General features: G+C 42.4%; 1 protein-coding gene across 1 annotated transcript; it reads right to left on the bottom strand.

Annotated features, from left to right (window-relative positions):
• Nucleotides 1–13,624: 13,624 nt before the first annotated feature.
• Nucleotides 13,625–53,141, bottom strand: LOC138267204 (extracellular calcium-sensing receptor-like). Its single transcript, XM_069216058.1, has 7 exons — nucleotides 52,885–53,141; nucleotides 44,182–44,473; nucleotides 34,126–34,956; nucleotides 28,221–28,429; nucleotides 26,170–26,191; nucleotides 24,697–24,820; nucleotides 13,625–14,535 (listed from the first exon to the last, which is right to left on the bottom strand). The coding sequence occupies exons 1-7, from the start codon at nucleotides 53,139–53,141 to the stop codon at nucleotides 13,625–13,627; spliced, it is 2,646 nt and encodes an 881-aa protein (XP_069072159.1).
• Nucleotides 53,142–53,448: the final 307 nt, after the last annotated feature.

The following is a 53,448-nucleotide window of genomic DNA, read 5'->3' as shown; positions in this document are numbered from 1 at the left end:
GTTGTCCCCTGTGCTGATTATACTTCAAAGGGCTCTGCTTGCAGAACAAACAAAGAAACCCGACACCAGGCCCGTCCTGCCCTTTGTCACTCTAGGCAGTTTGGAGCCAGAGTAATTTGAAGGGAAAGAACTCACCAGAACCAGTTCTGGAGGTAGGTCAGGGAATTCCCGCACACCAAGGCTGATGCCAGGTATAAATGTGAAATCTTCAGATCCAGTCATCAGAATACTTCTGGAACTATGGAAGGTTCAAAAGAAGGACAACCATGTTGTCTGAAGAATGGGGCCTGCTTAGTTGACTGAAAGAGGAAGATTGGACCTACCTTGAAACCAGGCTACACAGAGTGACTGAAAGTGTCAGTTTTCTGACCTCCTGTTTGGGCTACAGGAACGCAATGAGCTTCCAGAGTTCTGCCCTGCAAATTCCCAGTCCACCAGTACCAACTTGACCTACCTAGGCCTGCCTGAGCAATGCTGTTGGCCTCTGCTGGAGTGAGCCCTGATACTCAAGACGTGCCCCACAGTCCTGGACACTTGACTGGTATCGGAGTGTACATCTCCCTTCCTAACTGAAGTTTCTATCAGATCGAAGTGACACATGTCCCCGCAAAGCTGTGCAGGTCCAAACCGAAGGCTCCACCAGAACTGACACAGAGCCATGCAAGACTCGCACAGCCACACCGTGCCGATTCACCTGAGAGTTGCACCACATCCTGTGCGGAGCAGTTCAACGCCTGCGTCATCTTCCCAAAGGCATCATCAGTTCTGATGCCATGCAACTCAAAGCCTTGCCATGCAGCTGAAAGTTTTACTTGATCCAACACCAAGCAAAGCAAAGCCTTGCAAGGCTACACCATGCAAACTTCATATGAAAAACACAAGGTACAATTCAGGGCAGTCAAAACTCCGTCCTGTAGTCTATCAGTGCTTTATCACTGTCGGCCTGAACCTGTGACTTTGTCTGGGTCTACCACAACCAGATAACAGCAGATATCTCAGTTTCTGCTAGTTGAATTGCAATCAATTTGGTGTTATTATATTTATTAAAATGTATTCTATTTTTCTAAATTGGTTTGGGATTTTCCTTGCTCTGTGTTTTCACTTTATTAGTGTTTATGTGCTTCATAAATACTTTACACATTGTCTCTACGTTACTCCGGACTTCTTGGTGCCAAGCTACCAGAAGGTTAAGCAAAAGTAAATTTTGTGACTTAAGTGGTTCTCACCGACAACGATTATAGCTGTTGCTTCTGAATGGTGAACACCCCACTCAACCAACAACTAAATTTTTCACATTATTTATGTTATGTGGATTTGTAGAGCATTGCTAATCACCCGTAAGGGTATCCAGGTGTTGGGTAGGGCAGGCCTGAGGAGAAGGAGGAGGAGGATATCATGTCTCTTTAGTCTGCAACAGCCATGTCTTGAGGTTCCTTTGAAAGTCCAGGAGGAGGAGGTTCTGAGATGTTGCAACAGGTTATTCTGGGTCGTGGCTGCGAGGTATGAGAAGGAGCGCCCACTGCTTCTGGCCTTCTTAACGCAATAGAGGTGTGCTCTTGCCTGGGAAGCAGATCGAAGGTGCCTGGTTGGTAGAAATTGAGGAGGTGATTGAGGTATGCAAGACCGGTGTTCTGGAGTGCTTTGGAGGTGTGGGTGAGTAGCTTGAATTTACAGCTTTACTGGACAGGGAGCCAGTGGAGATTGGCAAAGTGTGGAGATATGTGGCTATTTTGCAGGATGGGTGGTTTGGAGTCAGCATAGAACAGGGGCTGGGATTCTGAAGTAGAGGGAGTTTCCGTAGTCAAGTCTACTTGTGATAAGAGTCTGGGTTACTGTTCATGTGGTGTTAAGTGGTTCCACTTGAAAATCATGAGTAGCATTCACAGGATGTGAAAGCATGATGAGGAGACAGCATTGATCTGTCTGCTCATGGAGAGGTTGGTGTCCAGAATGATCCCAACTTTCTTGGCATGGTAAGAAGGGGTGGACGGGGGCCCACATTTGGAGGACCGTCAAGAGGAGACCCTGGGGAAGTGGTTGTTTCAGAAGAAAAGAACTTCTATTTTGTCTGTGTTGAGCTGACAGCAATTGTTTTTCATCCAAGCAGCATTATTGATTGCTAGCCATCTACAGTTCCTTACTATGTATGGCAGCCACAAGTAACCTTTCTATTAGAGGATCAGCTGTACTGTGATAAGTGATTCATGGAGGAACCTTGCATAGCATTTCATCACATCTTGCAGCTGTTTTCCTCTGTACTGTGCTTCAGAATTTATATGTACATGATGTCTTGCCATCAACCACCATTGCTCGCAGGTCAACCCCCCACTGCCCAAACGTAAGCAAAATAACTGGTGTCTGACAGTTGTTGAGATAACCTGTGCTGCTCCCTCCTCCCCCACACAGACTAAACTTAACCAGCCTCCTTACTCCCAGCAACACCACCATGAGCAATACCATATCCCACACAACCGTAAAGAAAATACCCAGAGACTTGCACTGCCTCGCACCACTCTCCGAGCCTTCCTTCCCATCCCCACCTGAGAGTTCATTGCCAAGGTATCATTTTTAGTTAAAATGTTGTTTGGTATATTTTTGTTATTATTTGTTTTATTATTGATGTTTATTTTGTTAACAGATGTTATAAAGCTTACATTTTATAGTGACTTGGACCTCTTTAAAGGTTGGCAGATGCAGACTGTGCACCAAAACATGCATGATGTCCCATTCACTGTAATTAGTGCGTGGCACGTATTGCACTTTAAATAAGAAAGGTGGAATGTCTATCAAGTTTTTGTGGATATCATGTATGCTAAATCTAAGTGCTGCCATTTATTACAGAGTGCACCAACCAGTCCTGCTCTCTATAAGTTTTCACTTTACACAAAATAAAATCCAGCAGAACCTTTGGTTCTCAATATCACTAACCGATACAGAACATCTTAGTATCACCAACACTGCACATTTGTTCTAGCCAGCTTTACTTTGCTATTAACTGGTATGAACACCAGGGTTCCACTTGCACAATTATGATGTCCATTCTCTTACAGGTAACTCCCCACTTGAGTTACATGTGCTAATCAATTTAAAGTGAATATGTGTGATTAATGTAGAATGCACATTTAGTTTGCCTTATTTTTCTTTGAAATGTGATATACAAGTTTGTTTGAATAAAATCATAGTACTGAATTTACAGCTGACTATTCTTTTTTAAATCATTGGTATTGGATAAAGAACTGGGTCTCTAGAATGTCGATAGCTATGTGCCTCATTTATTATTATTATTAAAAGACCCTGTTACGGCAAATGAAAAAAAGGTAAAAGGGGTTTAGGCTATTCTTTGCTGATTGTTCCTTCTGAAAGTTTCAACAAAGACTAAATAATGTTATAAAGATTACAGAGGAACTTACATGCCAGGTGACAACTAGACAAGCTATGCGGTATTGCATCACCAACTTTAACTGAATGCTATTGAGGAAGCATTCAGCCTTCCATTGCTGAGCTTGTCAGCCTAGGCCTTGCACAGCGAGAATAGTGGGCTGTGCTATTATATTGAACATAAGCTTCATTGTTTAAACAGGCATGCAGGTGCGACCCCTATTTGAAAGTTAAAATAGGCTTTACTTTTGCTTTTATTCTAAGATTAGTTCTAGTACATAGGAGAGAAATATGGGGGGAATTGATATAACATCATATGTCAAATATACAGAGGCTTTTCTAATTTACACTTTTAGTAAACGTTGCAGCTACCATTCTATTTGTTTTATTTTCGTTACAATTAATAACGTGTGCTAGGATAGAGTTTTAGGGCCAGATGTATCAAGCTCCCGGTTTGCATTTCTTAAAAAGCAAATTTGAAGAAATCACTATTTAAGAAATGCAAAGTGGAATGTATGAACTTTGCGATTCGGTAATAGCGATTTCTTAAAATTCGCAATCGCTACTACCGAATCACAATTAGAGAATGGGGCTCCATTCAGGTGCAAATGGTTTTGCATTTCCCAATTTGCGAATTCCAGTTAGGAATTCGCAAATTAGGTCATGCAAACCCCAGGGTGCTGGAGGCCTAAGACCCCCTCTGATGCACCCCATAAAAATATTTGTGGACATGTGAAGCACACACATGCCCTAGGGGCATGTGTGCGTTACATGTCATTTTTTTAAAATGCATTTATAGTGCATTTTTAAAAATTGCACATGCTTACCACCAAATTGGATTTGGTGGTAATTGCATTTCCTAAATGCTCAATTCGCATTTAGGAAATGCTTGATACATGTGCTTTGGAAATCACAAATATGAATTCCCTATTTGTGATTTCCTATTTAGAGAATCGCAATTTGCAATTCTCTAAATGGGGTCGCAATTTTAAGGAATCTCTATTTTTGCGATTCCTTAAAATTGCACAGCGAATGCCTTTCATACATCTTGAAAGGCATTTTTGCATTCGCAAACGTCCGAATTTTGCAATTCGCACCGTTTGTGAACGCAAAATTGCTTGATACATCTGGCCCTTAATTTTGAAATCATTTTTTATATATGTTCATTGTTTCCTAGTGTTCCTGAGTGAGTTACTGCTAATGGAAGAGAATGTGAGATTCCACTGATTTTCTTTATCATGTCCCATGGAGATTGATGGTTACCTGAAACACATCTCGCTCATATATCGCCCAGTGGATTGTGGGATTGTTGCAGTCCACATGGCTATCAGCCGCAGGTTGGCACAGTTACTGAGTCCTTAAGCCGGAGGTTCTAGAGAACTGAACTCTGTGTTCGCAAGAAATATAGAAAAAAGATTACCACATACCCACTAACCTGCTTCCCTTCACTATTAAGTGGGTGGAATCATCTCAACAGTCTTCCGAATGAATGTCAGTGCTCTCCGCTGCACTCTGCTGCTAAATAAGATCGACTAACTTAAAGGTTCCACTGATGCACCTCAATCCCGAGCGGATGCCCTCTGTTACTGGTATGAGGTACCTTACCATTTCTACCAGAGCGTCTCACTCCTGAGCTGGTTCACTCTGCTACTCACTGGCATGAACAACCTTAACACTTCCTGCACTGCTCCACAACCATCACTTACTGCACTCAGAGGACATAATCCCCCTCACAGTTCTGCAAGTGCACCTCAGTCCCAGCCTGCTTTACTGTGCTACTGATAGGAACCCCCTTAACAATCTTGTCCATGTGTCTCAATCTTGCCCTGCTGCACTCTGTTACCAACTGATCTGATGTGTCCTAATGGTTTTAGCAGTGAACAAAAAGCCTGACCTGCTTCACTCTGTTATCGACTGAATGGCCCAAGCATTTCGGTCAGTCTCTCAATCCTAGCACTCTGCTATTAGGTGATATAAACCACCGTGGCAGTCCACTGGTGTGTCTAAGGTGTGGCATACTGCACTCTGCCACTTACTGATATCAGTCTTAACAGTTCCATCAGTGAACCTCAATCCTGACCTGCTACACCCCGCTACTAAGCGCTATCAACCACCTTAAATGATCCACCAGTGCATCTCAATCCTAGCTTGCTGCACTCTGTTACTGATATGAACTACTGTAACAATTCACTCATTTTGTCTTCAGTCTGACCTGCTGTACTCTGTTACTAACTGAATGATCTGGCTTAACAGTTTTGTCAGTGTGCCTCAATCCTGACCTGTATTCTGCTAATAAATGATAACTACTGCATTAATAGCTCAATAAGGGGATCTCAGTCCTCTGCTGTAAACTGATAAATCCCACCCTGCAGTTCCATCTCTGCACCTCAATACTGATCCATTATTCACATGAACAGTTCTATGAATGCACATGCACATTGTTGCCCATTGTGTTCATATAAACTCAAGAACAGACATGCTAATAACCATACATGTAATCATGAAGATACTCATTGATAATAACATATGAATGTTGTTCTCTATTTGTTTGAAGCTTTCCGTGGCATTATAACCCCTGCAAACTTACCGAGCCTTACTAGGCCCATGAGCGATGATATGTCTTGTTATACATCGTAAAGTTTCAGTAACCTGTCTTTTAAACCTGGCAAGAGAAGCAGGATTTTGCCAGAAGAGTGGCGTTATTATTAGGAAAATGAAGGATACCTTTCCTTCAGGGCCATCCTGTGCTTCCTTGTGGAGAAGATTCCGATGCCTTAAAAGTAGAAGAAATTCTGCAAGTTTCTGTCATGCAGTGGTGTTACATTGACTTGTACTCAGAGAAACTGTCTATCTACCAGGGCGATATGAGTTTACATGCGTTTTCAGTGTACAGCTCCAACAGATCATTTTCTAACGAGAGCCCTGGTCAGTTGAAATTACTATTGCCTTTTGATTGTTTTGCTTTGGAGCCTGCTATTGTGCATTAAATGCTATTTGGACTTAAGCTTTTCTGATGTGTTGTTTTTAACAGATGGTGCATTGGCCACGACTAGCCTCCACAAACAGAAGTAAGGGAGGCCTGGACTACACTCCACAAGAGGACCCCAGGCACCAGTGGTAAAGGAGGAGTTTCTCAGGGGATTGGGGTGAAAAATGGTGAAAGGGAGAATCTGATAATTTATGAAAAACAAGTGCAGTTCAAACCAAAATGTTAATTAAACTTTTAACTGCATTTACAGCTCAGTTTGTTACTTGCTTGCAAGGCTTACATTGTTTGAGGCAAATTGTAGCAAATTGTGTTCCATCCATTTAGTTGCGCTTGATTTTCACAATATGACTTCATAGTTCTGGGAATTTTCCTGTGCGTGAGTCTCACCGCCTCAATCATACTCACAGTAAATTCACAGTAATTGGGCTGAGAGTGCTAACCATCAGTATCTGCTTTGTGACATAAGGTTGACCCTGTGCAGCTATTGTGAGAGGCTCTGGGCTGATTACCAGGGAACATGTGCATCACATGTGTGACGCAATAAGTGCTGCATGCCCACTGGTAGCATTTAATTTTCAGGCACTGGGTATATGGTGTACCATTCTATAAGGGGTTTATATGTAAATGAAATGCGCCAAATAGGTATAAACCAAGGAAATCATGTTTAGAGTAGAGAGCACAAGCACTTTAGCACGGGTTAGCAGGGGTAAAGTGTACAGAGTCCTAAGGTCAACAAAAACTAATTCAGCAAAAAGTGAAGTGTAAAAGGTGAAAGGTTTAAGGTGACCCTTCAGGTAGTGCGAGATCCAACACGACCCCCTTGCAGCCTAAAGCCAGGGGAGACTCATCAATACCTTGATGGGCTTCCCTGTTTAGGAGACAGAACATCAACACTGGCCCTCTAATGCAGAGGCCTGTAGCAGTTCTACCCCCCCTCTGCTTACACTCTTCTAATCTACTTACCTAACCCATGGGGAACACTTCTACTAACCTGTGGAGCCCATCTGTGCAGCGCCTAACCTTAATTTGGCCACAGATGCATCCCAGTAGGCAGAGATTACCGCCAAGGTCAACAAAGTGATGTGGCCGTTTAGACTCCTGTCCGCAGCCCAAGGAAAATTCTGAGCATAAAGAAAGCACCAACGTGGGCCACTGACAGCTATCAGTGTCAAGAGCCAGGCTTGAGACCTTCCAGGGGCCTCGACCCTCTGTGGTTTCTCAGAGTGGGGGGGTAATGGCCCCAGGTGTTAGGCACTCTTTTTCCAATCACCTTCCCACCAGTTTAGGGGTGGTAGCCTGACACTGGTTACTCAGTCTGGGATATTTACCCTGAGGCTGAACAGGAGTCAGGGGTGATTCTGTCCACCCTCTGCCCCGCCACCTGGGCCTACGTACCCTCTATTTGGGAGTGGTATGACCAAATGTCTGAGGTTTTAGAGCTCCCTTGATGGTCACCCCTCCTAGCTCTTCTATCAACAATCGCAACTTATTCCCTAGAATGTAGTTAATGGACATCTGGGGACTAACTTTGACCATTCTCTGGGTCAATTTCCCACCCCATTTCAGGGATACCAGGTCCATGGGGTGGAGAAAGTCCTGTCCCTAGGTCTGAGTCACCCTACACACCTGACCAGTGTACTGCTCTAAGGAAACCAGCCTTCCCACTACCATAGTCTGACTGGCCCCACTGTCCCTCAGAGCAGTATCAGGAACCGCATTAACCTTGACATGTGGAAGTGATGACTCCTACCTTCAGGGATCACAAGTTAATTCTCTGAGTTCACCCCATCTAAGGGAGATTAGGGTATGTTCTACCTCCTGCCTCTGGGGACTACCTACCCCTAAGGCCATACTGGACACCTTTGTAGAGGTCCCACCAGTGGGTGGTTTCGTAGGACAGAGTTCTCCTGCTTGTGCCCTAGTTGAGAAAAATCAAAGCAGCAGGGTTAGAAGTGGGGTGTCCTTGGCCACTGCCCACCAGAACCTCTAGCTTTCTCAGAAGGGGGATGGGCACCCTTTCCTTCCCACTTAGCCTGAGACTTTTTTGTGTCCCCTTTGCCCCCCCCCCCCCCCCCCTCTGCTGGGAGAAACCTGATCCATCCTTTTTGGGGTGTCCCCCAGGTATTCTTTTGGACACTGTAGTGCTGAACCAGAGGTCTACCTTCTCAACAAGCATCCTGGGATCAGTAAGCTTGCTATAACCTAGGTGTTATTCCAGCTCTGTAAAATAGGTACTGAGCATGTGTTCCCTGCATGTGGGCCAGAAGGAAGTGGTGCATAGACAGTGCTCCCACCGAGGGCAACACCAGGAAAATGTGGTCCCATGGACCCCTTAGACATCCCCTCCAGGCATTTACAGTCACCTGCTGCATCCACCTTCAGAGAGATCTCTGCCATCTGTTTAAAAATCAGGCTTTGTTGTCGCGTTGAAAACGAAAGGCCTTCAAATTTCCAGATTCTTCAAACTGTTGCTCTGCCTTTCATTAATGAGCTTTCCCAGAGCAGTTGAAACCTTGTGTCTTCGTTAAGTTAAGAAAAGGAACCTATGTCTTACAGGTCCTGCCACTGAAGTTCATTACTCAGTGTGGGGATGACACTGTTGGGTCATTGATAGAGAGGGGAGCTAGTGACTGAAGTCAGCTGGCCCATTGCTTTATCCTGTATTCTGTGACTGGTGAAAGCAAAATGTGAATGACAGTAAATCTGACTAATGGATAAAGAGGGCTGACAGAGTATGTATGTGTATCTTTGTAAAACACATTTTTGAAAATCACACAGTCTAAGATAAGGTCAGATCTGTAAATAAAAATGTGAAGATTTTTTACAGCACTCCCCAGCTGTTTTATATGAAATGCATAGCATGCATGCCGATGAAAGTAAGGAACTGGAGTGATAACGAGGAGGGTAACTGCCCACCTCATAATCCTTGTCAGGGTGAACCACTAAAGTAATTTACAAACCTTAAGTCAACCCACTGGTAGCTATGGCACAGAGCATAAAGGCTTAACCTAAAGACGATGTGTAAATAGTATATGCAGTATCAAAACAGTGATTAAGTCAAAACCCAGCACAGTAAAAATTCCAATGCAACGTGGAATAATAGAGTACACTTTAATAAATAAAATTACTCCAAAATGACAAAAATCCAGTAAAGGTAACTGGAGATATGATTATTTCAATATTCAAATAAAAATAGCACCAAAAATTGCTTAGTAGGTACAGCAGTGAACTGGCAGCTCTAGCCCGGGACTTAGATGTGATTTGAGGAAAATAGTGATAGCGTGCGGGCCGGTTATAGCAGCCAGGTTTGACCCGGTCAGACATTTTACCTTCCAGAAATGGAAGTCAAATTTCATCCAACTCACAGATCACCTGAAGAGCAGCAATCTTCTGGACACCTCTAAATCCAGATTCCACACCAACCACAGCACCAAAACCAGCCTGATTGCAGCCACAGACATCAGATCCCTTCTTGACCAGGGAAGATCAGTGTCCCTGAACCTCTTTGACTTCCTAGTACTTTTCAACACAGTATCACATCAAGAGGCTTCACCACATTGGAATCCAAAGAGAAGCTGTCAAAGGAATCGCCTCCTTCCTCATGGGAAAATCCATAGTATCCCTCAGAATCCAAACACATCATCTGCGGCGTCTCTCAAGATTTGTCCCTCAGCCCTACTCTGTTCAACACTTACTTGAACCCCTTGGCCAATGTCATCAGAGCACGTGTTAGAAATGAGGTCTCTAGTTGGAAGCGGCTTGCACTCTGTTTGAGTAGGGACCCTCACTCTAGTCAGGATTATGGGAGTCACACAGCTAAGATAACCCCTGCTCACCCCTTGGTAGCTTGGCACGAACAGTTAAGCTTATCTCAGAGGCAATATGTAATGTATTTGTACACCCACGCAGTAACACAGTGAAAACACCACAAAAGTACTCCACATCAGTTTAGAAATATAACCAATGTTTTGACGGAGTCATTCCCAACAGTCCGACACCATTCGTGAGGGACGGTCACGGAGTCGCATGGACCCCAGGTACAGTCCCTTCGAAAACGAGGAAACAAAGACGTTGCGCAGGCCTATTGGTAACAACTGACCTACAGGCCCTAAGCACAGATGAAGCAAAATACTAGGGACTTACTAGCAAATCAAATATGCCAATCATAGATAAACCAATCACCAATACCATTTAGACAGAGAGCACTTGTACTTTAGCACTGGTCAGCAGTTTTAAAGTGCTCAGAGTCATAAAGCCATCAAAAACTAAATTCAGCACAGGCTCAAAAGCAGGAGGTCAGAAGCCAAAAAACTGTGGAAACAACACCAAGAGCAGACAGGTCTAACAACATCGACTAAACATCCTAGGCTGACGACACGCAGCTCATCTTCTTGCTATCAAAAGGCCCCTCCACCATGCTGACCAATTTCCGCAGGTGCACGATGAGCGTCACCAACAGGCTGAAAGACAATTGCCTAAAACTCAACACAGACATGAGAGAAGTGATGATTTTCAGAAACAACACCTCCCCGTCGAACGACTCCTGGTGACCTCCTGAATTAGAACTGTCACCCCCTCTGACTGACCAGGCCAGGAACCTTGGCATCATCCTGGACAGTAGGTTCACCATGAAGAGACAGTTCAATGCAGTCTCATCCTTCTGCTTCTTTACTCTTTACATGTTCTACAAGATGTTCTACAAGATGTTCAAATTGCTCCTCAATGACACCAATTTGATGGTCACTCAAGCCCTTGTCACCAGTTGAGTATCCTAAGGCAACACACTTTACGTGGAATCACAGCACACCTCCTGAAGAGACTGCAGACCATACAGAATTTAGTGGCAAAACTCATCCTAGACCTCCCTAAGAGGGCCCACATCATCCCCATCTCAAGAAGCACCACTGGCTCCCCATTCAGAAGAGATGTCAGTTCAAGATCCACACCTTCAAAACCCAGGCCTATGCCTGTGTCATCTGATATCTGCCTGTGACACAGGAGGCCCCTTTGAAATGAATTAAGTTCCTGGGCATTGCCCACATTCTTATACTGCCAGAGGAACAGAAGCACCACTCCACTCCCAAGCCTTTATTTTTTGCTCTGAAATCTAATTTACGGTTGAGTACTCAGAGGGCTTAATGTTTATATCCCAATGCTTTTCCATGAAACAGCCAGCAAGGCTTTTAACATTAAAGTTCTCCATGTACTTTTAAATATCATGCATGCTGCCTTACGTGCAATAGCACCAACTTTGGAGTGTCTTACTAATATTTAAAAGGGAAGATTTAGACCTGTCAATGGGACAGGTCGAATAGAAGTTAAAAAGCTGCTTTAGTCAGGGTACAAAAGTAGACCCAAAGCCATGGTTTACTCTAACACTCTTGTGAATAGTGCAATAGGTGCTGAAGCCAACGAATGACATTTAACTTATGAACTATGGGAACAATTTCTACCATAAACGAGGGACGTAAAGGTGCGTACCCTATTCTAATTAGAATGATATCAATTTTATCATATTGAAAGGCAGAGCATAGTACTTTTCCATTGGTTACCAGGGGTAGAGTGCATGGAGTTCTCCAGCCAGCAAAAACAGTTAAGACAGAAATCTGGAGGTACACCTTGCAAAGGGTTATCATTTCTACAATAAGGGTAAATAAAACTATCGTAGGTTATCAATGAATCAAGCATACTCTTGTAAACGTTGACATATGTTAATTATAGTCCCAAATGTATGAAATGTTACCGAGTCACCCAGACATGTGGAAACTGCAGCATGTGAACCTGTCAACTGCATTGTCATAATTTACACATTTTTAACTAGTATTAATTGTTTCATTCACATTTTTAAGCAGTTGCAATTTGTGGTCTTCTGTGCACATCTGCAAATTCAGGTGTGGAAGTCTTCAAGGGACAGCAGACCTCTATCCCCAAATCCACATTTCCAAATGCAAAATATTGTTCTGAATGGAACTCCTCTCCCTTAAAATGAATCCTGCTTTCAAAAGTCTCCTAATTGGTAAGAATTCTTGGGGAGCTAGTATCGGACCCCTGGGCAGGTGCCCGCTCTCACCCAGAGGTCAACAACACAATTCCTAGTAGTTAACGCCCTGACTTTCAGTTTGCCAATTAATCAATGGTTTGCAATTGCAGTTCAATATCCAAGCACAAAAAGGTGTTGGATGTCCCTTCACACCCCTTTCTATTTGCAAATCTGCAAGGATCACAAAAATATTACAGGTCTGATAGACCTTTCTGGCTCATAAAATAGCTTTTGTACATTGACAAAAAGCTCTGTATGAAGAGCATGAAACTGCAAAAGGCCTGTGTACATCAGGCTTAAAGTTGGGAACTAAATCAATTCTTCCATGTTTTATACAACTTGATTGTGAGACAACGTATGAACCTTTTATGAAATGATGTGAACAAAAGTGTTTTTTTTTTTTACAGATTTTATACACACAAACATGATGGTGTTTAGGCATTAGAAAATTGTACACTATCCCTAAAACATTGCAAATCTCAGGACAAGTTGCCACCTCAAAAATGCTGTTTTGTTCAACTTTTACCATTCACCATCTAATCTAGCCACTTCTTTCTGTAAGTTCTACAGCCACTATACGCATGGATGTTGTTAGCAAAAGTCTTACATAAAGCAAAATGTCACCTAAAGGTAAAACTTAATTGTTAGGCACAAACACAAACACATACAATGACAGTGAGTGAAAACTTTGTTTATTGTAATTATTGAAACACTGAAGAAGTAACTCAAAAACCCCTGTCACAGGCATGTATGTACCTATGGGCTTATATATAGGATTTACATAATTCACACCTAGCCTCAGTATATTGACTAATGTACCCAATGGAACGTGATGAGGGAGAATATAGAATGTAGAAAATATTCACAGTTAAAGTATCAACTCCATTAGTATCACTATTATTGCTCTCAGATTATAAGAATATTTCCCAAAACTTCAGTAGAAAGCTTAAATATTGTGTAAGTAGAAAGTTGTGAACCTGCTTATCAAAGAACCTCTATAGGAGATACAGGTTGTCAACCAAAATGATTTGAAGATGGCATGCTGTCTCTCGGAAGTGCTTTATGAATATTTCTAGCATAGAATAACTCTTTGATCCTTCGTAAGATATTTTTTTCATCCATACTGTGAACACAAAAGAGCATGCGTGTACCACATTATGCAGAATTATGAGGCACATAGTATCAGGCAGCTGCAAAGCAAGGGTGTAAGAGATGTCTTATTTTTGTCCAACATCCTTTCCCATAAGATATTCCTTTGTGTTCATTTTAGGTCTCAACAGAATAATGTAACATTTTGGGAAGAATATACAGGAAACTAATGCAGAACTGGAAGACAAGATGGCAAAGATCTCCATAGCAACCATGTACTTGCCCTTGGTGCTGAGATAGGCTGGAATAAATGAGAGCCAGACGGTAAGAAAGGCAAGTATGCTGAAGGTGATGAATTTGGCCTCGTTGAAGCTGTCAGGCAGTTTTCTAGCCAGGAAGGCCACTACGAAACTTATAGTGGCCAGCAATCCAAGATATCCAAGCATACACCAGAAAGCGATTGTAGACCCTTCATTACATTCACATAATATCTTTCCAGGTTGAAGGTTGATGTTATATTCAGAAGAAGGAGGAGAAAGAATTAGCCAAGAGGCACAGAGAAGCACTTGACTGACTGTACAGACACTAATCACTATGTACGAAAGTTGTGGTCCAACCCATCTCCTTAAGTCACTGTTGGGTTTCGTGGCATTGAACGCAATGACCACCATGATAGTTTTGGCTAAGATGCAAGAGATGCAAAGAGCAAAAGTGATGCCAAATGCAGCCTGGCGAAGAAGGCATTTCACTGTAGTTGGATACCCAATAAAGATTAGTGAACAAAGAAAGCATAGGGCAAGGGAAACGAGCAGGAGGTAGCTTAGGGACCGGTTATTGGCTTTGACAATGGGGGTGTTCCTATGATGAATAAAGAGTTCCAGAATAGCAACTGGAATGAGTGAGCAAAAAATGCACATGGCTGTCAGGGCAACTCCTAAAGGCTCTTCATAAGAGAGGAACTCCATGACTTTCAGCACACAGTTGTCCTGTCCGGCATTTGGCCACTTATCCCACGGACACTTGGAGCATTCAGTTGAGTCTGAGGAACAGAAGCATCAAATAGTTTAACAGTAATGAGTAAAGAAATGGCATCTGCTTATTAAGAATTTAGTAGAATTATGTACAATTTGTGCATCACCTTTACATATTATAGGTTCCAAAGGAGACTCATATATTACCTTTGATGGTAATGACCAGGAATGTTTATCTTCACAACAGATAATACAAGATGCCATCATCATCCACAACATATATATATATATATATATATATATATATATAGAATAATTGTGAACAACCATGGTTCTGAAATAAGTAGGAGGTGACATTTGGGAAATAATATGACTTAGAGGTAAAATCCAGGTCTGATCAGAAATAATCAGGAGAACTTTCTAAATATGCATGCAGTTATAGTGTATATCAAATGCAGTGAAATGTTCAGGGCCAGGTGATGTGACTCCTCCTAGTATGAAAGTAGAATAAATATTATTATATTAAAGAGGTTAAAGGTTAAGGACATTTGTTTTTGGAACATGACTGACAATTATGTACATAAGTAAAAGTAAATGTATATGAATATGTAAATTAAATGAAGCTTGACATATGTCAAGCAGATATAGTATCCTAATTGCGCTTGTGATGTAACTGTCTGGATCAAATTGAGGATGTTATTGTATTTTTAATACTTCACTATGTGAACTGTAACCCTAATTCAGTTGTAACTAAACTGGTTTCATTATATTTGTGTTTATGTTATGCTTGTCTGTATTAAAGCCCTGAAGAAGCATCTCAGTGCTGTCCAATTCGTGTTGGCTGTGGCTGCAGCAATCAAGATGAATGTCTGTCTGAATGGACTAAATTGGATGTAGTAGGGCTTGGAGACATATTTGAAGTTTTTTGGTTGCCATAAATAGGATGCATTAATCATTACTGTTTAAATTGTGTAGTGGCATAATAAAATTGTAATGAAAAGGGTTTTAGTATAAATATTTTATAATAAAAAATTAAGGAAATAATATGTAAAATATTATTATTGAGACTCTGAAAACTGTATAATGTCAAAAAAAGCTCCCTACGAATGTATATCATCTATGGATTAAGTCATTAGTCAGGAGGGTAGCTGACTCAGTGAGTGGTAGTAAATGCACAGGGTTAGTGATATCCTGTAAATCCTTACTACCAAAATTATTTTAAATTTGTTTCTTTAGGAAAGAAAACCCATCTCAACTAAAAGAATAAAATATCATGCGGATCTCGAAACCACTTTTGGACTTACAGGAAATAAAGCATAGGTTGATGGGGAGGGGTATTTCAACATAAGAAGGTTTACTAGTGAGACTTAAGGTGGACTTTGCTGTTGAGAACTTATAAATATCTCCTTCCCAGAGCCTCCAAAACCACCATGGAGCCCACCCTGGCGGGTGAAAGTTGACAAAATTGGGAGAGTGGGCCATGTGGCTCCCCTACACAAGCCTACTATGGCACTGGAAAGCCCACCCCAGGGACGAAATGTTAGAAAATGGGGGGGGGGCACCCACAGAACATACACCCACAAAACCACTCACACACCAACTCACACACACTCACTGACTTTCCCACACACCTACTCACAGACCCCACACCCACAAAGCCACTCACACATACACTAACAAACCCACACACACCCACTGACACAACCACACACACAGCCAATCATAAACCCACAGCATGCAGTTGGCTGCATGAAGCCAAGCCCCCGCCGCACAGGGCTAATGGCCATGCACAGCGGAGGTTAGATTGACATAGGTAATTAAATATTACTTTATGTTTAAAAAAAAAAAAAAATTGGAAAGGTTACCAGGATGTTATAGGTAGGAAAAGAATTAAAAAAAAAATTCTTAATTCACTAAAATACTAAAGGTTACAGGGATGGTATAGTTAGGTCTAGATTTTACACACACAAAACCATAGAAATTCAGCAGTTATAGTTATATTTATCTCAAGAAACTATAACTTGTGCTCTAAGGTAACAATAACTTACGGCCTTGCCACTGCAAATTATTCCACATATTACATCAGTCATGAGATCTTCTGTGATATCATTGATAATATCACTGCATCATTTGCAATATAATTATTGATGAGAAAACTGTGCATGGTGGGAGCGTGAGCCGCAGTCCCACTGCAACCAAGGCTCGGGGGTCAGGGTATTCCTACTCTGACCTGTTAGAAATTGGGTCTCTAGTTGGCACAGGTGTGCACCCTGTCCAAGTAGGGGCCACAATCCTAGTCAGGGTAAGTCTCAACAGACCCTAAATTATCCTGTGCTCACCCTCTGGTAGCTTGGCACACAAGAGTCAGCCTTAACTTAGATGCAATGTGCAAAGTCTTTATGCAATGCATAAATAATAAAACAGTGAAGACACCACAAAAAGTCTCCTCACCAGGTTAAAAAAACAGAATATGATTTTATAAATCAAACAAGATCAAATAACAAAAATCCATTCAGTAGAAATTGAGATATGAACTTTTAAATATTAAATGCAAGTTTAGAAGAGAATAGCGCTCAAAGAGTTATTTGGCCGCACTGGACTGGGACTACCTCAAGAGTTCAGACCGCCTGTGATGGAGTTAAGGCGGGTTACAGGACCCATGAAGGGGCCGCTGAGCAAAAGTACATTAGCCCTTGTAGCAGCATGAGATGTGTCGGTGATCCCCATGCAGTTGAGGTATTTTGGCGAATTTCTCCAAGCAACTGTGGTGACGCTTTGGGTGTGGGAGAGAAGCTTTGGTTCCAAAGTGCAGCAGTTACTAATGTGACGCGCTGTATATCTTCATGCTGTAGAGGCCATGGGTCGATCTTCTCCACAAAGTGGTGGCGGCGATGCATCGGTTCCAGAGCAGTGGTTCTGAATGAAATGCAGCAGTTGCAAGTGCAATGCGTTGATCCATTTCCCACAGAACGGTGATGTGTTGATTCTACTGTTGCATCAGAGAATGCATCAGTTCCACCGGAGCAAACCCTTAGGTTCACTTCCAAGGATCCAGGACTGGGGTGACACCACTTGCCAGGATGGGCTCACAAGCAGATGAGCCCAAGGGTTGGGGCAGGAGTCTTTTGTGTTTCTGAGACTTGGGCAACTGAAGGCAAGCCTGGAAGCCTTTGGAGACACTTTGGGGTCAGGTGATGTAGGTCCAGTCTATCTCACCCAGGCAGGGGAACAGCAGGCAGCAGGCCAGCTCAGTAAGGCAAGAGCACAGCAAGGCAGTGTTCAGCAAAGCAACAGTCCTGCAGAGTTGGCCCCAGACTGAATACAAGGGGGTATGCAGCTCTTTATGTGGAAACAGGCTCAGCTCTTTCAGGTGCCATTGTCAGTTCCTCCCTCCCAGCCAGCCCGGGAAGACCCATCCGCCTGGGATGAACCATCAGGAAGTGAATGGCCCATCATGCACACCTAAGCTCCATTGGTGTGTGGATGTACAGAGGGAATGTACAAAGCTCAGCTGTCACCACCCCAGATGTGTATTAGAGATATGCCCACATTCCAAATGTGGCTTTTTTAGACTTGCAACTTAAAATCTAACTTTGTCATAAGTTGGGATTTTAAATTGTGAGTCCAGGGACACCAAACTTGTAATCTCTGCCTTGTCCCAATTGGAAATTACACTTATAAGATGTAATACGGTAATCCCAATGCTAACCTATGGGGGAGATAGGCCTTGCAGTACTGAAAATTGAATTGGAGAGTTTTTCACTATCAGGACATGTTAAGCTTAAAAGTACATGTCCTACCTTTGAAGTACTTTGCACCCTGCCCTCTGGGTCGCGTAGGGCCTACCTTAGGGGTAACTAATATGTGTAAAAAGGGAACATTTAGGCCTGCTAAGAGGTTTGTCATGCCAAGTCGAAATGACAGTGTAAACTGCACACACAGGGTCTGCAATGGTAGGCCAGAGTCATGGTTACAGGGCTACTTAAGTGGATGGCACAATGAGTGTTGCAGGCCACAGTGGCATTTAATTTACAGGCCCTGGGCACATGTAGTGCCTTTTACTGGCTTGATGAATCAGTCTGAAACTTTCAGACAGTAGCTGGAATGGCAAACTAGCTTTGAAAATGTGGTGAAAATTTGACAAACACCACCAAAGTTATAAGCAAATGAAAATGATTTTCCAATGGTAAGTAGGTTCTAACTTTAACTACCTAATGGTGATGACTTAAGGGGGGAAAGCCTTCAATAGATCATGATGTCCCTCCCCACCCTCAGAATGGGGGAAAATTGCATAGTTCAGTGTGAATCTGCACAAGAGAAAAACATGTTATTTCTTGTGTGTGTTTCAAAAAAGGTATTTTAACAAAGCCAGGATGTAAAGGGTTACATCTGTGCAGTGATTTGTGAGCAATAACCTCACGGAGGTTACTGTTCTCCTACAGAAAGTAATCTTAATATACAGTCTGTGAGCCAATAAACTTTGTTTATTCATGTCAATATTACTTTGCCTATAGTTGAATTTTGCACTATACTGTATGTGTGATAATGTGAATTTATAAGTACAATAGATCTAAATTATATAATGTCGGGACACACTCATTTTCAGTGACATGGCATAGATATATGGCAATATACATATGGGTAGGCCCAGGGGGATTTAACACATTGAGGTTTCAAAAGAGTTTGATTACATTGTTCTGCAACTTCCTTATGAGGAGTGTATTGCAATATTTGATCAAATCAGGACAGCTTTGAAGCAGTAATTGAACAAGTAGTTGGATACAGCTAACAAGATTCTAATAATGCATTGAAAAAAACGTATATGTGACAGCCGCAGAAGTATCAGTAAGATGACAAAACATAAATGACTTTAAGGTATATAAGATTTTGAACTGCCCATGAGGGTTGGAACACCAATGTAAAAGCAGTGATGACAGTGGAAAATGCCTGTGCAGCAGAAGGATCAAGAAGCTGCATATACCATTCTGTACAAGAGATGGACCCTCACATTCCTTCATAAACTTAGGAATTAACTTTGTAGACTCACATATGCAGAGAGGGCATTAGACCAGTGCCTGAAGGCATACAACTACAGCATACCCACTCCCAGTCTATCATCAGAAAGAGCCCATACCACTGCATGTCACTAAAGGTAAGAACTGCCTCCAGTCTCAGAAACCACATTGGCAAATTAAGTATGAATTTGTGTTCTCTGAAAAATTATGTGCATCCCTCTACTGGATACTATTAAAGGCACACCACTAGAACTAGGCTGGCTCTCAGTAGCTCTGCATGGCAGCAAGCAGTTTTGTCACACTGCCATCCAACGCCGCAGGATAGATCAATCACCCGATCTAATGAAACTTTTGTCCTGGAACATAAACAGCTTTCAAAACAAAAACGGCAATGAGGACTTGACATACTACCTGAGGAACTTTCAAATCATACTGCTGGAAGAATCGTGATCGACACTACCAATCCCGCTCAATGGGTTTGTAGGATAGTTTGACTCAGCGTACCAAAGCAGAAGGTTCAGGAAACCGCTGCGCTGTATTACATATCATAATACAGTATGCAGAGTCCTTTTGGCGTGGAGGTGCTGGCGGTGGAAAATGCCTCTCTTCTGCGTTCAGCCAGGCTGATAGTGTCGGATTTCAACCCGCAAATGGGCAGAAATCCTAACAAAGTTGTAATAAGGCGGTCTTAGGACCGCCAACACTGGCAGTCTTCTGGCGCCTGCGACTTTGGTGGTCTGTTGAAAAGACCGCCGAAGTTGTAATGAATGCCATAATCTCTTGGACTCAGTGTATTAAATGGCAGGTATCAAGCAGAAATTCCAACGGCGTGGACCTATTACTCATCTGATGCTCACTCTATAATTGATTTGACAGTAGCCACTCTCCTCCTATTTCACTTATCATTCCATATAAAAAAAAAGGTCTGAAAGCGATCACGGCACACACATTATAGAGCTTAACTTCAAATGCCCCCTTCATCACCAGGCAAGTGTCCTGCCAGGGTAAATGGAAACTAAATGATAAGAAGATAAGGTGGACCCAAGAAACCATAGGTGCCATTGGGAAAGTAGCAATGGACCTCATACAACTTCATAACAGCAAAGATATAACTCCGATTTCCAACTGGTACTCTCTCTTTATAAAAAATCTAATCAGCAAATACCTGCCCACAAAACACTCAACCACACACCGAACTACAAATGGCTCATATTTTTATTAAAAAGGAACTCAACATCTGCTTTATGTCAAAGCGTAAAGAGGAATTTTAATAGAAAGCTAATGGTAGCGTGGCAGCAGCCTAGTAACCATTTGATTCAAACCAAGTTGAAATATTACATTTAAGTTTTAAAGGAAGATGGTATGGGAAGAAAGAATCACAGCAAGACTGACCTTTTGGGCAGAAGCCCGGTATCTTTGCAGGAAGAGTAATTCAAGTGACTTTTGGAAGATGGTGACCAGCTTAAATACAGGTCTAAGCGCCAGAAGTAATTCAAACCTAACTGAAACAAGATGGGACAAGTGTTTATTCAAGCATTTAATCAATCCTCAGATGAAGGTACAATTGTCAGAAAGCACAATTCCAATAAGGAATCCACTCCCAGACGAGCTAATTGACTGTTGGGGGTCTTCAACTGTGCTGTCCTGGAAGAAGGTATCCATGATTCATGGAAGGGCTCAATTATCAGTCTGATCTTCAAGGGGGGGACCGGCAACAACCTGAAAATTATCGCATCATTACCGTCCTAGATACTGAGGCAAAGCACTTTGCAGGCCTTTTATGAGCAGAGCTAACTTATTGGGAAGAAGGGGAAAACATCATCCCACTAAACCAAACTGGCTTCACACAAGGAGGAGGCACGACGATGAATATTCTGGAACTTTCTATAATAACTGACGAATTGAAATTATCAAATAAGCAAGTTATCCCTGTTTTGTGGACCTCAAGGCCACATTTGAATATGTCCCCAAAACCTCCTTTGGCAGAAATTGTCGCTTTGGGGCACACCTCTGTCTCTTTTAAAAACAATACAAATGCTTTATACATTTACTGAAAATTGGGCATATTCCAAGGAGACCAATGTGCAGCTACCTCAAAGAAACGGGTCAAGCATTTTCTTTTTCTGTCCAGCTTTCAAAAACTGTAGGAAAAAGTGGCTAATTCCGTTGTTTTGGAATCTGGGAGTTGGTGATCACGAAGAGGCCATTAGGATTTTAAGATTTGATGCTAGCCACAGTATTAGCTTCTCTGTAAGTAGACTTTTACTAGGAATGTGGAGATTACGACAAAGGATGGGGGCCGGCCGTGAAGCTAGGGGCAGGTCTGTAGGATTTTAAAGATGAGCCGCACTCATGAGCGAACATTGATTTTGAATTCTGACTCCTATAGTGGCCTATGACTCCTTATTAATTTGAGGGGAATTTTTATTGTATTGTTTTCTTTGGTGACACCCCTTTATGAAGTATCACAGGGTAACTAATGTTTATGCACATGTCACCGTTATGCTATGGCTGATTTTACCATGATTACGAATGTGATGTTTTATGTTATGGTTTATTAAACCGATTGACTAGGAGCTCTTATTATATTCCTCATAGAGACGACTAGGTTCTATTACCTTGTGGTATTTTTATAATTTGTCAAAATGTTCTAACTACTGATTATAATGCTTCCATTCGTGATTTAACTTGTATTTGTGTGCTTTTATGGCTTTGTGCCCCCCCCCCAAAAAAAAAGCTTATTTTGACTCTGACTTTACACAAGCCCCTGGACAAGGACGGCTTCTATCTAGCGAAGTGTATACCTCTCAGGGTCTAAAACAAGGTTGCATGTGGGTGCCATACTTATTCAATATATTTCCTGCAGACCTATCCCCAGCCTTAATGAGGTAAATGCTTACCCCCCCCCCCCTCCACCACCTCCCAAGACTACGGGATCTTCACATTTCTAATCTTCTGTATGCGGATGACATGAGTCTTCTTATTCAAATGGATGTTGGCCTACAATGCCTCACTGATAAATTATCCAATGACTCAGTAAGTAACCATAAGGCAATAAACCAAAACAAAACTAAAGGCATAGTTGTGAGTAATAGAAAGTAGGAAAATAACCAATGGTATGTACAAGGCCATCAGCTGGGATTGGTGATAACGTACAGATACCTTGGCCTCTTACTCAATGATAAAGGCTGCTTTTATCAACATAGGCAGGAGCTAAAAGGGAAGTGCAGTGCCTTAACTCTGGCATTTCCAGATCCCTGGATGGCCCAAGCTTTACATCTATTTTACAGGTAACAGCAGCAAAATTAATCCCTAGCCTGTCATATGGAAGTGAGGCTCTATAAGGCAAGGATACAGTGATCCTGAATTCAATCACAACCAAAACTTACAGACTCTTCTTCCACCTCCCTCCCAACGCCTCTCCGGCTCAGATCAGACCCAAATTTGTTATGGTAAATCAACTAAACGCTAGAAAGGGGGCATACATCAAAATACAACCCTATTCATGCAATACACTGAACAGTGCCCTCTGGCATAAAATGAAAAAAACAAAAACAAAACACTCTTGCCCGTCTCTACCTAGACTCTGATGTTGATGATTTGGGAATGTGAGCATCATGGGACACAACAGTCCTCCAAGGGTCTTTCAAAAAATTAATAAATTCAAAAACTAATAAGATCTCCACTGTTAGCAATAAAGAGACACTATTAGCCAGGTCACCCACCTAGATTGTACCAAATGGGTATAAAGCCCTTAAACCCCAGCCTTATATGGAGGATAAATGGTTCAAGCAGCTAAAGGAGACCTTTACCAGGTTCCACTTTTCCCTCTTCCCGCGGATTGTCCACACCATCCTTGGCTCTGGAAAGCAGAACCACGTACATGCAGATTGTATCATAAGGCAGAGAAGAACACTATACATCTAGTATGTATCTGCCCTGAACTCCTGAATGAAAGAAGGGTGTACTTGAGAGCACTTTTTAATCAACAAGGCATCCAATCCTGCAGACATGCCATTAGTGCATTAGTGCATATCGTATCATATCGTAACTCAACTGACATCATTTTCAACTGTTGTTTTACAAAAAATTTAAAGCATATTACCCAAAATTGAGGGACTGTGATATGAGATAATCCCTCCTCTAATACTAGCAATATTATCTTAGTGTATGCTATGGTTTTTATCAACTACACATAGTAAAATTACATTAAATTAAAGTGCCTGAAGCCAAATCCTCCTTATATAGCTTTCTGGATGATCAGTTGTTTTTTTTCAAGACTCATCTCTGGTGTCTGGATTGACAAGTCTCAGAATATCTATTATATTATTTGGTTTGTCCTTTGAGAAATATTCTAGGCCAAAGTCTTCAAATGACCTAGGGAAGCAGCAGGCAGATAGTAGAGTGAATTGATTAGGAAGCACAAATATAATTATTACTTCATTCTCCTTCATCCAAATCAAATCAGTTTATAGGGCACGAAGACCCAAGTGCCTCAGGACAATGACATTTCGAATAATTGTTCTTAATTTACACCATTTTCAACTCTTTCAATATAGATAATGCAAGTTTGTGTAAAAATATAAATGTGACCAACATGCACATCTATTGTGAGGCTTTCCTAATTATCTTCTTGTGCATCTTTGGAAAATGTCAGTGACAGCTTCAGTACCCTTTTGTCCTCTGAAACTGGACTCAAATATTTCTCCTGTTAGAAACTTAAAGATTGATGGCCATATGGGGGTATTAGAAGATCACAGAAGAAATGATTGCCAGGGTCTCAAGATCGAAGGGACCTGTGATATGGACATAATGACTCCGCGACTTGTTGCCTCCCGGATATCTGTGGTTGAAATACTGCTTTGTAATGCTGATATGCCTACTGCCATATGTGATGTCATTACACTATGATTAGGAAAAAAATCAATTTTATTTAAAAAAAGAAAAAAGAAGATTGTGCCCAGATCATAGACTAGATCTTACACAGCTGGAAGATACTGAATTCTATATTAAGGGATTTATATGAGATCTTTCTTAGACATGGGAGAAGTATATAATTCAGGATCACAGATGAAAGCATTAAGAGCAAGGATTCCTAAAGGGCTGTGTCATCCTATTAGTGCTGAAAAGCAAACCCTTTCTCACTGGATCAGAGATTTGTGTGACCCATCAATGTAAAGAGCCAAAAATGCAGGTAAATGCAGGTAAATTTACCCATCTGGTTGGAGATCTCACCCTGAGGACAAGGGACACACAGAAAGCAACAAACTGGCTGTCCTTCTTTCACAGCTTTTCTGAACCCAGGGAGGCAGCGTTGACTACACACTGAAGTGGGGACCTGAAACACATAACCACATACAGAAAATGTTTCTTTAACAATATATTGCTTATAATGCTTTATATCAGGAAAAAAAGAACATCAAACGCCTTTAAATTGTACTGTAGAGGATATAACCTTAGTGTACACACATACAGCTTCCCTTGGTTTACATTTGCTATTGACATTACATACCATTTTCAAGTTCAAAGATTGACAAGTCTCAGAATATCTATTATATTATTATTCTCTAACAGATTTTCTCAAAGCAGCCCACAATTGAAAGCCTTTTATTGGATTGACTGAAACTATATGGGATGGTGAAAAATTCAGAATGAAAAGCTGCCCTGATTATTAGTTTGGTTAATAGAAAAAAGGGGTACATGTTTGCGCACCATTCAAAAGCAAATTTCAGAATCTAGACTTGTTTTGGACCTGAAAGGCATAGTTTAATTTAATTGTTGTAAATTAGGAAACAAAATACTACTTTATGGATCAATAAATAACCAACACTCCTGCAGACCTTGCCATTTCTGGGAGAAAACGTGCTGAGTTTCTTGATTCAGCAAGGGATGATATTATTAAAATAAACTCCCACAAATTCAATTTTAAAAAGCAATACTGTGATACAATGGTCAAAGTAAGAGAAGTTATCCCTGTTTTACGGAATATGTAGCGTTACCCCTTTTTCTCACAAGCGTTATCTTTATTAAGTACATATATCTGCTACAGAAATCATCAATATATTTTTAAAACATGTGCATATGATGTGCAAACCATAAAGACAGCCCATTTGTTAGACACCCCGCAGCATCAGAGTATTTACCTGTAGTTATAATTTTCCTTCAATTACATTTATCAGGATTTAATCACCAATATCCTTTGACAATGGGTCATACTATTGCTTTGGGGAATGAAACATGATTAAGCCATTCAGCATTATTAGTCCCTGGATGCGTCTATGGCCGAACACTAGGAAGTTTAATCAAGATTCCTTCCTGTTTGCCTGGGGCAAGGGCTACTCCTCCTAGTAGTCATAATGCCACCAAGCACTTAGGGGAATATCTATGAGAAAGTCGTGCATCGGTCCCGATGCGCCACTTCTCTGGCGTCGCCCTTGCCCCACCTAACAACACCATGATTGTGCCATATTTAGAATACGACGCACCATGGCGGTCGTTGTCACAAAAGCATCAGGATTTTTGATGCTGTTCTGGCGCTTTGCTGCAGTAGCATCAAAAATTTTGACGCTAGTGCAGCACAGCACAGGGAGGCCCAGTGATTTTAATGGGTTTGTCATTTTAACGCCTGCCTTGAGCAGGCGTTAAAAATGACAGAAAAAATGGCGCGTGAAATCTTGTAAATTTCACTAAGCCATTTTTTCCGGCCTCCCTGCGTCGGAGCACCCTACTTGCATACATTATGCCTGGTGCAGGCATAAGGTGGCGCAAAAGGTGGCAAAGTGGCACAATGCAATCTTGGTAGTTTTTGTTTGAAATGATGGATACATATAGTTGTTGTTAAGAATGGCACAATACCACTCCAAAACAATGTAGAGAAAGAGCCACCATAGAACGTCCTGAACAAAATTCTAGAAAGGAGTTCAGCTAAAAAGTGGAGCAAAAATCAGGGACAGAATGGTGGGTCATAATATGACATAATAGTTTCCGTCGGTCAGCCCAGTGGAAATATCGCAATACAACGAGGGGTGAGGTTACTGGCTTGACAACGGCCTCAATCCCGCGGATTTGTCGGTCCGACGGTTGGACCGCCAAAGTCATAAATGGGCCCTACATTTTTACAGGGTTTTTAGTTGAACAATACTACTGCATGAATCAGAATCATTAGCACTTTTTAGCTGTATGAAATGATTTTTATCTACTATGTAATAAACTCATTCTGATTCTGATAATTGTGAGTTTGAATTTAAATGGGTTCATGGTGTCCGTCAAAATATGTCTGCATCCAGTACAAGTCATCTTGCTAGGTTATAGCTCTCTTTCAATGGCTGAATATTCTGTTCATTTCCTGGCAAGGGGCATAAGACCAGCAGAACAAAGTGTAATTTTGTCCATTGATTTCTTATAATTGTAGAAAAAGTGCTCCAACTGCTCCTTAGGAGGCATGAGCCTCTACAATGAATTTCTCATAACTGTCTTGATAGCATAACTTTGGAGTTAAAATCAACATTGTTTTAATCATAACAAATAACTTTTTAACTCAAACATCCAAACAAAAACCTCCCTTCATATTTTCCTTCTTGAAGCCATGGGTGATGTCGCTAGTTGTCGTTGCAAAATCGTTAATAAAGCAATCACTAAAAACTGCAAATGCAAGAAACCTTTGAATCTCTTTAACATAAGTAGATGAAGGCCATCCGAGGTTATCCGAATTAATTACAACAATAGCAAATTCAGGACATCTTTGAGTTTCTGTAACATTAGTAAGTGAAATCCATGGCAGGTTGGTGAAATCCTTCATTGAGTCCATAGAGAGGTTGGATGCATTCAATCAAAATCCATGACACTAAAACTATCCTCCTCAAATTCATATAATATATTACATTCACATGTCCTTGCTATCCAACCTTTTTTGTTTGCTCGCCCATTAAGTACAAACAAAATATAGTTAAACCTTTGGAATCTCGGCATAGAAAGTTCTCCACCCATAGATTAGAGACTAGCATTTTGTAGTAGGTGAGGAGTATTACTGTAGAACGATTTCACATATGTATTTTGAAAATAATAAAAAATAATAAAAACTCCTGAATTATATTAGCATTTCAATTACAGATTTTAAATCCAAATATTTTCTTTGTTACACTTAAACCTAATTTTCAATTTAATTACAGACGTTTTAATGTAAAATGACACATGTTTTCATTGCCACATCGAGAGCAAGTTGTGTCAATTGTAAACGCATTCTACTGGATAGCAACTGCCATGGTGGGTGCATTTGCATAGCATTGCAGAAATAACTAACCACATCCTAGTTCAACTCACACAAAACTCTGATTTTATTGAAGGATGGTTTGCAAATCTAATCCAGGAAAGGAACCAAGAATTCTATGATTGTATTCTTCCAAACAGTCAATGATAGTGTAATATACATATTAGTGCTTGGCTGGATCCTATAGAAGGCTCAGATGAAGGGAGGGTTTAGAAAGTAATGAAAATGTTTTTCTTTAAAATGACATAGTGGATTTATTGTGCTATCTACTCCTGCTTCTTTTGATTGTGTATTCCTTGAAGAATTGACTACTTCCTCCCTCCCTTGAAAGCATCCCTGCTTTTTGCTAAAATATGACATTTGTTTCTCTGTTATGTGCACATCACAACCATGAGCAAAAATTAACTGCAGTGAAAACAATCAGTTGCAACAAATGTGGACAGTCATATATACCTGAGAGATCCCTGAAGACCACACTATGGCAGTGGTGTTAATTTTGAGAGTCTGTCCTCCAGGGGCGCTGTAGTCATATATGCCAACCGTCACTTGCCTGAGGTTGCCATCAGGATTCCTTTGCCAGTTTACAATATCATACTGAGCCCCAACTTCACCATTGTGATTGAAAAATATCTCTGCTCCCACTTTGTTTTGAAATTTCACATTCTTAACATAATGTAGGAGCTGGGAAGAGAGAGAGAGAGAGTGACATATTAACACAATTTGTATGTGATGTTAACATATAAGCATACTCACAGAAATAAGAGTCTCCATTCCTCTCCAGCTCACTTTGCATAATAATTCATATAGAAAAAAATGAATGCATTAGTGCTCTAAGGTCGTATTTAGAGAATTAAATCTTCCATAGGATGACCCTCAATAGGTGGTTAATTTGCTGGAGAAGTTATTGCTACAATATTGAGAATATTCATTATCCACTGAAACAGAATCCTCCGATGTGGATTTAGCAGTTCTTCCATTCGAGGGCATCCTTTTACAATAAAACTCTATACATGCAAAATCCAAGCTTCCACAAAGTTCATCCATTTTGGTTTAGAAAGACACATTCTGCTAGCAGTCCTGCACACCAAAATAAAAAACTTGATAATGGACACCTGTCCTGCATTTTATTATCACTTTCCTGCTCCAAAGCTAATGGCAGAATCGTGCTAATTTAATAAATTTGAGGGCAACTTTGCTATCAATTTGCACCGGGTTTGCATCACAAACGTTGATTTGAGATTTACTTTATTTGCACTGAAAACTACACCTAAATTTACTCAAAGTAGCACAGGCACTCCTTTGTTTAAAGGAGTAGTACCATGATTGAGACATAAGCCTTCCCCCTTTACTACCCAGGAGATTTGATGCAAAGCACTATCTATAAACATTTTTGACTGAGCTTTGCACCAAACAATAATATCTATTCGAGGTAGGTATTAAAAAGGAGAAACATTTCAAGTTATTTTCACTTTTCTAACATTGCATGTGTGCAGTATTATACAACATACTTCCACTGCGAGAAAATATTTAAACTATATCTGCTTGTCGAACAATTAGAAGAATTTTACCACAATATCAAGATGCAAATATTCTCTTACCAGAGTATTGTTTCCTTTATATTGTGCTACCCAAGATATCATCTAGAAGATCAAAGTTAAAAACATTGCTTTTAGTTGCTGTATTTAATATCAATGTTTTATATATATATATATATATATATATATATATATATACATATACATATATGTTATATATAGCTTTTCTATATCTTTGTACTAATGCAAATATTTTGGGGCTGATTACGAGTTTGATGGTTGGAAAAACCAAACTGCCAAACTCCCAATGAGGAGATTCACCATGGGGCTGGCAGGCTCCCCACCGGCCCCAGTATGAGTTTTCAACTGGGCTGACTGGTGAAAAACTTCAGCCCAGTGGACAATGTGTGGCAGCATTTGACTCGGCTCCACATGGAGCAGATTCCAATGCCATTGCGCAGGGGGCCCCCTTAGCACCCTTGAAATGTTCACTGTCTGCATTCCGGCGGTGTTGTGGAGGCAGCTCCCTGCACTGCTCACAACAATGTTGTGGGCAGTGCAGGGGCCCCCCTGTGGCCCTAGCACTTGTTCTCTTCCAGCCTTTTCATTGCAGATGAATCGCCATGAAAAGGCTGGCGGAGAACATGGTTGTAACCAGCACGGTGGCGCTGACCTCAGCGCGGCCGTGGAAGATTACAACCACCATCATCCCGTTGGGATCAAATATCTTGGCGGAGACTGCAGTCTTTTGGCGGTCCGACCTCCAGGGTTGTAAAGTGAAGGTCGGGCCGCCACAGCCGCAGCTGTCCAACGTCTACAGTGAGTCTGACGGTCTTCAGACCACCAGATTCGTAATAGGGCCCTATGTGTTTATTGACTGCCCACTTACAACCCTGGCGAGCAGACCCAACAGGGAACCTCAGTCCCCAACGGGGAACATGGTTCCCGATGGCATGACGGCTGTCAGAGTTGTACTCAGACAGGGCGGAGCTGAACTCACCTTAATTACATGACAAGTGGACTGTGTGTGTGTTTGTCACCTGTGTCTACCTTTTAGGATAAGGCCTCTGTAATGTAGCTAGGGTAAGGGGCACTGGGTTGCTTACATCTGAATCCATTTGCAGTTGGTATGCACAAGTGTGCAGGCTGCATTTGTGAGGCTACTGGTGTGCGCAGCCCAATAACTGCGCACAGATAGCCTGGAGCAGAGGGGACTCTGCAGGTTTAGATATTGAACTGGGATAGGCCTTATAATATTAGTGGCCACGTGTGAAGTCTGCGCGATTTACTATTTTCTCTGCAGTGACACATATAAATAGGGGGATATCTGCATTGAAGTGCAGTTTCTCTTCCCTTATGCCTACAAAGTCCTGTTAGGTATGAAAGGCACAGTTCATATTCACGAGTTGCAAGACCATTCATGTATATCATATCGGCCATCCAGATTTGTCATATATCTTTGCTACAGCACAGAATTAGAGCCCAGGCCAGTTACATTGCTCCCCAGCAGAGGGAACAAAGACCGGCGCTTCCCTCCGCTCCTGAATCGGAAAAGAAGGGGATACGAAGCTGCACCTATTAGTTACTTGTCACACTATACCAGGGCTGGGGACAGCCCAGGGCCACTGAACGAAGAAGGATGCCCAAACATCAGGGGCCAACACATGAGAGGGCTTCTCTTTGAGGTTTTAGTGGTAAAGGCCTACGCAGTGATGCCAGTGAGAGGCAGAGCTAAGACCCCAAGGGCAGATGTCATCAGTGACTCCTGGATGATGCCCTCTTGAACTATCCCAGCACGCTGTGGAGAGGAGATGCGTCAGCCTAGGACTGGCCAGAGGTGCAAGGCTTATAGAACTTTCAACACACTTTTGAAAAATGAAAAAGGTAGCAAAAGGGTTGTTGGTGCTGTTTGTGCTTTTTGCTGCTAGACCCTGGGACAGCAGCAGCCATGGACAACTGGAAGGAGGAACCCCCGATGCCTAAAAAGACTAAGGACTGTGCCCCCACTTGAAATAGGAACCAGTGGGACACTCCAAGGGCCACTGAGGTTGGCCCCCTGAAACGTCATGAGGACCAGTTATGGGAAGTATCTGGACTTCTGTGCCCAGAGACAAAGACCAGGAGGTGAGGTGGCGAAGGGAACAAGTGCAACCAGCTCTCTGTGAATTACACGGCATTGATGTTGAAGTGGTCTGCTTAAATGGGCCCTGTGGCTAGAGCTCACCACCAGGAGTAAAATAAATCTAGGATAATCCAAAACGGCCCCACAAGCCTCAAGTTATGGCTTTTTTTTTTTTTTTTAAAGATTGGTGAGGTTTGATCCTTTTCAAGACCCAGAGTGCATAAGGCTCGGTTACACCATCCTTCAAATAAATCCGGGATGGGCCAGGGCCCAAGGGTTGGCGTGGGATTATTTTATTTATTCGCTTTTATTCCAAGGAAGTGATGTAGGTGCTGTCCCTTCCTCTCACTAAAAAAGATTTACTAAAGCCTTGAACTAGTCATAAAAGTCTTATCATTGACTTCCAAGGAATGTAAATGACTTGTTATTATATAGGGCCCTATTATGAACCTCTGGTGGCGGTCGGACTGCCGCACTCCTGGCAGTCCGACCGCCAGATTACGACCCTGGCGGTCTTTCCACCAGGGGACTGCTGCCACCACCAGGATTCTGGATCCCAATGGGGTGGCGGCGGTTAGAGTCATGGTGCTGCTGTGCTGATCACAAGTCCTCTTTCCACCAGCCTTTGCATGGCGTGGTCCCCATGGCACAGAGAGTGCAGGGGTCCACCTGCCAGCACCCGTGGAATGCGCACTGTCTGCTTTGCAGACAGTGCGCATTCCGAGGGTGCTGTTGTGCAATGGCATTGGTCTCGAATCCCCAAGGGAGCCGAGGCCAATGCCGTGACATTGTTTCTGTCAGGCTGACTGGCGGGAAGGTCGTAATATGATGTTTCCGCTGGTCAGCCCGGTGGAAACATCGTAACATGATTGGGGTGCGACAGCATGATGGCAGCCTCCTCCCCACAGCTTTGGCAATTGGCTAGTCCGACCCCCAAAGTCATAATGAGGTCCATAGAGTTTCTTTGCAGTTTCTGAGTAATTCTGAGTCCAAGGTTCACCCTCTTTGGCCCAGTGGGTGAGGGAACTTCATGTTCCCCGATAAATTGAATATTATTGGTTGCATTTTCCAATATACCCTAACACCGTGCATGGTAGAGTGACAAGTTAAATATTTTAAGCAACCACCGAGGGTATTTGCTAAAATAAAGGCTGCTTTTCAGTGAAAGGTAGATGGACAAATAAATGTTGTTGGCAAGGTGCAGTGTAACGTTTATTGGTCTTGCCTGTTGGCATCTTCAACAGCTTTGGTATTGGGGCACAAGAGGGGTCAGAACACACAGAGCTGGATCACAGCCCTCATCCAGCCATGATCTAGCGACACCAGTGGTGGACCCTGAAGATTCACAGACAATCATTCTCCGAGCAGTTGTGCACATGTATTTAATAAAGTGAATGCCTGTATGTGCATTAGGTAAGGTATAGGTTCAGAGGGCATCTTTACGGGTACCAGGCTTTGTAGCCACATGTCTACTAAACTGACATATGTACTATCTCCATATGTTCTCTGTATGTTAGGAAAAAAACAAGTTACATATAACATTGGGATTTAAATTAAACTGTGGCATAATGGATAATACTAAAATGATGGAGAGTGGGAGTGCAATCATCACAGTAAGCCAATGTTTTCAAATGTCTGCTTCAGTAGTTAAAAAGACAGAGGATGTCTTTAACCTCTAAGGTATTTCTTGCCTGTCCAGTGTTTATGGATGCATTTTTCTGGACTATCAGCCACTTATACTTTATTTACTAACCACGAATCATTGCAAAGCATAACTGCACAATATATGCAACTGAATAGAGTGAGAGCTGTGTGTGGTTCCGCAAGTGCAAGATCATTGAGATCCAGGGGTCCTAGGGATTGCACCCCAATTATGAATGTATTTTACTACCCAACTAATAGGCAAAGGACACATTTTCCCTTCTTGCACCAGGGCCTGTGGCTCCGTTGCTATGTGACATCTCCTAAAACCGGGAAACCTTGTTTCCATTATAACCCGCCACTTCTCCAGTTTAACAGCATTACATTTTCAAATATAAAGATACATACTGCGATTAGTCAGAGAGATATACAATATAAACAAGTATATCCAGTGCTTAATTTGTAAATAAAAAACGTGCCAGTGCCTAAAGCCCTCCTCTTAAAAACGTGGCTGCTGCAATTAAATGTGCGAGCATGGAATACTGAGACACCGTAATCCTGAGCCATCTCGGGCCTCTTCGATCCATTTACAGCCGCTCCCTGCCCCTTCAGCTCACTCTTGCAGCTTTCTGTTTTCTTCCTTTGTGACGTTTTTTAGTTTTTCCCTTCCTCAGTCTTTCCCATACGAGTCTTTTGCTTGCAGTAAGTGCTTGAGGCAGAAGAATAAGAGCCGGCCCTCCAAAATAAGTGCAGGTTCTCCACACCGGAAGCAACAAGCACAAATTAAGCACTGAGGATATCTTGACAAGGAGTGTCACACAGCATACAAATACATAGAACTCCGAGATCACATTGCTAGTTTTACATACCCCTGTCCCTTTCTTTCCCAAATAGAAATGACTGTATTAGACAGCACAGGCTACGTGGGCTGCTCACCTCTAAAATGACAGTTGCATCCCAGTTGCACTCTAGAATCTAATCTGGAAATATACCCCTAAATAAGACTGTTAATCATTAGCTATGGAATGGTCAATTTATATACAATATGCATTTTAATCAAAGAAACATGTTCGGTGTACCTGCCATGGTTGGAAGTCTGTATTGTCACCACAGTTTCTACCCATCGATACAGATTCAATGTCTTTGCAAAATTTCAGATTCTGTAGCGCCCATGCAGCTGCATAAACAGCATTATATACGTTGTAAGCAACTCTTGAATTGGATACAAGGGTATAGTCATTATGCAGTCCCTCAAGGTCCTCCTCTCCAGTGCACAGGACTGATCTGTTATCCAAAGAGTCATTGTGAAGTTGGTGGTCAGGCCACTTGCATCCAAAGACTTCCTCCCAAAACTTTCCGATAAATCCATTGCTGGTAGATCCCGACGGATGGATGCTGGTGAGGTGCTTTTCAAATCCTGGCATAGCTCCACTGCGAATGGCAAACCCTATTGTGCCAGCAAGGAATTCTCTGTATTTACCCATCGAAAGAGGGGCCGATGTAGACCAAGCTTCACTGGCTATCCAGGTCTTCCCTGTCACATTATGTGCCACCATCTCGTCAATCAAGGGAATCAACCCAGCATCACTGCAGAAGATGATAACAGCATCAGCAGTCGAGCTCTTGACAACCTGTATAATGTGTAGGGCATTTCTGTCTGCTTGGTTTAGGACAATGTTTTCTGAGAAGGCAATGCAGACCTCTGTCTTGGATAGCTCTTGCCTTAATTTCTGAACTCCTTGTTGCCCATAGTCATTGTCTTCAATTAAAAGGCCTACCCAAGTCCAGCCGAAGTGCACCAGCAACTGGGCCAGTCCGTGGGACTGGAAATCATCACTTGGAATAGTCCGAAAAAAGGAGGGGAACTGGTTACGGTCACTCAAGGCAGGACTCGATGAGAAATAGCTGATCTGCAAAAGGCAAAAACAATTTTTTTGCATTTATAAAAAGCTTAACAGCAAGTCTTGAGCTTTGGAAATGATGCTATACTTCCATTTATTTATCAATCAATATTTACTTTTGAAGTCTACCATCTAAGGCTCTGAAGCTAATTTTTGTTTTTGAAATAATCATTGGTAACACGTTTTTACATTGGTTACACGGTATTAGAAATGACTATTGACATCATACAGTTGATTAAAATGTTTTTAGAAATTTAATGTAAAGGGCCCCAATCACAGTTGACCTTATTTTTCAAAATGTTTGGTTGAGAATGGTAGTCACTGGTCTATTCTTCTTGCTATTGCAACATTTTCATGGTGCTTACCAGCCTTGAGCAAACTATGAAGGAAGCTGTGAAGCTTTCTGTGTTACATTGGGTTACAGGAAAACCTTTCAGAGAGTATGAATGTTGGCTGCTGTGTGCCATATCTGGAACATGCTGGAGGAGCTGGGTGAAGGTCAAGGTTGTTTGAAATATGGTGCAATCAACATCAGTGCACATGACCATGACTATACATTCCATCTTATATAGGTTTTGATCTGAATCTTTTGATTGTAGGATAGGAGTCCGACAAGATTTAGTGATCTCTACCATCTTGGTGACTGTGGAATATTCTCTTTCGTACACAAATCAAGTTCCAGAGATTTGGCATCTGGATAGAGAGGAATCCTCTGCCTCTTTGTGACTTTTTGAAGCTAGGGACAGTCAAAAGTTGGGCAAGAAAGCCAGTGTAGGGATATGGAGGCTGGCATCGTGCGAGTTTGCATTTTTAATGTTCTGCTAGTTCCTTGGTGTCTTCTCTCCATCCAAAACATTATTCGTCTTAATAAAATCATAACTGATACACAGAACGTTTTAATACAAAAGTTACCAAAAGTCAACAACATAATACATTAAAATTTGTAAAGCAGTTCATTATGTAAACCACTTCAGTACACAATGAAAAAGACAGACATAAAAAGCTGCAAAAAAATTGCTTCAGAGGGCAAGGGTTGCAAACAAAGAAGTGTTGTCTGCATTGCCTAATGTTTAAGGTGTTATGCAGCAGTATCAAGTACTACTTCCCACGTACCTTAACAAATGTACAAAAAAACATAAAATTAGGCATGTACTGGACAGAGCCATCATCACACGGGCAACAAGGATAATCTGCATTCCATAAAACACCAATATTTAGCCTGAGGGCAATCTAAACAAAACTGAGTTGTGTGTTTGCCATGAAGAGATATTGGGTCTATGGCACCCATGGTTAGAAGTAGGGAATGAGCTCTTAACATGGATCTGAAGGACCTTTGAATGCCCTTGCATCATTGCAAGATTCAAGACTGCACTAGTAAGCTAAGAAGCTGTCTTTCAGCTGCGTTCAATATTCCCTGCAATTTCCATGGTACTTACATGGATTTTTAAAGTATTTTAAAAGGAGCCTCCTGGAGGTGACACTGATTGAGTTGTGCTCTAGGATATCAGCCTTTACAGGGATATCTGGTCATCAGGGCTCTGCCTAACATCCCATTATTGAGAAATATGATGTGATGTGAAGTGAAAACAAAGCTGAATTCAAGAAATAAATAACTAGTCATGCTAAATTTGTTTAAGAAAAAATATAATTACACTTTTGGCAGAAAGGAAAGACCAGAATAAAATCCATTATCCTGGTTCTTCTGCAATCAATGGAGGAAGGAATTTCAGAACTTCCCATGATTCACTCTCCCCTATTCATACAGCAGAATCTACACACACAGTTCATTCATCATATCTGTGATCTACTACCCTTCACAATTCAGTCCCTGATTCTTTGGAAATCTATCCACTACAATATGTATTTTCCACTTTCAATCCAAATGGTGGTTAGTCCTGGCCCGTAAACCAATAGCTTCCAAACGTTTTGCTGAACCTTGTCTAGTAGCGTGTATGAAATTATTTCTTCTGTCAAAATAACCTGTTATGCCATTGTTGTGAATGCTCTGATAATTCCCATCTAGAATTCTCTATTTTCTAAGTTTTATTTGCTTTCAATCATATTAGAAAGTGTGAAATTCCTTCTGCATGCAAACTGCTGATAAACATTAACACCTTCAGAGTTGGGAGACATTTCTTTTTTCTGCTGTAATCGTCACAAATAAACTCTTCGTTGTAGGCTGACATCTTTCTTTACTCACGACATCATGAACTTTCCCTATGAGGGCAAGGACACCCACGGAGCTTTCACCTGCAGGAACTGCAACTTCAGTGCCAGCCTTAACAAGCTGAAGGTACTCTCCGTGAACAAAGATTTCAACAACCTCCACAACTCCATCATCTGCTTGCTCCTGAACATCCGCTCCCTCCACAAACACACCACCGAACTCTGGGATTTGATCGAAACCGCCCAACCGGGCATCACCTTCCATACCAAGACCTGGACCAGCCCTACCTCAGGACCAGACATTGCCATAGTCATTCCCGGCGGATACAGCATCCTAAGGAGGGACCGGCCCTCCCGCCTGGGTGGAGGATTTGCCATCGTACACAAGTCCTCACTACATGTCAAGGCCATCACAGAAGAACAATGCACCACCATGGAACACCTTCACTTCCTGGTCCACTCAAACCACAACTCCTCCTTCCGCAGCACCCTGGTGTACAGGTCAGCCGGCCCCTGCCCAGCTTTCATAGATGACGTTGTAGACATCGCTACACCCCAGGCCCTGGCGTCAGATGACTACCTCCTCCTTGGCGACCTGAATTCCCTCAAGGACTGCGTCGATCCAAACACCACAGCTATACTCGACAACCTCACTACCCTCGGCCTCAGACAGCTGGTCTCCGCTCCCACACACATTGCAGGACACACACTGGACCCCATCTTCATCTCAAGCAACCGGATCACCGTCAACACCATCTCCACCACAGACTGGACCGACCACCGCTGCATACACTTCACAATCAGAGCACCTAGCAGCCTCACCCGCACCCCCAGGACCTCCCCACAGGAAATGGAACAAAATTACCAATGAGCAATTCACCTCATCGCTCGCCAAATCCCTCCCTCCTCCTTGTGATGATGCCAACACAGCAGCGCGCAATGTCAATGCATGCATCACTGAATGTGCCGAAACTCTAGCCCCCCCTCCGGGTGACATCGGCCAAAAGCATACCTAAGAAAGCCAGCTGGTTCATCACAGAACTTCAAGAATCAAAGCATACCCGCAGACATTTAGAGACACCACAGAGGAAACAGTCAGCACCATGAACAGCACCCACTCCGGAGCCCCCGCAGACCCCTGCCTGCACCACATATACATCAGAGCCAGCGCATCCATCGCCCGAGCTCCGGAACACAATCAACTTCTCCATCAACAATGGCACCTTCCCCAAGGACTGGAAACACGCCAAAAATAAGCCCTCTCCTGAAGAAACCTTCGGCCGACCCATCAGAACTAAAGAAATTTCAGCCCATCTCGCTGCTACCCTAACCCGCCAAAGTACTGGAGAAAGCAATCAATGTACAACTACGGAAGTTCAGCGAGGCCAACAACTCCCTGGACAGCTCCCAGTCTGGCTTCTGCAGCAACCAGAGCACGAAGACAGCCCTCCTGGCAGCCACCAACAACATCCGATTACTCCTAGACCATGGCCACACTGGAGCGCTCATACTCCTTGGCCTCTCAGCAGCTTTCAACACGGTCTCCCACAGCACTCTGTGCACCAGATTCCACAACATAGGAATCTGCGGATGAGTCCTAGAATGGATACACTCCTTCCTCTCTGGGAGGACGCAGAGGGTGAGACTCCCGCAATACACTTCCAGACCCACAGGAGTCAACTGCGGAGTCCCCCAAGGATCCTCACTGAGTCCAATACTGTTCAACGTATACACGGCCCCTCTCGCTGCCATCATCAGATGCCACGGTATGAACATCATGTTGTATGCAGATGACACAAAACTCATCATTTCCCTCACCAAAGACACGGCCAAATGGAACTTCCACTCAGGAATGGAAGCCGTCGCCACCTGGATGAGAGAAAGCAGCCTCAAGCTCAATTCTGACATGAATGAGCACATCATCTTTGGAAACTTCACCTCAGCTTGGGATGACCCATGGTGGCCGACATCCCTCAGCGCCCCTCCTGCACCGACTGAGCACGCCCGCAATCTAGGAATCATCCTCGACTCCTCCTTATCCATGACCTGCCAGGTAAACTCAGTCACCTCCTCCTGCTGGCACACAGTCCGCAAACTTTGGAAGATCTTCAGATGGATCCAAGCAGACTGTCGGAGGACAGTCACCCACGCCTTAGGCACTGGCAAGCTCGACTACGGCAATACCACCTAGGCCAGCACCTCAACTGCAAACATCAAAAAATTACAACTCATCTAGAACGCTGCCGCCAGACTCATTCTGGACCTCCCTTGCCGAAAACATATCTCCCAACACCTGAGGACCCTCTGTAGCGTAGGTTCTCATTATGGTAATGAGGCTACTGGATTTGGGCGGTATGATCACCTAGGTAGTGGGTACTTAGTACAATTCCACACCTGGTGACACTAGTCGGCCGAATCCTGGGTTTCCGGCTAACTAGCAGCACCCCATCTCTGACCGAGATGATAGTGGCAACCGAACTCATGGTAAGTTAGACTCCCCAGGGAATCGTGGTACATCAGCTCGCCTCCCGTTCTCTCAGTTACCAAGATCTCACTCAGGCAAATACAACAGAGGCAGAATATATTTAAATAAGCATTTATTAAAATATCTCATCTTAGATAAGAGCAGGTGCATAGCAATAACGAAGATAATGAAAAACAATAGGAGCAGGCATGTGACTAAAAATGTAAAACACAAGAACAGTCCTACCATGCTGTCCAAACAGAGGTGTGGATCTATAACCCCTCACCTACGCTAAGTATGAGCAGAGCATAATAAGCATAATCTGCCCTTCGGGTTTCCCTGTGGGAGAACATCGTCCCTCATACCTGAAGGAGAGGCCTGAGGTCTAGAGAGACACCGTCCCCATCCAGTTCAGGGCTCGGCCGTCTAAGCAAGTAGCTGTAGCGAAGCTTGCAGCAATCAGAATACAGTAGTGGTCATCTGGCTGGAATCTCCCTCTAACGTGTCTGGGACTATGGGGTGTTTTATAATTAAAACAGCTGGCATTCTAAGAAATGGTCCCCATGTATGAATGTGTTGTTTTCTGTGAATGCAGGAGACACAGCATACCAAGTTTGTCGGCAACCCTATCTGAGTCTAGTGAACTACATGTCCTACCAAGAACCCTATGCTTTCCTAGGCGAAAGGACAATAAGATAGAGAGAAATAAAACAGCACCGCAAATGAAGCTATTGCTAGAAAAACAAAGCGATGCCGTGTAAAACGTAATAGGGTGAAAGTGCACAGTGGCAGGCCTAGTTAGCTAAAACAACCTGTCTAAAACCTAAGTAAAATTAGGGGTGGTTCAAAGCTAATGTGAAAATAAGGTATACAAGGCCCTAACAACCAAGGTGTTAATTATGACAAGTTCAGTGAATACAAGCCATACAAAAGGACAGTTTTGAATACCACAACGTTGCACCGGGAACCAAATTCCAAAAGATAAACTCATTTTGGGCGTCACCAATTAGATCCAGGACAATGGAAGTCAGGAGACGGTCAACTTCGGCAGGTGACAAAATATCCAAGTCATGTCCAGGGAACCACAGAGCCTGAGCAACTTTTCTAAACTATTCTCAACATGATATATGTTGCTTTCTTCTTAGCCATCATTTTTGCTGTCACGTTAAATTAACATTAAAAAAATCTCCCTTGCGCTCACATGTTGCCAGGGGACGTGACCTGCCTTCAATGTTTATAGTGTCCCACCTAACTGCATGATGGATCGTAGCTGACTTTGTTCATGTTTCAGAAACAACGCATCACTCTGTACTATATCTACTGCAGAGGACACAATATTATTTAGGGTGTAAATGCAGTCGGACAAGGTGTTAATTCCATTATCTACGATGGCTAATGCTTTCCGTAAATTTCACTTGCTACCAGTCGACAAGCGAATCACCTTCAATATACTCACCCACAAGTACAAGGCCATACACAACGCAGGACCAGCCTAGCTGAACCACTGCTTCTCCTTCAACACCCCCGCCAGATCCCTCTGCTCTGCCCAGATGGCCCTGGTCACCATCCCTCGCCTCCGCAAAACCACAGCCGGAGGACGATCCTTCACCTACATTGCAGCAAAGAGCTAGAACAACCTCCCCCTGCACCTCAGACAAAGCCCGTCGCTCACCATATTCAGGAAGAAACTCACGACATGGCTCTTCGGCTGAGGCCCTCCCCTCCCCCAGCACCTTGATACCCTCACTGGTGAGTAGCCGTGCTTTACAAAAACTGATTGATTGATTTGATTGATAATATGGCTCTGTCCTCAAATGCAAATATGTGGAGTTAAGGTTAATATTTTAGGCTTTGATAGTTAAGGCTAAGGAGATGACAATGTTTCAAACTGTGATTGTTTCATTGAGACAGAATTAATGGCCATATCCCTATAAAAAACGCCTCATTTTTTGACAATTGATTAGAAGATGTATTTATGATGGAGATTATCACCAGAGGTCATGTTGATTTGCTGATTTCTGATGCAGACTCCACTCTCAATCAAAGAGCTACATTGGGAGGGCCATCCTAGACAGAAGCATGAGCATGTCCTCCCATGGCAGAAAGCTGACAAAGAAAAAGTCAGACCTGCAGTTTCAATAGGTATGCTGTGCTCTTCAGGGAGGGGTACTAACTAATGTTTTAGCCTACTATATTGGGGTAGGTTAGAAATAGCATTAGTGTTTAGGGTGCTATTTAATTTGCAAACAGTCTTAAAATTAATGTTCTCAATAATAGTAACATTTTTACGTACAATCGTATTCTCATTCTGTGTCGTTACTGTTTATTTTAGTCTTTTAAAACTACAAGTCCCAATTTCCTACTGCAATGTTTGAGTGTGTTTGTTGTCTGCAAGAACAACAAATTGTTGTAAGTACCACTGTGTCCCTGAATTTGTATACTGGGACTGCTGATAAGTAACCTGAAAACACTGCCTGTGCAAAAGAATAGCTTGGAGGATCTGTGATCATCTGGGCATCTCTAACTCTGTGTGCACTGAACAGAGTGCCCACACTGTTGGTTTAACATCCCACCCCTGCAGTTCTAAAGGAAACCTTTAGAATTCACATCACCATCCCTAATCAATGCATCTCATCTGAAGAAAGTAGTTCCAAGATCGCTGAAGAATCCATTATCATGCCCCATGTGAACAAATCAGCATCTGACTTGAGGGATTCTGTTATCTAAAGTAAAATCTCTGATTTCCTCTTCCCAGTAAGATCCTGAAAAAGGGAGTTATGGGACAACCACAAGACTGTCTGTAACCATGCTATATTATTCATGGTCATCAGTCTGGATTCAGGCCTATGACAGTCACATCATCTCTGGTCTTAGAAATCTTATACCCCTTAGAAAACAGAAAATTAGCTGCATACTTTTGAGCTTACAGCAGTTTATTATACCATAAGCAACACTGTTCCTGGAATCGGATGGATAGTCTGAAACCTCCTTGAAATGGACCAGAATCCTCCATGCCAATTACACCTGTCATATGTAATGTATTAGGTGAAGCTCCTGATATAGGATGACAACACCCAAGTTTATTTCCAGCTGAAAATTGATCTAAAACCAATCAGCATCTTAAAATTACAGGAAGGATGTGCCACATGCTCCTCTTGATAAAATAGAACGTCACATTGATTAACTGAACCAGCACTCAGCTAAAGTCATAATTAAGGTCATGGCATGAGGAGGAGCAGTCTTTAAAGCTCAAATATTCTTCTGTTCTTCCTCCTCCAACTTGTCTCAGCTCGTTCCACCTCTTCAGAAGTGAGAAGCTTTATAGTGCTTTTCATCTCCTCGATTCCACAGATAATGCAGTGTTAAAAGGCTTCAACTTTCAGTTTTGCAAAAGAGATTTCAAAATGAAGAAAAAAATTGAGGCAAGATACACTTAAATATCCTGAGGTATGCCCAAGAAAATAAATACACACATCTGGAAAAGTCTGAAAACTGACAGGATTCGGGTCACCTCAATTGAGCTTAATCCACATGTGATTGTGATTGAAGAACATTAGGTGGGGCTCCCTTTCACTGATTGGATTCACCTTCTCCCCTTTAGAAGTACTTTGTCTGGACCAATCCTAGTCCACTGATGTCACTGAGAGATAATGCATAACACTCTACAAAACTTCTGAATGAATGAATAAGTATTAATCCAGTAGAATGCATCTAGGGTGACAAGGTTGAATGATTTTCGTGCTTTGGATTCCACTAGTTATTTGCGCTTGATCATATCTGCCCAACACTAATGTCCAATAACAATCCACTAATGACCAATACCTATCAACAATTTTCCCCAAATAGTTATTGTATAGCTAACTCAGCTAACTCATTTGGGGCCAGATGTCCAAAACGTTTTAGCGGGCGCAAACTGTCTGATTTCGACCTCTAAAATGCTTTTTTGTTTGTACCAGGGCCAAGTTGCAATTCGGTAACTTGTTACCAAATTGCAATTCTGCATTGCAATTCAGTATTAGGAAGGGGCGTGTTAAGGTCTCCCTTCCTAAAACCGAATCACAGTGGTATGTTTGAATGTTTTGCAACCGAAATGCGGTTGCAAAACCTTTGCAGGTTACCACCAATTTCAAATTGGTGGTGACACAATTGCAAATGGCAAGGGACCCTTTTTCCTTTGTTAATTTCTGTCAGAGCATTCTTAGGAACGTGCATTGGTCCCACAGACGACTGCCTAATCTTAAAAAAATTAAAAGATTTAGTTTTATTTTCCTGTTTAAACGCATCCTGTTTTCTTTCAGGGAAAACGAGCTGCATTAAAAAAAAAAAGATTGCTTTATTGAAAAGCAATCACAGACATAGTGGTCTGCTGACCCCAGCAGGTCCCATCCCTGTGATTTTTGTGATTCCTAACGGGTCGCAAAGCAAGACCTACCTCTTGAATATTTATGAAAGAGGTCTACATGCAACCCACTGGGAATCTCAATAGACTTTCTTACATTTCAAATTGTGAGGCCTAATTGCGAGTCACAACAAACATATGTACATGTGCCCTAGATGGTGCTTCTTTGTTTGGAAAACAATATACATGGATTTTACATTCATACCTGAGGAAATCTGTACAGGCCTAACACACGAGCCATGACAATGGAGCATGATGACCCAGCATCTCCCATGATGCCCAGGAGCGGAAGGTGACGTTGACATCGAAAATTCGGAACAGGCTCTCCTTGACCGGTTAGTATCCACAGGACACCCTCAAGAGCCCGTCGCATCATGGCACAGGAGTCATAAATCCAGAAGCCCAGGGTAATGTTGGGCAGGAAGTCGGCATTGCTGTTGATCTCATCAATTGCAAACACCATAGCTTGCATAAACTGGTAATTCTGTAAACCAAACCTGGAACATACAAAAAGGGTTGTTTTTACAAAAAATCATTTAACTAGGTCTCTGGCAGATTACTTGTAAGTTTGAAAAATAGTTCACAAAATAAAACAGTAGGATGCATTTATTGAAGACATTTTGTACTAGTTTTAATAACATACTAGTGCCTTGAGAGTGGAGTATATGAACATTCCACTGCTAATGCTTTTAATAATGCACTTGTGGCTGAAGCTCTGAGACTCTACACTCTTTTGGTAATGTTTCTAAATCAGTACTTAACAAATCACCTCTTGTTAAACAGTCAAGATATCCTCACAGCCTTTCAGGGTATGCTCATTCTTAACCGGCACAAAATATGAGATTTAAGATCGACTATCATCTACAGTCCCTTTAATGGTCGCTGATCACTGAGCTGTAGTCTACTATCCTTATCTTTGATCCCCCTTAAACACTTCAAATGGATTTCAATGTGGAATAGCTATTGAGCAGTGTTCTCTTACTGAGAAAAATGAGTACACCCATAGGTCTTTGCTAAATATTTCAAGTGGTCAGCATCAATGATCTAGCCATGCAAAAGCCCTTCAAATATGTGGACAATGACAGACACTTTGAGGCATATTAACTGGTTTAAGGTTTGTCGGTGTGCACAATCCTTTCTGGGCATCAGCAAACTGTCTGATGGGGTGACTTGGTGCTAACTTGTGGGCAGTGCTTAATTTGTAATTAAAAAGGTGCCGGTGCTCAAAGCTCTCCTCTTAAATACGCGGCTGCTGCATGTAAAAGTGCGAGCACATAATACTGAGGCAGCATAATACGGAATCCACCTCGGGCCTCTTCAATCCATTTACAGCCACTCCCTACCCCTTCAGCTCACTCTTGCAGCTTCCTGCTTTCCCCCTCTCTGAGGTTTTTTCGTTTTTCTCTTCCTCCGTCTTTCCCACGTGTCTCTTGCTCACAGTAAATGCTTGAGAGAGAAAACTAAGCGTCGACCCTCAAAAATAAGTGCCGGTGTTCCGCACTGGAAACAACAAGCACAAATTAAGCACTGCTTGTGGGCCTCCTCATTAATATGTGTGTTACAACATGAATGATGTAGTATCATGTGAGTATAAATTACAGAACCCTTTTGGCTCCTGAAGAACTCTGTAGAGCTGTGACGTAAGTGTTAGAACGTGGAGAAGTGAATGCAAGTTTAGAATGTGGAGTTTGCGGATACACGCAGAAGAATAAAGACGTGGAGTACATAGCTCCATGTGTGGTGTATTCATTGGCAGGTACCCAGGGTGGGGAGGATGCTACAAATATCATACCACTTCTTAGCTTCTTCCTGCTCTATCAAAGAATCAGGCTTGTTGGTAGTGCTAAGGGAAGGGCTAAATGCAGCTAACATTGTCTCCAACCTCTCACTAACCAGCAGGTGGATATTGCAAGGGGATTGAGTAGGACTTTTTTTTAACCCTTTCCCTTCCAATGCCCACTTCTGTATGATTTAATTTCACACAGCTTTCTCATCTCCCGATGCCTCTCTGTCTAAAAGAAACATTAGAAAATAAAGGAGTTCTGTGTCTCTGCCCCAGAAAAAGAGCAGGATGTGTTTGGATATATATCTATATCTATATTTTTTAATTTAAACAGTGCATGACTCTTTTCTGTGGTATAGACAATAATGCTCTTTGCACTAATAAGGAGCCTCGTGTTTTTTTCCATTTTTTCATAATCTAAAACAAGCTACTGTATATCGCTTCTTTTTGGGCCACAAACACACAATTCTGTGTCCAGGCAAGTAGCCGGATATTTCTTGGACTTTTTTTCATTTGGCTAAGAAAAGATCTAAAAAGCATCCGTTTCCTATCTGTGACATAGACATGTGACAAATACCAGACAATGTTTGGATTTTTCTCAGACTAATGAAAAAATCCAAACAATACCTGCCACCTTGCTAGGCCACAGACACTCAGGGCCTGATTTAGATCTTGGCGGAGGGAATACTCCTCCACAAACGGGACAGATATACCGTCTGCCTTATCACGATCTCCATAGAATATCATGAGATCGTAATAAGGCGGACGGCATATCTGTCATAGTTGTGACGGAGTAGTCGCCTCCACCAAGACCTTCAGTTTTGTGCCCCAGCAAGGAACCAGAAGCTATTCGGCTTTTTTTTCTTATTCTAAGTTAAAAAACCAATGTGTCTGTCTCCATTCTGTGGCACAGGCATATGCGCCTCTATCCCAACAAGGAGCCAGAAGGTCTTTGGTTCATATTGTGTTAAAAAAGCCCATGATTCCTGTTAGACCTGCCATCCTTTGCGGGGTTTCCCCAGTCTTTTTGCCTCTGCCTCCTGTATTTTTGACTGTGTGCTGGATTTCGTTTTTGATAGTTTTGGCACTCTGGGCACTTTACCACTGCCGATCAGTGCTAAAGTGCAAAGTGCTCTCTGTGTAAATTGTGATTATGATTGGTTATCAATGATTGTCATATTAGATTAATTAGTAAGTCCCAAGTATAGTGCACTATGTATGCCCAGGGCCTGTAAATCAAATTCTATTAGTGGGTCTGCAGGACTGATTGTGCCACCCACATGAGTAGCTCTGTAATCATGTCTCAGACCTGCCACTGCAGTATGTGTGTGTGCAGTTGTAAACTCCCATATCGACCTGGCAAGTGTACCCACTTGCCAGGCCTAAACCTTCCCTTTTACTACATGTCAGGCACCCCTTAGGTAGGCCCCAGGCAGCCCCATGGGCAGGGTGCAGTGTATTGAAAAGGTAGGACATGTAGTGGTGTGTTTTATTCCCGTTTTCACTATTGCAAGGCCCGTCTCTCCCGAAGGTTAATATAGGGATTGGCTTGAAATATTTCTTAAAGATAATTTCCCACTGGGAGCAGATAGAGATATGGAGTTTAAACTGGCAGTTGGACCACCAAAAGAGCGGCGGTCCAACCACCAACGCAGCTTTGGCTGTCCAAGGACCGCCAAAATTGTAATGAGGCCCTTAATTTTTAAACATTCGTATCTCGACTTCTACTGATTGATTTTTGTCATTTTGGTCTTGTTTGACTCAGAATAACATTATCTATTTTGCTAAACTGGTGTGAAGTATTTTTGTTGTGTTTACATTGTGTTACTGTGGGTGTGTGTTGCACACAAAGTTTACACATTGCCTCTTAAATTAAGGCTGATTCCTCTACCAACTAGAGACCCAATTTCTAACAAGCATAATTTCAAAATGTTTTTGTAACAAACAGATCACAGAATTCCCCAAATTACAGGAATTGTGCAAGCACAATTTAAATTTTGCACAGGGCTATACATCATAAGTGGGGGTGGGCCTATTGGAACAGACAGGAACATGCCAAAACAGCACCGATTTGAAGTCAGCGTACTGTTCAATGTGGTCTCCACATGCTCAATGCTGTGGCCTATTCCTGTCCCGAGCAATAGGCCCACCTACACTTATGGGACAACCGCTTTATCAGAAGTAGTGATGGATCATTGACTGGAGGAACTTATGCAATTTGCCACAGATTCTGGATTTTTCTACCACAGTATATCGAAGCTAATATGTTTAAGGTATCCATGATGTCATATTTGCATGGCATTCAGCATAATTAAAGGTGATGGGAGTCATACAAGCCACTCTGGGGGCACAATAGATCCCTTAGATCAATAGTGCAGCTACATGCAAATGAGAAACCCACAAATAATTGATGTCAGGCCTCCAGAACTTTAGAGGCAACAGCCCCTTGCTCTGGGAAGTATGTTTGTCCATCTACAAAGAATTGAGCAAATCTGAATGCAAATATAAATACCTCCACATTTTGTATTATATTTCCAAACTGCACGGAGATATGGGGTTTGCACCTGTAGCACAAGTTTTCCAAACAACACAACACATAGGCCCATATGGACTACAGCTTTCTCCCATAGACACAAAATGGGCAAAACCTTTTGATATATCTGGCCCAGAGTTTGCATAGGTGCACAAGGAGACCGCAGAGGTACATCTGTTTAAAACACAGCTGTGGCTCGGAGGTGCACTGCGGCCCTGAATGGTTTAATGCAGCTCCAAAATGTGTTATTATGAGTTTCATGGGAGGCAGTCGGCACACTGTGATGGAGTGCAATGTTGGCAATCATGAATACGTGCTAGATGAGGCGCTGAAGCCATTGTCTGTAGTCTGGCATTTGCACAGTTCGACGCACTCTTGTTTCTGTCCATGTGATAAGCCTGTGGCAGAGGGGGCAATCTCAGATTCCACTACCCGCTCTTTTGACACCGCCAACCATATGCCTCGCTAAAAAACAAGCATTTGTAATGCAATATGTCTCGCATATTTAGAACAAGTTAATTGCCATCTTTTGACAACAGCGCCCAAGAGCAAAAACAAAAGAAAACATGAGTGGAAACTGAGAAAAGACGACTTGGAAAAATAAAAGCTAGCTTTAAAAAATAAAACTTTGCAATTTTGTTTGTCCTGCGGAGCACGTTTTTGCCAGTCACAGGCCTTCTGTTTGCGGGGCACTAAGAAGTTAAAAAGAACAAATCAGTTCCTTGATCACGTCGTGAGCAGCGGACAAGCACTAATTAAGTTGAAATCGATTAGTGCTTGATCCATGCTCCACACAGATGAATGAAAAAGATTCCAGGCGTACATTGGCGAACTACGAGGCTGTAAGGAAGAGTGCTACACAACCCAACCAATGGTCAGCGACAGGGCGGGGGGGTGAGCTTCGAGCCCATTACGGATCACAACAGAGTCTCGCAAGCGAGCCGCACGCACTCACAGGCTAGACCCTAAAAAGGTGGCGAGATATGCAGTGGTGTAACAAGAGTCCCCGCAGCACTCGCGGTGTGTGGGGGGGGGGGGGGGGAGAGGCGAGACGAAGAGGGCTCCCTTAGCACAGTACACTGTTCACGGGTGTCAGGCCCCTGACTGGGTCCAGTGGGGAAGGGCCCCCTCACGGTACTTTGCAAGGAGGGGGACCTCAAGTTTCCTTACACCACTGGACATATGAAACCGAACAACGCATTCAATTTCTGGAACTTCTAGTTAACTTACTTTTTTTTTTTGCTGCTAAAGTACAGCAAATGGCAGGATCAAATATTTTCTTCCAAGCGTTCACAAACAACAATAAATACATACATATACAAAAATGGAATGCAGGATCTGTTAATCATATGATAACATCCAAAAGAAGTCCAAGTGAATACTGAGATACCGAACATCAGCTCGAGTGGATGATGTTAAGAATGCCAGATTAGCTGCCGGGATGCAATCCCTCTGGTACAAAGGCAAATGTTTTGTTTGGAAAAAGTATGAGAAAATCTTCTACCTTCACCCGATTGCGATGACTACCCCTCCCCCATCTCCCTATATTTGCAAAATCTCCATCGTAGACTCCAGTTTGCCTGGAGAAACCTGCAATTCAAACTAGCGAGTGAATGACGTTTCGTAGCGCATAGAAGTGCCTCAAAGAAGTCCCAGTGTTAGCAAGTTTGAAATCGAGGCTCCCAAGTCAGTCTAACTGAGCTGGGATGAACTAGAAGAACAGCGCAGCCTAAACCAAGATGTATCTTGTCCACATGGGAACTGCAGCCAGGATTATATTTTTAACCAACAAATCCCATCTCTTGGTTTTCTTTTTGATTAGTTGAAACCATTTGTTTTCATGTGATCAGTCTAAAATCTAAAGTCCTCCTTAAACCTTCCTATGTTTTAAATGTTTTCTAACCCACTGATTATTTTAGCTGAAAGTGTAATTCTGAGCTGTGGTCCTAAAAGGCCAGTCTAAAAATGTTTGAAATAAAAGAGCTTGACACCTAAAATTATTAGAACTCTGAAAAGAAACCTGTAACAATCACTTCTGACATAATCAATAGCGAATTTCTGGTTACTTACAAAGTGACCTATCAGCACAGGCACATTCACTGAATGAAGGTCTAAATTACATGAGGCAAATCCTGAGCTGTGCAATCTTGCACCCACAATGCCAATGAACCACAAGGGCAAAAACCGCCCTGGACTTCAGGTATAAAGCCACAGCATAATTGTATCGGTTTTGTCCCAAAATGTGTGTATCCTGATTATCGACTACAGAATATCGCGCGACACTAATATCAGTCCAGAATCCAGCGGGCCAAAATATTGAAAGGCAAGCATGTATAGACTTTCTCTTCTTGTGCCATAAATATGTTACCAGACATAATATAACTCTTCAAGGTGCAGAGAAGTGGAATCGGAACTAGTGAATCTATACTTCCTCTATATGCACTTACCTTTCAATATTTTGTCCCTTGCTATTGTGTCCACGTTATCAGAGCCCCCACAATACTCTTGTTTCCTGTATCCCAGTGTGCAGTTATTTCATCAATATGACCCTGGTGTTCTCAAAGGGATGCACAATGACATAGATAAAAGACCGCTACTGGCATTGTCAAGGACATATTACAGATTTCTTTCAGTAAAGCCTTTATTTTTCAAGGGGAGCGTGAGCATCAAACCAAAGATCTTGGAAGAAGATTGTTTATGCAAAATATTTCACTCTTTAATCCACATAAAATGACCTCTTATTTGTTTGTTTATTTATTTGAGGGTTTTTATTAAGTGCTAGCAGCCACCCAATTAGTGTCGTTAATCAGCCAGTGGAGTGGGGGCAAATGTCTCACCTCGTATGTCTGAATAATAGGTATATTAGGTCGACAAACCAGTGGCGTAACAAAACTTGAGGGAGGTCCCCCTGCAAAGTACATGAAGGGTCCCCCCAGAATCTCTCAGGATCTCTCAGGCCAGGGTACTATTCTGAGGGGGCCCCCTGAAGCTCGCCCCCCACACACACTGCGGAGGCTGCAGGGGCCCTTGTTACGCCACTGTGACAAATGTGAGGAGGCAGCCTCATGGATTTTAGAGAGTAGTGGAGTGGTGTCTGCGCTCCCTTGAAGAGACTATGCATGTAGCACTTTACATGGAACCCGACATTACTTCGCGCCACTCTAGGAACTGAGGCTGGGGCACCTTAATCCGAAATACAAACTGAGGCACTGCTGTTTTTGCACACACTTAAAGCAGGGCTACAAATGAAAAGTATTGCATAGAAAGTATCTCTGCACCTGTTTCACCTTAGGGCCTTGTGGTAACAGCCTATGCGAATTTGGGTTTGTGAGCTATTTGTGCTAATTTTGTATTTTGCGAGCTATTTGTGCTAATTTTTTATTTTGCGAGCTATTTGTGCTAATTTTTTTTATTAGGTGGAAGAGTAAAACTGGTTTAATGACCAATTCTATCCGATTTTGATGCTCAGGCTAGAGATCGCAGCTATCACCAGACACTTATGTGAGAACAGCAGAAGAGCAGCTTTGGCTCCGCCCACGTATTGGGAGCAGGAGTACACGTTTTGATTGGGCACAATTTGTGTGCTTCCTCAAAGAGTGCCTCCTCTCCACACAGCAGTGATCATTTTGTTTATTTATCCAGCTGCAGGTAGTTGGACTATGAAGGACATACACATGCTATGAAATTGTCTTAGATAACCAGATAAGTTATGGTGGTGTCTTTCTTTAGCAGCAGCACATATGGGAGGAGGGCACTCATTAACAGACATGGAGTTTCAGGTGTGAAAGTGAAACTGTCACCTGACTTTATCAATCAATCAATCAAGTTTATTGTTTAAGCGTTCAACCTTACAACAGATAAAAAAAAAACTATTAATACATCAATATATACTGTATAAAAACATGAAACATATAAAATATGGTCAATAAGCGAGTTGTCAACCTATAGTATGTAATACTTATATGATCAGCATCTGCAAATCGACGCCCTGGTAAACGCTGTGTGTGCATAAGAGCAAGGAGAGGAGACACAAGCAGAGAAAGACCCTCCATAATAGCTATTCCAGATGAAAACAAGTAATTTGTACATCAATACATAATTCATAAAAACATATGAAATTCGGTTGAATAAGCGGGTTGGCAATGTATAGCTCGTAAGCAATAGCATTTAAATGGTCAGCAACTACAAATCAACATCCTGATAAAGGTGCACATGCGTAAGAGACTGCGGTGGAGACGCAAGCAGCAGGAGACCCTCCAGATTAGGCTGGATTCCTAATGCACCTAGGAGCTCTCGCAAGCATGGCCAAGGTGACCATAAATACGAAGAAGTGGTGTTAAGAACATACTCATCATCTGTTCTGAGACAAAAAGGTAATGTCAGTTTAAGAGAATTAGCTTCATAGTCTAAAAAGGAGCAAAAGCCATCTCCTGTGTGCTAGATCTTATTTTGTGCAGAGCAGCAGAAAGTGCAATAAGTCTTCCCCCCCTTTAGAATATAGCAATTGTGATAACATTTTTAAGTTCCCAGGAGCTGCAGACAGTGATCCTTATAACTCTAGCCATTATTATCAGTACAGTCTCTTATCTTACCTTTGGCATGCAATGGGCGCAGGTGAAGATGTGAAGGTCGTCTCCTGCAACTCTATGTCATCGTGCACCACAAAGATGCCACCAAGAATGATGTCTCCGTCTCTGGAGAGCCCTCTCACCTCCGCGGTGGGCAGCCGACACCTGGGGTCCACACTCAGGCAGGATGAGGCTGGAACCAGACAGTGGGGCAGCAGGTACAGCAGCATTTTCTGGGTGAAGAAGGGGTGTGTTTGCCTTCTACACAGTCTATTTTCCATGATCAAGGATGGACCACTTCCTTACAGTAGGGATGAAAGGGTGTCCTTGGGTGAAGGGCAAGGATTGTCCTACTGCACAGAGTTAGAAATAATTGATGGGGTTTGAAGATGTCCCTTCCTCTAGCCCTGCACTGTACTTTCAATAGAATTTCTGACAAAGCCACACTACGGATGGATAGGGAGCCCACCTTACATAAATCTTTAACTCTTGAAAACCTCACAGTCAACACGCTCAGCGTCACTGAGCCACACGAATGCCACCAAAAGTGGTGGGTGCCAGGGTGCCCCTGGAAGCATCAAATACGGC

This window comes from Pleurodeles waltl, chromosome 12 (genome assembly GCF_031143425.1).
Source record: "Pleurodeles waltl isolate 20211129_DDA chromosome 12, aPleWal1.hap1.20221129, whole genome shotgun sequence".
Classification (NCBI taxonomy): Eukaryota; Metazoa; Chordata; class Amphibia; order Caudata; family Salamandridae; genus Pleurodeles; species Pleurodeles waltl.
Note: the sequence above shows the minus strand (reverse complement) of the source record. Positions and strands in the feature narration are given on the sequence as shown.

Coding starts and splice junctions, on each gene's coding strand:
- LOC138267204 (XM_069216058.1), bottom strand. CDS start 53,141: ATGGAAAATAGACTGTGTAGAAGGCAAACACACCCCTTCTTCACCCAG. Junction 26,192..28,220: donor AACACCACTGCCATAGTGTG/GTCTTCAGGGAT, acceptor GCTCCGACGCAG/GGAGGCCGGAAAAAATGGCT. Junction 14,536..24,696: donor TGAGATCTCCAACCAGATGG/GTAAATTTACCT, acceptor TCTGTTCCTCAG/ACTCAACTGAATGCTCCAAG.